General features: G+C 37.5%; 6 protein-coding genes across 9 annotated transcripts; all 6 read right to left on the minus strand.

The window, feature by feature from the left end:
* Positions 1–4,424: 4,424 nt before the first annotated feature.
* Positions 4,425–10,749, minus strand: KRT222 (keratin 222). Of its 2 annotated transcripts, none has more exons than XM_010585573.1 (6): positions 10,654–10,749; positions 8,431–8,559; positions 7,439–7,659; positions 6,298–6,374; positions 6,007–6,112; positions 4,425–4,638 (listed from the first exon to the last, which is right to left on the minus strand). In XM_010585573.1, exons 1-6 carry the CDS (start codon positions 10,747–10,749, stop codon positions 4,425–4,427), a joined length of 843 nt encoding a protein of 280 aa, XP_010583875.1. The 2 variants fall into 2 exon arrangements, with proteins under 2 accessions (XP_010583875.1, XP_010583874.1); XM_010585572.1 differs by having other exon boundaries at positions 6,007–6,135; positions 6,294–6,374.
* Positions 10,750–14,958: 4,209 nt separating this feature from the next.
* Positions 14,959–18,542, minus strand: LOC104842915 (keratin, type I cytoskeletal 12-like). Of its 2 annotated transcripts, XM_010585571.1 has the most exons (9): positions 18,239–18,542; positions 17,886–18,133; positions 17,261–17,343; positions 16,876–17,032; positions 16,436–16,597; positions 16,212–16,337; positions 15,628–15,839; positions 15,264–15,346; positions 14,959–15,056 (listed from the first exon to the last, which is right to left on the minus strand). In XM_010585571.1, the coding sequence occupies exons 1-9, from the start codon at positions 18,540–18,542 to the stop codon at positions 14,959–14,961; spliced, it is 1,473 nt and encodes a 490-aa protein (XP_010583873.1). The 2 variants fall into 2 exon arrangements, with proteins under 2 accessions (XP_010583873.1, XP_010583872.1); XM_010585570.1 differs by having other exon boundaries at positions 17,886–18,542.
* Positions 18,543–21,032: 2,490 nt separating this feature from the next.
* KRT20 (keratin 20) lies at positions 21,033–26,273 on the minus strand. 2 transcript variants are annotated; one of them, XM_010585574.1, is made up of 8 exons: positions 25,851–26,273; positions 25,008–25,090; positions 24,642–24,798; positions 23,349–23,510; positions 23,141–23,266; positions 22,765–22,985; positions 21,793–21,833; positions 21,033–21,130 (listed from the first exon to the last, which is right to left on the minus strand). In XM_010585574.1, the coding sequence occupies exons 1-8, from the start codon at positions 26,271–26,273 to the stop codon at positions 21,033–21,035; spliced, it is 1,311 nt and encodes a 436-aa protein (XP_010583876.1). The 2 variants fall into 2 exon arrangements, with proteins under 2 accessions (XP_010583876.1, XP_010583877.1); XM_010585575.1 differs by lacking the exon at positions 21,793–21,833 and having other exon boundaries at positions 21,033–21,144; positions 25,851–26,168.
* Positions 26,274–38,212: 11,939 nt separating this feature from the next.
* Positions 38,213–47,694, minus strand: KRT23 (keratin 23 (histone deacetylase inducible)). Its single transcript, XM_010585576.1, has 7 exons — positions 47,278–47,694; positions 43,717–43,799; positions 42,152–42,308; positions 40,395–40,556; positions 40,178–40,303; positions 39,207–39,427; positions 38,213–38,273 (listed from the first exon to the last, which is right to left on the minus strand). The coding sequence occupies exons 1-7, from the start codon at positions 47,692–47,694 to the stop codon at positions 38,213–38,215; spliced, it is 1,227 nt and encodes a 408-aa protein (XP_010583878.1).
* Positions 47,695–51,670: 3,976 nt separating this feature from the next.
* LOC104843028 (keratin, type I cytoskeletal 15-like) lies at positions 51,671–56,843 on the minus strand. Its single transcript, XM_010585718.1, has 8 exons — positions 56,304–56,843; positions 55,519–55,601; positions 54,416–54,572; positions 53,761–53,922; positions 53,490–53,615; positions 53,126–53,346; positions 52,257–52,282; positions 51,671–51,753 (listed from the first exon to the last, which is right to left on the minus strand). The coding sequence occupies exons 1-8, from the start codon at positions 56,841–56,843 to the stop codon at positions 51,671–51,673; spliced, it is 1,398 nt and encodes a 465-aa protein (XP_010584020.1).
* A 5,683-nt stretch (positions 56,844–62,526) lies between these two features.
* Positions 62,527–68,047, minus strand: LOC104842920 (keratin, type I cytoskeletal 19). Its single transcript, XM_010585577.1, has 8 exons — positions 67,583–68,047; positions 65,770–65,852; positions 65,270–65,426; positions 64,850–65,011; positions 64,571–64,696; positions 64,209–64,429; positions 63,358–63,386; positions 62,527–62,819 (listed from the first exon to the last, which is right to left on the minus strand). The coding sequence occupies exons 1-8, from the start codon at positions 68,030–68,032 to the stop codon at positions 62,788–62,790; spliced, it is 1,260 nt and encodes a 419-aa protein (XP_010583879.1). The 5' UTR covers positions 68,033–68,047; the 3' UTR covers positions 62,527–62,787.
* Positions 68,048–70,045: the final 1,998 nt, after the last annotated feature.

Here is a 70,045-nt window from a genome sequence, read left to right on the forward strand (position 1 = left end):
TTGTGAAGGTATCACACACGGAGGTAAAAAGCTGGCAAATATAAACCACGATACACCCTGTGGCTCTGAGTGTCTGAGAAAGATGAAGAATTTTAGACCTCAGCATTCAGCATAGGAGTCTTTTATATAGTGAAAATTGTTAAAAGTGACTGAATTCAGTATGAAAACTTAAAGTTTGGCATTGAAATGCTGTCATATGGCTAATAAGATAAATTTCTAGACATCCATAAAGGAGGATTTTGGTGGATCTGGTGAATGTGGCAGCTGAAGGAAAGCCAAACAGATGATACCTACCTAACCCAAAAGAGCGGTAGAAGGTGAAAAGAAGAAAAACTGAGTATGATACCAGGTTGTTGCAAGTTAGGCCCATTTCTTCTTGATGCCTACACTTTGTCTAGCCCAGTTTGCTTTCGTTCTTAAATAAGAATATGAACAAGTAAAGAGACAAGAACTCTGCCCTCATCTGCTTACAGTGTGCTATCTGTGGCCACAATAGAAATTTGTTGACAAGCAGCAGAATGATATGTGACTTCAATTTCATAATTAAAAGAAAGTAAGAATTGAAAAGATTCCTCAGTCAGCCAGCCAAATACGCCTTTTTAGTCTACCAGTTTCACCTGGGCAGAGTATTTTTAAAGAAAAGGTGAGAAAATACTTGTTAAGAGGTGAAAAAATAACCTGGTTTTCCCCTGGTTTTGACTGCTTTGTGCGTTCATCTCTAGTTTATTAATAACATGGTTTTGTTGATAGTGTTAGAATGCATTTAATGTTGATAACATTAAAGTAAATCCTAAATTTTTGCAGCTTATTGAAATATTATGGACTTCAAGTACCTTTACTGATACTCACTTGCCATGCTAATAGTTCTGAATTATTATATGTGTTTTCAAAGCCAGCAATGTATTTCTTACTTTCTTTTATGTTGTTTTTGTTTTTTTACTTTGCTATTTGCCTGATTTCCATGTTTTGATAGTGAAAGGTTTTGCCTGTGTACACTTTTTAACACACCGTATGACATAAGTAGTTTTACTGGTTTAATAGGATTGTTTACACTGCATTGTACTAACCAGGGGGCTCTAAATAGTTGGCTCTTATCCAACTGTTTTAATTAGCAACACTTTCATAAGCTTTGTAATGAGTATATATATTCATTGGAAAGTAGGTTGAGACAAACTCATTTTTACATCAGACGTTTGCAGGTATTAGATGCCACTAGCTCAGCTGGTCTGAATTTAATTAGCGCAGAAGTGAAGAATTCTTTGCCATATTTTCAAGCTTCAGTGTTATATTCTTAATTCAGCTTTAAAGTGACCTAAAATCAGGGTGAGATGTTATTGTGAATACTTCTTTTTTTCTATGCCCACATGGAGTTCACACTGATACTAGTGGAAGTTCAAGTAGTTGATGAACAAAAGAGTAAGATCTTTACATTTGAAGAGATGGAATTCATGAATAATACAAAAGATACACATGCACCGTACGGGGAGGAAACGTAGTTAAAACCAGGATGCACACTTGAACCAGGTCTAGAGTAGCAACAATTCTTAATGCAGCTAATGAAGTCAGGGTTGGGAAGTCGCACATGAAGAAAATAGCCTTGAACAGGCAAGAGTGGGCTGCCTGCAGAATGTCGTGTGTTAGCAAAAACAGCTATTAAACTGCAGTCTTTTTTTTTTTCTTAGAGCATCAGGTTTCATGATCATAAAACAGTATAGCTGGGTTTATGCCAGTTGTTTCAAACTTCAAACAGAAACTGTATATTTCATGAGCAGTTGAGTCCGGTGTTGAACAACAGCAAAGTCTGTGGGTAGAATAAATTTCTCATCACAGGACAGCTCAGGGTGTACTTGTGCTGTTGCTGGGGTCAGGGAGATGGCTTCAGAAACCATGAGGTCAGGCTGTTATATGGATGAAATAACATATAGGAAGAAGGTCAACATTTTTTTCTAGTTACGTAGTATCCCAGACAATGTTTACTATAGATACACAGTAATTTTTCTCTTCTAAAATAACATGGAGGTTGTATTGCAAGGCAAAGTCAGGTATGTGTTCCGTACTATGCTGGATGAGGTTTCTGTCATTAGGGAAACAAAAAAATCTAGAGTTACGCTAGAGAAGATAATACCCCAAGAAGTACCGTAGGTGAGAGAATAAGCCAAACACCCCCTGGTTAAAGAAAAAAAAGTCTCTGTGAGTAAGAGTATTCCATTATTGTTTACTGTAGAGATGGCAGTACCTTCCATGTATTTGTGTAGTAATTTTTATATGTCTATGCAAGCTCTTCCTGCATAAGGAAGTCTGCCTAAGCAGTTTTGAAGGTATGTGCGTTAAGCTATGTTTCTATTACATACTTGCTTGCTATTTATCTTTGCCTGTAAGCTTATCTTTTAGATTGTAAACTATGTATGCCAGATGCTGTATTCTGTTCTTTCGTGTGCGCTACTCAGAACAAGGGACTTTAGATCTAGACAGGGTTACTGAATTTACCAGAAAAAGAGTAATTTTTGTAGCAGGAGAACACTCACCTTACATGTTATGATAAAGATTCTTAGGGAATTTGTGTCTTTCTAATTGTAGAGGAGAGCTTAGAAAACACTTGGTTGCAGTGCTACAGATTTTCTTATCTACAACTTCTATTTTGTATTTGTTACTTCTTTCCTTTTAAGGTATACACATTAAAACTCACAAAATATGCATGGGCAAACTCAATTTTAATACTTTTTTTATTGTAGTACTATAATTTACTTTGGTAAATTCTTATCCCTGTTTAAAGTGCCTTAAAGCAATTAAAACTTAGTTTAAATTCAAGTATTGTAAAATGTACAGAGTATAAGCACAAAAAAAAGCTGCATAGTGAGAATACTAGAGCAGGCTAATACATTCAGGACGCCAAATACTCAAGTATTAACAACACCAGATCAGTATTAAGGTTAATGATAATTAGCCAGCTTCATACAGTAGATATAGAACTGTGGGCAATATAAATGCATTGTTCTTACCATTAACAAAAGATAGAAGCATAAATTAACACTGAAAGAATTTGTAGTATCGGGTTTTGTAACACATGCTCTAAGTAATAAGGTGAATATTGACACTTAAATTAATCTTTGACATGCTGCTGTGAATCCAGCAAATATGGTATGTGGCTTTCCTACATCCTGAGCCCCTGCAATCCCAGTGATTTTGGTGAGAGTTTCTGACATCCAAGCCTCTTTAAAATCCGCGTAAACCATCATTCTTATCTTAATAAAATTTTGTTTGAATTTTTGTTTGAAATTTGTCTCAACGTTATAAAGAAGTGTGTCTGAGTTTGTATTTCTGTTTTTTTTTGTGTACAGATGCAAGGTCATCTACTGTACTTTGTATCTGCCCATAGCTACTTTGAGTAGTAGTGGGGGATACTTAAGGGGTGTGGTAGAATTTTACTTTGAATATGTTGCCCTTACTTTGTCCATTTGATTTGAAGCTATAGTAGTTGTACCCTGGCATGATAGTGACTTGTTATGTGTACTAGATCAAGAGCATAACTTAGCTATAGTATTTGTCAGAAGAGGAATTTGTTGAAGGTATTTTAATTCACATTGTTACAATAAGCAAAATTAATTAAACCCCAGCATTAAAATGGTTGGCTGACTCCTTACATTTGAACAATTAAGGAGTATAATTTTACTTGCTATGGCTAAGAAAGTTGTAGCACAGATATGTGTGGACACGTAAAAAAATGATTGATTTTCAGTGGAAATTACTGCTTCAAAATCAGTGGAACAATATGGCTAAAATATTATTGGTTTGTAACAACACTTTTAAAAATGTGCGTATAATTATGTAAGGGAAAGACATTTTTGCTCAGTTGTTGCCTAAAAAAAAGAATTTAAAAATACCAGCCACTTTTAAAAGAAAATTCTTTGTTAATAGTTTATGTATTTTAAGAGCATCTTTGTACGTAATTTTTAGAAAGTGTTATTTTAAAATATATTTCAAGAAGTATGACAGTTGTGATATAAATTATTACAAGGATTCATCAGTCATTATATGTATGCAATATTGAATAATTAAGAGAATGAAATATGCATTTCTCATTTCCAGAAAGAGAAAACAACTTCTCTTTTACAAAGGCAGAATATGTCAAAGTATAAAGTTATAGTTTAATTTTTGTAATATTTGGTGAAATTCTACAAAACAACAATAATGAGAAAATTAAAGGGCTGCACCCAGAGTATAAAACTAGTAGAAGTTAGGTTTCCTGGAATCTTAACTCCCTTGCTCTTCTCCCTTTCTTTTGAAAGACTTGTATGTTTTTATTGTATTAATCAAAGTACTTAGTAAGATTTTGTAGTTGTAGCAAGATAGCAGGCTGTGTAAGTCCATCTACAGTTTATTTCCAGAGCCCATTGGAGATGAACTTTGGGTTAATTTGCTGTAGGTTAAGGTTTGATAGAAGGAATACTGCAAGATCTCCTCATTACCAGCCTGACTTCAATGTCGGGAAGAGTTTTCTTTTTTGTGTGTAAACATCCTTCATCCGTTGCTGCTAGGTGGAGATCAAAGCGCAATGAAACTGATTTTTTCCTTAAGCGAGGGTTGTCTTTAAAGAAAGAACCTTCCCATTCTTTAATGACTTCATCCACTTTTTCTGTCCTGAAACAATAAAGCAAATGTATTTATGATCCTTTAGGCAATATGAATTATCTGTCTTCAGGACTGCTTTTTAAATGTACAGATAAATTGCATAACAAAGCATCAAGTTAGTTTAGATGGGTACTGAGAAACTAGAATTTTTCTTTTTTTTTCACAGGTTCATTCTCCAGAAAAGCTAAATAAAGGGTGAGGGTTCATTATATTCTTGGTTTTGTACTTTTAAGTGGGCATGGATACAAAACCACTGCTCCAAACACATCAGGCAGTTTGTTTCCAAGGAGAAAGTTTGGAATCCAAGTTCAAAAACTTTGCAAGAAATCCCTGTGCTATAGTGGGCAGGACAGAATTCCTGCATCTGAAAGCCTTCAAAATAGGGAGGAGAAAAATCTAGTTCAGATCTAAACCTCAGAATGTAGATCTACATTAACTTAAAAAATAAAAAAAAGGCAGAAGTAAAATACAGAGAATTAAATCTCTAGCTGATTCTATAATATTTAGGCACCCAAATCCAACTGATTTCATCCTCTAAGTATGTGTCAGGATCCAGATCTAAAAGTCTGACTCTGGGGGCCTTACTCAGGTAAACTACCCAGCCAAGCAGGCCTGTGCAAATCTGTCAGACTGTGTAAGATGAACAACTCTCATGTATGAAAATAAGCTTCAGGTATGGAGTGTCTATGGTGGACCATATAATGGCATTAATTTTTAATCCAAATTTCTGCATGTTTTCAACAGCTGATTACAGTTAAGTATTAGTGACATGCTACACTACAGTTTGTTTTAAATGTAACGTTAAATGCTAGTCTACAAAAGAGCTTAAAGAGCAGCAGAAAAAAAAAAAGAATGGGGCAATCCAATACTATTAAAGTAATTTGAGGTGCATAATGCATACTAACAGACTTTCATAAGTCCATTTAGGAGCCAAGCTCTCTGTTCCCTGTTTGGTAATTGGTGAAACGTAGGAGTTTCCAAATAGCAAGGTAGAGCAGCCAAGCCTGGATTTATATGCATAAATATGCCCCAGAGGGACTTTGCAAACATGGTATGGGCTCTTTTGCTTTCAACCTTAACTAGATGAATTATTCATAGTTTCATTCTTAACAGAAATACAAATTACAAATCAGAAGCATTACCATGATATTGTTAGCTTATGAAGTAAATGCTGATAAAAAGAACTTTAAAATTTAATGTATTGTTAAAACATGCCATTCAATATACCTTCAAGAACTATCACTGTCATTCTGGAGCTTCTTGGCTGTATGGGCATGATATAACAAATACTAAATAAAGGAAAACTCAAAGCTACAGAAATGTAATGCCCACCATTTACTTTCAATTGTTATTTTTTTAAATTCATGTTTCTCTTACTGTACAGTGCCATGAACTTCAGCACTTTCCTTCATAATATTTCCATCTAGGATTCCTTGTTTTGTCACCAGTTCCACCTTCTCAGTTTCATGCTTCTTTACACCATCTGTAAAAGAAAATGCAGATATACTAAGCATGCAGAAGAGTGAGGTCAGGATACAGGACCTAGAGATATTTTTTTCTCCTGCTGTATTGGAAGAAGATCCTTTTGTAATAACCAGTAATTTGTCAGTAGTTAGGAACCTCCTTTAGGGCCATAATCCCCTAAAGGGAAAGTGTCTAAAAACTCACTTGAAGGCAGTGTAAAGGCAATCTTGCTAGTGGTAGGCTTTTTGTCATCCTTCTGGTCAGGTATAGAGCAACGAAACCTGCAAAAATAAAAATTATTACAGTCATCTAGTAATACTGAATTACTTTAATCTAAAACTTGTCTTATGAACAGCTATGAAAAAATTAAAAATATGAGAACCATGAGAAGTTCTGTTTGATTGTACCAACTATTTGTTTGGATTTCTCATTCTGAGTATAGAACTGAAGAAAGTTACTGAAAATATCTGTGCAATTTCTTCATTATTTTTGGACAGTTTTTCGTCAGTTTGCTGTGTGCTAGGAAGAGTTATTTAATTTTATTGACACCGAATTGTGTGTATTTTCAGAGCTAGAAGCATTAAATCTGAAACTGACTCCCCTGTCTGGAATCTTCTTATGCAAAAGTGTGAAGTTCCAGGACTGAAACTCTCCATTTTCTGTAGAAAGGACTGAGGGAGGCAGTGTTCCACTGAAAGATTTCAGAATCGCATGCCTGGTTTTGTTAAGATACCAGTGCTGAGTGCAAGATGTGATATTTTGCCTTTTCCTTATCCTCCTTGTTGTTTACATTTGTATAGCTGCCTCTCTCATGTCTACAACTACTGGTGTTTGTATACCAGGGAAAGGGCAGACATGAAGAGTTACAACCAGGGCAAAATGTCACTGGAAGGTGTATTCTGAAATAGCATCCTAACGTGTGCCTTAAAACACTCTGAATGATAGCGAGTAGTATGAACTCCACATGCAGATGGCCATCTGTCATGTGATGAGACATGAACTTCTCTCCCAGAACTTCACGCGTGTGGACTTGCTTCATCAATGGTCTGAGACAAACAGAACCCGTGGCAGGCAGCTAATGGGATACGAAGTCTACATCAACATGCGGTGCCTTGAGTGAGGATGCAGTAAGCATGCTATTATCTGCAATGGATTGTGGAGACACTCTGAGCTCCAGAAAGTGTGAAATCAGTGAAGTTAATTTACCATGAAACCATTTCTAAGGATATTATACTGTGATTTTTTTAATGATTCATTCAGGTATTTACAATTCTGATGATTATTTCAATGAGATATTCTGAAATGGAAGATAAATTTGAATACTTTTTGTCTAAACGACGAGTACCTGTTCTCTTCTTGCTCAAGCAGACTGCGATATGTTGCTATCTCCTCCTCCAGTTTCATCCTGGTGTTCAGGAGAATTTCATGCTCTTGAAGCTGTTTCTCAATACCTCTTCTCACTTCCAGTAGCTCTTTCTCTAAGCATTCAATCTCAGCTTCTAAATTTTGTAGTTGCATGTGGTACTGCTGCTCTGTGGCACGCAATGAACGTTCCAAACCCTTTTCCTGTGAAATTTAACTCATATTTTAAGATTTGGAAAGTATATGCATAAAGATGTTATACGTACTTTTCATTAACAACCTCTGTATTTTTACATCAGTTCTTTTAAGAATATTCTTTAGGAACAGGAGTAAAGCTTTCAAGATAATACTTTTGCTGAGAAATTTTCCAGTAAAATCTGTAATAATTTAAGACAGGATAAAAAATGTAGCCTTCTGTTGTACCAGAAATCCACTACCATTGATTTTACAGATTTCTGCTTTTACCTGTATGGCTGAAATGATATCCAGCTTAGTACTGTATGAAAACCGAGTGGTCTGTGTTCTCTTGTAGCTTATCTATATTACTGAATTCAGTAAATTGCTGACATATTTTATCATGAATGAATTGATAAATTTGGTCCACAGATTCAAAAAAAGTTATAAACCTGATGTGAATTGGTTAAGCAGAATGACTGGGAACTTGATGAGGGAGTATTATGCAAATATTTGTCTGGCAGGCGTGAAAACATGAGAACACATGTATATTGAATGGCAGATCCTGAATCAAAACATGTAATACTCTTAAATGTGACCAATGACTGGGTTATTGCTTGTTGGTTAGTGCTCTGTGTGACAAGCTGAAAGTCCACTGCAAAGCTATGCATTTCTCTGTGTGTTGTATTTCTGCTGTATAGTGGATGTGATTGTTCATAAACAGAATTGTGGAATAGTTTACATCAGGAAAAAGATATTTTTTTCCCTAGAAGATTTCAAGTTTCATTTTATGATGCTTACCACAGCATGGAGAGATTCAATTTCGATCTGCATGTGGTGCCACTGCCGTCTCGCTTCACAGAGTTCTGCTCTGGCTGCCTTTAATGCTTCTGCATCTTTGTCCATTCTTTTAATTGTAGCTTCTTCTAGCTACCGGGGATAAAAAAAAGCTAACAATATTAAAAAAAATATTCAAATAATGAAAATAAAGTAGATACATAAAAATACCTAGTTGGAATTTTTTGAGAGTCATATAAATTTGTTAAAGCTAACAGTGATGAGTAAATATTTTATGTACCATTTAGATGGGAAGCCCTTATACTGCTATGTTTGATGGCAAGTAGTTGGCCACATCTTTATGCCTAACATATTTGTTGTAGAGGAATTCCCATACAAATTAAGCAGTTGTATTGAGACCTTATTCACCTCTAGAGTAAATGGGCTTAACTTCACGGAAATAAGAGGAATTGCAGTCAGTTCAAGCTTCCAGGTTTGAATAAGGTTCTTTGTTTTTAATGTATTTTTTATTTCTAAGAACAGCTTTATAGAGAGGGAGCCCTTTTGAGTGGTTGCATGAATATATCACAATTGACAATTGCTGTAATTATGTTTTTGCCTGATCTAGTCATTGTCTGGATTTCAGATTCTCGTCTGAGGGCAAGTACCTCCATTCATTTAAACATGAGTAGCATCTTTATCCAAATCTACAACTTTTCCTTGTCCTGTAAGGACAGGTTATTTAAGATTTACCTATCACAGGAAGGAAAAAATTGGCATGTTTTCTGAGTGTATGCTGTCACCAATGTTAAATGCAACAATTCAGAAGTGAAGTGCCTGTTCTAAGCTTAATCCTGATCTAAAATACTATTTGAGATAATTTGCCATCCTTAAGGCTGAAGCTTATTCTTAGAAAAAAGTAAATAGTCAAACAAGCACTGTATTGTGTTTGCAAGAAAATGTAGGGTTTTTAAGCCAATCTTGAGCATGTGTCAGGTCATTTTAGATTTAGGCTCGTCTTTGATTTAGATAATATGTTCATGCATTTAACTTCGAAAATAATTGTTTTGCTTATGAAAGTTATTTTCCTTTCGGATTCTGAGTTTTACTGCAAGTAGTGAAGATGCCACAAGCACTTGAAACAATACATGCTCTTTTGCATATTTTACTGCTTTATGTAGGTTCTTATGATGCCATCAACTCTAAGAAAATAAAGTCTTTAATTCAGGTCTTATGAAGCAAATAAAATAAGCTTCTCCCCCTTCCCCCCCCCCGTAACATACTGACCTATTGTAATTTTACCATGCCATTGTTTTGGTGAAAAATCTAGATTTGGCTAATCCACAAGTGAACACTCTATTCTTTGCTTACCCTTTTTTGCCTGGGTACTGCAGAATTTATGTGACAAGATTATATCAATATACATTGGCCGCTTTGTGCCAAATACAAATACAAACTTAGCTTAACTATCTAGTTTATTGCTGCTGTGTGTCATTGGATTACTGTGTAGATCACCCAGATTGCAGCAGTAGTCTGGCCTGTGGTTAAAATAAACCTCCAGAATTTCTGCAATGCCTAAGAAGTACAACAAGGTGATACAATACCTAATTTTCGCCCTGAATTTCTTCATGTTTGATGTCCGAAAAGTGTTGTGCCGTTTTATTTCAAAGTTCAGTTGGGTTTTAGAGATGTTTTGTATGTAAATCTAAAATAGTAGCATTGTGTGTTGATAACAGTTAATCAATCTGTATGAAAGAAAAAACTATATTTGCTGAAGAGTATAACATAGTTTTACTGTGAACAATATAAAATAGTTCCTGAAAAGGTACAGTTTTCTTTAATATAGGTGCTAAAAATGGTAAAGCTTTCTGTATATAAATGGATTCTTTACATTGCCTTTGATTTTCCAGATTCTCTTTTCCTCTGGGATAACTAAATGGTGCTAGAGGTTACCATGTTACAGCATATGTCATCATTTTTAAAATCACAACAATATCATTGTTGCAGGTACAGAAAAACATCCAGATGAATTACACAGCATTTGTTTAGTGTGAATTCATACCCTAAACAAAATCTATTTCCGTATCGTCTAGTTCACATCTTACTGCAGTAAAATCAAAATCCATTCCCCAATAATATGCTGCATTGAAAAGGAAATACTGTACCTCATAGAGGCTGAGGGAGGAATTGTATAGACAGGGATTGTCTCCTTACTCTGGAAGGTGTATGTCTGTATGAAGTCATTACCTGGGTCCTTGCTGAGATGATGGTCTTTATCTGATTTCTGGTGGTGAGCGTTTCATACTTTGCCCTGATCTCATTGAGGAGCTGGGACAGTTCCATTCTCCTCCCATCCTCCACCTTGGCTAACCGAGCCTTATTGATAGGATGAGCCGGCTGCTGCAGAGCCTTCCCTGCCTGCAGTGAGAGGAGAGAGAGCGTACAGCCAGATTTTAAAGCTGCAGAGCTTTATTTTTGAGGAAGCACTGGAAGGTCAGAGGCCTCCAATCGTTTCTAGAAGCAAGTTAATAAAGCAAGGGCTGTCACTTTTGCAGCGATTAAAATGATGATTCCTAAGTTATGTGCTGAAATGAATATATACAATGTCTTTATGTTTTTGTTACACTATAGCTGTGGTTTTTTATAACCTTAGAAATGTGAGGTTAAGAGAGACAAAGCAAAGGACAAAATTACAGCTGCACAGCGTGAGAATGCAATTGCAGAGAGGAAGGGAGAGGAACAGCTTCCCAGCAGTACACCTGTATTGGTGGCAGGGCTGCTGGAATGGGCCTTCACCAGGCAGTTGTGCAGCACTGGAGCAGGTTATTTAGGGATGTTACAGAATTTCCATTCTTGAAGGTTTTTGAGAGTCAGAGAGGCAAAGCCTCAGGTGGCTGACCTGATCTGGTGTTGGGGTCTGTCCCATCTGGAAAAAGAGCTGGGCTCCTGGACATCCTCTCACCCTACATTTTGGTGTTTTTATGGGCAGAAACACAAAAAGAGGGAGAGGAACCCGCACTGCTAGTGGTAAAGAATGCTTGTGCCCCTTGTGGCAAAGGGTTTGGCTCCTCTTCTGCAGGGTGCAAAGTTCTGGTGAATTAACACTTCAAACATAGCTAGCTGCTGTCAGGTTTGTCTCTGAAGGTGTTTACAGTACCTCTGCCATGTGTCAGTGTGCTCAGTTCACAGAGTATGCAGATTATGTAAGTTTTCTTTTACCTTTCTTGACAGCTACCAGGGAGGTAGGAAGTATAGGTTGTGTGCTGTGCTGTATTTTCTGCAAAGGATTCTTCATTTCCTGGCTCACTGTAGTTACTATATGATCCCAATGATCTTGTCTGCTAAGAACGGCTCTTACATATTTTTCAAAGTTTTTTTAGTAATGCACAATGCCAGATATTTAGGGAAAAAATTCATATTTCAGTAAAAAAAAAAAATTCACTAGATAGAATGCATTTTTAGGCTCCAACTAAGAATATACCTCAGTAAAATGAGAAAAAAGGCAGTAAACTTTTACAAGACACTCGTCTTTTTAGAAGTCAAAGTATTATACCACTTAAGAGTCTCCTTGTGTGCATAAAGCTTCCTTGTTCTTGGCTCTGTCCACTGGCACATGTAAAAGGATCCTGTGTTCTGATTTTATTTTTCTTAGCTGGCTGTTTTTCAGCTGACCTGGACTGAGATGAGAATGTTTTGTTGTCCAATATCTTTTCTACAAGTGTCTTAATTATTCTAGTTTTATGTAGTTCTAAAACCAAAATCTTGGCAGTGTTTTTCATTGATAGTATGGGAACAATCACATAATAAAAACATTAAGAATCCAACAAACAAACATAAGATATCATACCTTAGGACAGTATAAACATTAGCAGGAAAAGCCTATGTATTTAAGCAAATAAGAACTTGAAATGTAATTTAAAATCTTCCTTTTACTTTGCATTGCAATACCGATTGTTTACAGTTTGCTTTCAGTTCCCTGGGACTCAGAACATCTTCTGTTTACATCAGGTGAAGTCAAGGCTGTCTAGCATCCAGAAATGAATGCAGAAATGTATAAGTTTGAAATACAATATAGAGGTTTGCAGGGATATTGGATTTGGTCGCACAGACCAAACTTTATGCATCAACAAGCATCTATGGATGAATCTTCACATTACCAGGAGCTAAACATTTGTCAGTTGATACAATTTTTAAAAGCTTTTAAAAAAGAAATTAGCACTAATGCTTTCTTCTTCTGTCTTTTTTTCAGGTGTAAAGGGAACATCTGGCTACAAGATCCCTGAAGGCTAAAGGTAGGTAGGTGTAAGCAATTGTATCTTCACTAGGATTTATGTAATTTTGTATTGTAGCTACTTTCAATGTTCATATTCTATTACAGTTATTGGATTTTATTTAACTTTATAGTTCAGATACTGTGCAACAATTATTTGGATTCTGTGATACAGGGTAATAATGCTATAGTGATTGCAAACTGCTTTGGATTACCACTGTTGCTTTCTCACAAGACAATAGCTAGAGTGGTTTCCAGATTTTTATATACCTCTAAACTGCATCCTAGGCAATTCTAAGTCATCTTTTAGATTATAATGTTAAATTCAGGATTAATGTGTATGTAGGTAAACTACATGGTTATGGAGTGGAAATCTGCACTGAATTATGTAGGGAGTAATGATTTTGCAGCAATCACAGTTGCAGTCCTTGAGGTATGTACATTATTTCATATTTCTTTGTATACAATTATTCTGAAAGTATATATGTCTTTGGAAGAAGAAGACAAAAGAGACATGGTTTTCTCTTTGGATTGGAGATGCTGTCGATAATGGGGAAGATGGTACGGTTTCAGGTTTTCCACATATGAGAAGAAAATTATGGATAGGAAAGAAAGATGATAAATGCTGTCCTGTCTTAGCTAGAGAAAAAATTTCCTTCAGTCTATAATCTTAAAGTTTCTCTATAATGGTACTCTTGGTAATCATACGCAACTACATAAACAACCTCAAATTGTCTATTTCTGATATCATTATTCTAATTTATATTGTAATTATTTTAATTAAAGAATTAATTAATGTAGTCTGCAACAGTAAAAAATATTATTTAAATACATCACATGTAGTAAGATTCTTTTCATTTATTTATCAGCACTGCTTTTAAAGGGTGAAAAAAAAGAGGTACACTTGTGTTCCATGCTTTTAGAAAAGACATTACTTCTTTAAACTGCTGAAGATGGTGCATTTACTCAAGAGGTTTTCAAGTTCTTCCCTCTTTGTACTGGCATATATGGAAGATTCTTCCATTTCACTGCTTTGGGTTATTTATCACAGTGCTTTTTCTTTAACTGACTGGATTTTAGATGTGGCAATTCTACTATGCTGATTTAGTTCTTTGACTATTGTTTTAATTACCCTGGCCTTTATTGGTTCAAAGCAGGAAGCAGAAAAAATGCTAGTAGTGGGTTTTACAAAAGGCAGAATGGAAACACAGTATGAAATCTGTGCTCCCATTAAACATCTGTTTTGAGTCAAGCATTTAAGAGATGTGATAGAATGTGCAGAACGTTTGTATTCTAGAGATGCAGTAATATACATGTAAGAGGTCACAGTAACTTCCTTGTCTTCTCTGAGAATCACACAAAAATTGTCAACGTTTTGGCTCAAGAGCAAAGGTGTAAAGTATAAGGGGATTGTATTTTTGTTCATTATTTGGTTTTGGATGAGATTCCTTTAAACAGTTCATTTGAATTGGTCATCTGGAAGCCAAATTCAGGATTGTAAAGATCACATGGTGCTCCCACCAGATGGCACTCCGGGACATGGACCCACCACTTCATGGCTGGGGTAGCTGTGTGCTTCCAAACCAGGGTACCCCTCCTTTTCCACTACAGTTGCAGTCTCTACAATAGGTTGTTGTGTTTGCAAAAACATCTCTCTTAAATTGATATCTTTAAATTTAAAGTTAGCAAGTATTCCTTTAATCTTACATTTAAACAGTTTTTTTTTTTAACATGTACGTCTCCTAGCATTGGATTAATTTCTTTAAATTAATGGGCAGTAAGTACTATACCCCACACATAGTATATGGTAAAGCAAGATACCCAACAAAATGGCAAATATGGATCAGGAGCAGCAGTCCTAAATGAAGAATAAAGGGAGACTAATATCTTAAAGCTTGTTGAGTCCTTTTTATTAGTTAAGAAAACTGGAAAATGAGGTTAGAATAGCAAAATTATTTTATCTATTAATTTCTAAAGATTATAAAAAGGCATATCTAATTAAATGGCTAATGTGTACACCATATTTCTAGTTATTGAACAAAGAATTGGTGATACATTTGAAGAACACTGTGAAAGTAATACAGGCAATACCAATAGACAGAAGCAGAAAATAAATTGCATGGCTGCTAAGAATGAAAATGCAGGCTTTGTTTTATGTAAAAGAATCTTGGTAGAAAGCCAATCTATTTTTATCACTTCACACAAAAGAACAAAATTATTTATCCATTCTGGCTTTGAAAAAACATGGAGTGAACGGTTCCTTTGCAACATCAGATTGTGCCTTATATCTGCTCTTCAACTTCCTTAACATGGGATGCAACAACTTTTCCATCTACCACTTCTTCGACAATTGTCTTGATCTTTCTAGTTTTGGTAGGATCTAAACATCATAAACAAAACATTTATCAAAGTGTTAAAAGTTATAAAACGGAGCAGTATGTGTACATGAACAGTTACATCCTTTTCCTTTCAAATTGGCTTCTTGTTATAATGAACTCTAGGATGTAGTTAAACAGAATAGCATGTATTATTTTATTTATAAGAATGACTTTAGAAACAAAGTTTTATTCAATCAAGTTCTACATACCCTGAGAAGAATCCAGTGATTGCGTTTGTGATTTGGACCCTGTCAAGGATGAGCTCTCAAATGTTACTCCCTGTCCTGCACTCCTAAAAGTGAATCAGAGACATGCAATATGGCAGAATGTTTGTCAAGATCGGTAGAAATACCCTTTTCGTGTTGGCATTGATAGATTATTTTAAATATGGAGCAAAATCATTCATTCTCCTCAGTTAGAGTCTATCTGTATTATTTCAGAATCCTTGTATGTGCCTTACTATCTTTTGGTGAATGTACCACTTGTTTTTACCTCTTTTTTTACTGGAAAGGATATTGCTACAGAAAATAAAACAAAGGAGATATTTCATGTGAATTAGTTACTTACACAAACTCGCCATCCAGCAAACGACGATAGGTTTCAATCTCCATTTCTAGGCGAGTCTTGATGTCTAGAAGTTGTTGATACTCTGCATTCTGGCGCTCCATATCAGCCCTGACCTGAAACAGCTGAGACTCCAGATTCCCAATCTGAAGTTGCATTTGTGAAAGCTGAGCACAGTAACCTCCTTCTGTTTCTGCTAAAGTGTCTTCAAGGGATTTTTTCTGTGTAAGAAGGATATTAAATAATCCCTGATTAAGGCAAAAAAATTCTTTGCAAAGACAAAACCAGCAGAAATAGTTTAATGGGAGTAAGTATAGCCTCATTACTTAGAGATTATTTTTTTTTCTTGAAATACCAGTTTGAAAACTGGCCTTTGCTGCTTCACTGAATGTGAACATAAAAGTTCATCTGCTTTGTAACACACTACTTGCAATCCAATTATATATATTACTGCTATTTAGGAACTAAAAGAATGCAAGATTTAATAGGAAATAAATGCAAGTCTTAAATCCTATAGAATAGTATAAGATCTTACAACACTTTTGAATTTGGAAAATTTACTCTGACTAGTTAGCAGCTTCCTTAGAACATACCATGGCAAGCTGAGATTGTAGTTCTATTTCCAAGCTCTGGAGAGTCCGTTTTAAGTCTGTGATCTCACTCTTCCCTGACTGAAGCTGCTCAGTATTGGTGGAGATTTCCCTTTTCAGCTCCCCACTCTGAAATGGCAAGGAAGAATAGAGTGTAATTTTACTGTTCCAAACATTTAACTCATTTTTACATGCATTTCGCTGGATTTGCTGTCTCTGGTTGTTACTTTTTCATTGAACCATGCTTCAGCCTCTTTACGATTTTGATCAGCAATGACTTCATACTGTCCCCTCATGTCATTCAAAAGCTTGGTCAGGTCAGTTCCTGGAGCAGCATCCATTTCAACGCTGACTTGGCCAAGTGCACTGCTTTGGATTCCCTGAAGCTCCTGGAGAGATTTAAAATAAAGTTTCTGTTAATAAAAGGCAAAACAGTTCTACCAAAAATATATGTAAAGAAATATATGTGATATAAATTCTGTTTCAACGAGAATCTGTAGCTTGCGTGCCTATTTCTTTCACTCTTTCACTTAGTAAACTCAAAAAAGAAGAGCAAACAAAACAAATAATGAAACCAAGGAACTCCCACTGGCATAAATAAGGGAATAACTTGGTATTTCACAATTCCATCTGCCTTGTTATGAATTCACAAAGAAAAAAAAAGTACCTCTTCATGATTCTTCTTGAGATAAGCCAGTTCTTCATTCAGGCTTTCAATCTGCATCTCCAGATCTGCTCTTGTCAAGGTCAGCTCATCAAGAACTCTGCGCAGACCATTGATGTCAGCTTCCACACTCTGGTGAAGAGCCATTTCATTCTCATATCTGTAAATAAAGTAATTAAATATGATTTTTTACATGGTTAATGAGGTCAAATGCAAACTATTACTATGTACTTATATAGCTTTTGATATGAAATCTTAATACACGTAATTATTATAATATTGATTAATAATTATATTAAAGTATTCTGCAACGAAAGAGATTTTTAAATACAAAAGAATTTTTTCCTTAAAATATTGGTAAGTTTTTGTAATACTAAGATGTACTTACTTCAGTCTGAAATCATCAGCAGCCAGTCTGGCATTATCGACCTGCAAAATGATTCTTGCATTGTCGATAGTTGCATTAATGATCTGGAATACAAACAATGTTCAGAGAATTATTTTATAGCTCAATGGCTTTGCAGCTGTTAGACTCTTGTATAATTTACTATGAAAATATATAGGACGGATTTTCAGCTTCTGCAAATCAGCATGCTTCACTTAATGGTAGAATACCAGTTCAGATTCTATGACTAGATAGTTTATAATCTCTGAAGACCTTGCCAGGTAGTCTGTCTATTTCAGGAATTGAATTCTTGATGTAAGAAATATGAAACTTATTAAAATTTAAACTTTGTAATCTACAGGATTTTGTAGAACTGGATTCCATCACTGCATTCTCCTTTATTCAAATTAGACCAAGTCACACAGCATTGTGTGATATAGCTACAGAACTGCCGTTAATATACGAGAAAAATTCAACACAAGATACTAGTGCAATGTGGCAGGTTATTACAAGCGTTGGTACTGTAGAATAAATTTGCTCTTGGTTTCTGAAAGGAAAATATTTTTATCCAAAATATTATCAGGTGAATTACAAATGTAAAGATACTTTAAGTACATTGCTTTGCTACCTTGTTTCGAAGATCTTCAATTATAGGATAGTATTTACTATAGTCGTTCCCAGATCCAGGGATACCAGCGCCAGGGCCGTTTTTCTCATACCACTCACGGATTTTGCGCTCCAACTCAGTATTGGCATCCTCCAGAGATCGTACTTTGTCCAGATAAGCAGCCAGTCGGTCATTGAGGTTCTGCATAGTTTCTTTTTTTGAGCCAGAAAGAAGGCCACCATCCCCAGCACCAGCAGTGCCAAAACCACCTCCAAAACCAGATCCTGAGCCACTACCAAAGCCACCTCCAAAACCAGAACCTGAGCCACTACCAAAGCCACCTCCAAAACCAGTGCCTGAGCTGCTGACAAAACCACTGCCTAAACCTCCACCAAAAGCACTGCCTAAGCCACTTCCATAGCTACCGCCTAAACCACTACCAAAGCCTGCACCAAAGCCTCCACCTGAGCTACTCCCAAAACCCCCACTGAAGCCAGAGCCTGAACCAAGCATAGAAGCAGCACCAAAACCTCCACCAGATCCACCGCCAAACCCAAGTCCACTGCTACCAAAGCCTCCTCCACCACTAGAACTGGACATTCTCAGAGATCCTCCGCCAATTCCACTCCGAGAAGAGAATTGCCGGGATCCACCACTTGTGCGCACAGAAAGGGCCATGGTGCTCAAGGTGCCCTGATCTATTATGCGAAGCATAAAACACAGAGCAAGGCTGGTCAGAGAACAGTTTAACCTTTATATAGGGAAGGCAGTGGGTGTTGCAGTAGTGGTCCCCACCTCCTAGGAAGATCTTTAATGCTTTCTCTCTCTTTCTTGTTTGGAGGGGAAGTCAGTTTAGCATGTCCTAACCAAACTAAATTATATGTGTCAATCTAAATTGCCAATGGGAGTGGAAATCTGGTGCCCTCCAGGTATTTGCTGTATGAGGGGAAATGGGTGGAGTAGAGCTAAGACATCACGATAATGTTTTGCCATGTGTAACGGAGCACAAAAATTTCTTTTCGCATTTAAATCCTTCCTAAGTAATTTTTTTGTCATTACATACTCATTGCTTTCTTGGTTTGGGGCTATTATTATCGGAGTATGCTTAAGTCAGTGGAGTGATCCCTATCATATCATACTTCCCAGTGTGCGTGTCAAAAATGTGTTTCTTTTCATAATACTTTTCTGGCATGAATGTCTGCCAGATTAGTGCTCCTTGTATGTTTATTAAGAAGTAAGAAAAGTGATCAACAAAAGTTATGAAGAGGCATATGGACATTCAGTGATCTGCAGGTTGATCATTAATATGAAAACATAAATATACTTGATTATACTGAATATATTGTGTTTTCTGCCCTAAACCTTTCATCATTGAAGTATCTCTGTGTAATATGCATAGCCTATACCAACAGTTTATACTTTTGAGCTGAAAACTAACCATTGTTTCTTCTAAGTAGTTTGCTATTATCTCAAAATAAGGAAAATTATTTCTGTATTTTGTGCTTTTTATAATATAAATCTAAAGATTGAATACAGCTCTTCTCGTTGCAGGTTTAGGCATGGAGACACTTCAAAACCAATATACTTCTCTTTTGAAGTTATTTTGGTAAACAGAAAATTGTTTTCTGGCTTAGTTATATCATTGGATTTGTCAACTGAAATGTATTAGTTTTTAATTTATCTACATCTAGGAGCATAGGTGCTTCTTTGGGCAGAAATGTATTGTGAGCAGTAGATCAAAGGTTTAAGTAAAGCATTTGTGTAGAAATTAATTGATAGCCTGGTATCAGTGACTCATGATAGCGAAAGCAAAGGATTATTTTATTTGGCAGCTGTTTATGTACAGTAAATAACACACTGGACAGGTGAGATTTCAAAAGGAAGAGTTTTTTGTGTTTATGTTGTCAAGAGGAAAATGTAGGCTCCTTGGACTGAAGATCTGGGTGTGGTATAGGAGACTTAACACTGTATGGGGAAGGGTACGTGAAGTTATTGGTAGAAAAAGGTTTAATAGAGACGGTGGTCTTTTTATTTCTGAACTGAAAGGCAAAATATATTCTTATTGATAAAATATCTTTGCTTGCTATGGTCCCTGATGATATAAACATTCACAGAGAGGTGCCTGGTGATATAAACATTCACAGAGAGTGAACAGGCTTCTTAAATTTATTTGTTCACTTTAATTTATTACGAAATGCAAATTGACACTTCTTATTTATTTGAAAATCAGCTTTTACTGAAATGAAGCTGCATTACATTTGAATGGTAGTTCAAGTTCAGAAAAGGTGCATTGAATCAATATTTTAATGCATTTTTGAAAACAAATCTACTCTAAATGTGCTACTACATAAGAGAAAAATAGATTGCTAAACTCTGGATTGCAATGAAACTAACATATTTGATAGAGAGTGTATCATCTGTATCTGGTAAATTCTTTTTTGTAAAGTTTTGATGAGATGTCCATCAAGGTCTCAGAAATAGCAGCTCTCTTCTAAAAACTTTTCATTTATTAATATGTTGAAAGTGTGAGAAAACTTAGGGCACCAGCTGTTGAAGTGAACTGTCTGAAAAAATGAAGCAAAAATTCTCATAGTGCTTTCAGAAAAGTCCATTACTATCCAGAGCTTGTTAAGCACATGAGCAAATTTTGTCCCATTTTGTCTTCATCTAATGACTTTCACCAGCTTAGTGCTTTGAAACTTCAACAGTAAACATTGTTTCAGTATTTTTCTAAATGTAATTTAGACTATTTTAAAAGCTATAGTAAATTCATGCTATAAGTAATTTGACTTCCTAATTTTTACTGAGCAAGATTTTAATGTAATTTAAGACTCTGATGTAAGTAAAAATAATACTGAGTTTTTATCTGTCTCGGAAACAATTATACATTTATAACAGGCTGATTTGTGTTTTATTCATCAAGGTGTTTAGTCACAATATAAGTAAACCCAAAATCTTGTACTTTGTAACTTACTGATTTCTATTAACACTCACACACACGCACACAAAAAAGAAAAAAATTGTTTGAGATTTGATAGTTTGGCATTTTTCAACCCCTCTGGGTTTTAGAGAGAATTAGATTGGATACTTTATATATAAAGTTTAATCTTTCAGTTTTGGCATCAGCTCCAAGAAGCTCAGAGGCCGTCTCCTCTCTGCTGGTGCCATTTACAGCTTCTCTTCAATCTCTTCCACCTTAGAGGAGACAACCTTGCCATCAACCACCTCTTCGACAATTGTCTTGATCTTCTTAACTTTACTTGATTCTGGTAATGAAATTGAACAGAGAATTAATTAAATGCAATGTATATTGACAGAGTAATATTACTGTAGTACTAGCAGAAATTCCACCAATGAGAAAATAGATAAAGGCATCTTTTCAATGTACAGTTACTGTGAAGTAAGCTTTTGGGGTATACAGGATATGGTTTCTCTTCCTTTGAACATCCTGTATGTTACCCATAATATTATAGCGGACATCGTGTTGAATAACTCCCTATCCCTCTGGATAGTTTTGCTTCAGTTTAGCACAAACATGTAGACCTAAAACCTAGGAAAAGTCTTACACTGAAATGGATATTTTTGCTATTAAACTAGATACTTTATTTAGGAGCCTAGTCTCCCTGTGTAGTCAGTGGAGAGAAGCAGATGCTTCTGAAGTCCTCCAGAGGGTAATTCAATAATTCTCTGTCATTTTCTTGGCTCTTTGAGGAGTCTGTGATTTTACGTTAGGCGTCTGAATTACATACATAAAAAACAGGCTTTGTATAATCCCTATAGGTTATTTATTCATACAGTTGATTGCTTTCTTGATGTAAGATTCCACTGTTTATTTGCTCTCAAACTGCATTGTCTTCTATCAGGCTACTTAGTTCCATAACATTTCAACAGGCAGCCATCAAAAAATAAGGAAGTTGGTGTGACATACCTTTTTCAAGCTCTGCTGTAGGTACATCCACTTGGAAATGTCTGTTCAAATTATAAATTAAAAAATATAAATATATGACACCTAACATATTGAAGAAACATTGTTGTATGTTTCCTGTACATTTAATCAGGACAGGTAATGTCCTTTCATCAAGACATATAACCAGGTGTTTAAATGAGTTTTCTCTGTTAAAGTAAAACTTGCTGAGCATAAGCTATAGGTGAAATTAATCTGCAGACTCATTTCTACAATGCTATGACCAGCTCATGCAGATATGCCCAATCTAGTTCCAGAATAGCTGAACAGGCAGAATCTTGGGGGGAAATACCACTCTCTGCTTGCCCCGCTTTCATAGATGTCTGTTCTTTTCACTTCAGAATATGGGATACTGGACTAACTGAACATTTTAGTGTCAATTCACTTGGACCTCTTCAAATTTTTAAATAGCTTGGCTACTAGTGACACAGGTAGAGCAGAGCATAAGCCAGTGCAGGCTGCAAAACTTGCCATGGACTGCAAGAGAAGATCGATATGCTTTTGCTGAGTGCCTGCTCTAGTATGACTAGGTGCTGTGGTGTCTAAAGCATGTTAAAAAAAATCTAGCCCAGGTTAGTCCAGGCCTGCAGAAGCTACAGTCATTACAGTTATGGACAAGTCAATCCCACATTGAATTACTGATGCTTATGGAGCGTGAACATCTATCCAGCTACTCATCTTACAAAGAGTAACAGTATACACCTATGCAGAGGCTGCGAGAGACAAACTCAGCCGACTTCCACAGCAGCTTCTGAAACCCAGAACGAACTGCAGCCTCCTCTGAATCTACAGTTGAGAACTGGGCAACAGGCTTCTTCCCCCCACCCACCCACCCAGTTGGAAAGTGGCAGATTTTACACTTTCACCTTCCGTGAATATAGACAGTATTTGCAACATTGTTTGCTGTCGACAAGCAAAGTGCATGTATTTCCTCACCTGCTGTCCTCTCCTTCCAGCAGACGGCGGTACGTGGCAATCTCCATTTCCAAGCGAGTTTTGATATCCAGTAGCATACTGTACTCTTTATTCTGACCCTCCATGTCAGCTCGGAGTTGCCTCAGTTGAGCCTCTAAATGGACAACTGCTTCCTGTATTTGGGTTAGCTGGTATCTATAACGTGCTTCAGTTTCAGCCAGAGTATCTTCTAAAGGCTTTTTCTACAGCCAATGAAAAGAACAGAGGTGCATTATTCAAGAGGGTACCTTTTTGTGTTAAAATAACATTTTGATTGAAAAGCCTCTCAGTTTCTATATTTATGCATGTAACTGTGTACTAAACGCAGTCCTTACTTCAAGTACTCGTTATTATTTACCATGTTAAGCTGGGTCTGTAGTTCTAGCTTCAGACCCTGAAAGATCTGTTTCCGGTTGGTGATCTCTCTCCTTTGGCCTTGCAGCTGTTCAGCGTCGATTGCTACTTTCTGGTTCAGTTCTTCTGTCTGAAATGCAAAAATGGAGGGGCTGTAAACTGCAACTAGACATGACTGAGGTTCTTGCTGATGTTTAAGTAATTGACCTTACCTGCTTTTCAAATCGTTCTTTGGCTTCTTGACGGTTCTTTTCTGCCATTTCTTCATATTGCTGTCTCATGTTTTCCATAATAGCTGCAAGATTAGTACTTGGAGCAGCATCCACCTCTACATTAACTGAGCTGCTCACCTGTTTGCGCAGTCTGTCGACGTCCTACAGCAATGAGGACTGTATTAGCATCAACTAAAGGGAACTTTCAATCCTGAATATTGGAAGCAAATAAAAATCTACAGACATAGGAGTAATTCTTAAATAGCACCTCAGGGCAAGATAACTTAATCACCTTGTAAATACTGTTTCGTGCACCTCATGTTAGAACATTTTACTTATTTTGTAGCAATAAATGCTATATCATAGATAAACATTATAAAATGATGATTTCCTCAGGACCAGATCTATGGAATAAGTGTAGAAGTCATGGTTCCCATTTGTATACTTTTGTGGGGTAGCAACTCCTAAACCACAAATTATTCTTAAAGAAAACCTTCACTCCTTAGTTTCTGGAGCTGTTCAGTCTGATGCCTAATAGCTTGGATGTCAGTTACTGCCACACACATAGAAATGATGCAAATGCCTCAGTCCTGCACAGCACAGTTTTAAGTGGGTGGCTAGGCTGGCTGGTTTTCTTGGTTGGATCTTTCTAATACAGTGCTTAAAGAATGTATTTTCTGCAATGTGATGAGGAATTTACAGTTTTGAAGTTGATAATATGACACTAAGAGGAAAACTTGGGCATATCCCATAACTGAGATTTTGTTAAGAGTAATTTTGAATTTAGGATTTCAGTTTGTGTCTTTACTTGAAAAGGGGAAATAAACAATGGTTGTGTAACATTCTTACTTTTGTAGGTCTTTGAAACTATAAATATAATGCTAAGGGTGAGGTTCAGTTTGAACTTAGACTCCCAGGAGATACCGAGTACACATATCTAAGTTGTAGGTATCTCTGCATGAGCCAGAGTTCCTGTTACAACCAGTAGAGGCCAGAGAGTGTCCCAGCTGACCAGCCAATAGGTGTTTGCTCTACAGTGATCAGAATCACTCTCTACGGTATGTCTGTTTTATTGACTGTCTCTCAGTTGATTGTAATAGAACCATAGGCACATTCACAAAGGTAATATATGAATAGGAACCTAAATTTTGATATGCTAATCTGGAGCTGAATCCCACCATAGGTGTAATATTCTTTCAGATTAACCATGAAGATTTCATTATTCCTAGTGAGGCTGAGTTTATGTATGGCACTTAAAAACATCTCTCCCTGACAGTGTTTGGCTGCTCTCACCTCCTCATGGTTCTTCTTAAGAAAAGCTAGTTCTTCATTCACACTTTCAATCTGTGACTCCAAATCAGATTTCATCAAAGTCAAGTCATCATAAACCCGGAGCAGTCCATTAATGTCACTCTTGACACTTTGCCTAAGCAGGTATTCATTCTCATACCTGTAAAATAAAGCTTGTTTTGTCATCATGAAAATGCAACTGTTTGATGTAAATGTTAGAATCAGTAACTACTATAGCCTTAGTTGTAAACTTTTTATTAAACTTTATGTTAGAAAATGTTTACTTCTCAGCTTTGATACTAATAACTAGAAGCTTTCATGAATAAGAGGAGCATGAAAGAGAATTTATGAAACGATCATGGAACTTACTTCAGTCTAAAATCATCAGCAGCCAGTCTGGCATTGTCAATCTGCAAGACAAGCCTTGCATTTTCCAACTGTGCAGCACCAATCTAAAAAGGAATAGTTGAAAAGGAATGAATCTTTGAACATAAAAGCACACTTGCTCCATTTCTGGAAATTAACACTGCATGTGGGCTTCATCTCGCTTAACTTTAGCTGTCTATTAGTCATCTAGGTTTAAGCTAAGTTCCCTTTGAAGTGCACAGAAGGAATTAGGGTTCTCCAAAAGGCAAATTATCCTGTCATAAAATAGGTATATAAAATAGTTGGGATGAACTGTTCTCTGAAAGGGAACTGCTTTTAAAGGATGGGAAATTGAACTGGTGAAAAGTAAGAGGGGAAAGATTTAAGGAAGTTCACTGGAAACATAATTTGACAAATCTATCAGCTGATTGCTGTGGGAGTATTTTATTGTTTATAGTGGTAGTTTACTATTTCAAGTAGTGATCTATTATTTTGTCTGAGCATTTGACATTCTTTTCTGAAAAAACACTTTGACAAATGCTAAACTATATTTGAATATGTAAATTACCATCAGTACTTTCACTAATTAAAATTACCTAAGGCAAATATAGGAGGATTAATTAATTTTGTTTTCATGTATGAGATCACTCACATCTGCAGACATATATCTAGTATCACAAATTATGTAAAATCTGTCGCTAATTTGTATCTGATCAAAATAAAGCATTAATTTTTCTTAGCTGAGACAATTGCAATTTGGAAAAGTTCATTTTCTACAATAGATTATTGTCTATCTTCCCGATAATTGCAATTCATATATTTATAGATGGTTATATGATATCTTACCTTCTTCTGGAGATCTTCAGTTGTTTTAAAGTATGAGCTATAGTCATACCTTATGACCGTGGTATTCTTCTCATACCACTCCTTGATCTGCTTTTCAATCAGGGAGTTTGCCTTTTCTAGAGAGTGCACCTTCTCCAGATATGAAGCCAAACGATCATTTAGATTTTGCATAGTTGATTTTTCATTGCCAGTGAGCAGCACATCATTACCAGTAATATTAAGCTGGAAGTTCCCACTAAAGCCTTGTCCATAGCTGGTGCTGGTAGATATGCGGGTGCCATAGCCACCAGCTCCCCCATAGACACTAGGTGCCTGCATCTTTTGGATGGCCATTTTCCTGGAGGCTGAACCACTGACACTGAGTGCAGTAGGTTGAAAGGATGTTCTTCTACGCCACTGAAGGCTTCGGTTAGAGAACGCCATTTGTGTTCTTTGTCTTCCAAAATGAAACGGCTAAACCTACACAGATAGAGAGCAGCTGAAGTGAAAAGCAGTGCGTGCTCTGCAAACCTTTATACTGTGTTTCAAAGAGGAAGCACAATAGTTATAAAACTCACCTCTATTGACAGATAATAACTGGTGTCAGCACAAAGAGCACACAGCACATTGCCCCCACACTCTGTATTATGTAAAGGGGTTTTCATCTGTTCCTCTGTGTTTGAGAAAAACTCCCCAGGTAGTTTGGCTTGCTTTGTTATTATTTTGAATAATAGATAAAACACAAATGAACTGTTGAATCATTTATAACAGTATACCTGCAGCCATGCTCTCTATAGTCCTTTTGAACAAACAAGTACATCCTTACCCCCGTGTGCGGTGTATGACATAAAAATGAGAGTTGACTATATGTGACAAGAGACTTAAAATGTTTATATTTGCAGTCAAGTGTATATTTCTGTTGAGTAAGCCATAGTTTGGGCCTCAGGACAGTCTAGAACAGTGTGTAAATTATTAGAAAGGAGGCATCTGTAACTACCATGTTAATTTTATAGTAAGCACAAAACAATATTCATACTGTAATTGGAAAGTGAATGTTGTTGTAGTTGGCTTACATTGAATATGCATTCATTTAGTATTAGAAAACTGTTACAAGTTGAACTCTAGCTTCCAATGCAGTTGAAATTAAGCAGAAAGAGTATTGCTTTGTCCGTAAATAAAGTAATAGGAACAAGAATACCAGAAATCTTCATTGCCTGCTTTCTTTATTTCACGTATGAGATGCTGAGGTCTATGGTATTGAGATCAAGCTTCCAGCCTAACTAGCTTCCAGCCCTACTGTGTGGCTGAAGTTAAAGCAAAACAAGTATCCCTCCTGCCTCATCAATATTCTAGACAAAGAGACTACCAGCTGATGAGTTCCATGGCTGGGCATTCCATCACAAACCTGGGTGTTCATTAACAGGAAATCAGCTGCCTTTGTTCAGCGCATGAAGAAACCCAACAATCCTACTTCTAATCGTACTGAGGTTCCTAAACTGACTGTAGTGTATACTTTTGGTACAGAAAATGCGGAGATAAAATGGAAAGCTAGGGAAGAAACTGCTTCCTGAGGGCATTATTAGTGCTGCAGGAAAGCAGGTAGCAGGTGTGCATTGAGACAGGATGTAGGTGTAGTTCCTTGGGGCATTGCACTGACAGTACTTCAGTGTATTATTAATGTACAGCTAGTCAGGTAGAACAATTAACACATATTGCTTGTATTAGTGAAAACAGCTGCTGTACATACTGATCTTCAACTCTGGGGCAAGGAAATTGGTGAGACACTAAGCTTTGGAGGCATTAAACTATATATTGGAAGCATTAGACTATATATTGGAAGCATCTTCAGGTTTCTGAGAACACCTAACCTGGGCTATTACAGAATCATAAGTACTGCTAAGTTTTTTAAGTTACTGTGCTGCAGCTTAGCCTAAATAGTATTGGATCAAGGCAAAGAGTTAAGCTGTCATACTTAGCTATTCTGAAAACATGCATCTTCCAAACCAAAGTGATCAGTGTTCAGGGCAGAACTTTCTTGCAGGAGGATGCTGTGAATTGTCTTTGGACCTTGAACTGGTCTTTGGGTGTAACTGGTAATGGAAAACATTTATGACAGTTGAAACCAAAGTACACTAGCCATATAATTTGGACTGTCACTATAGAAACTCAAGGTGGGTTGTCTTTTGTTCATTAAAAATATTCAGACTGAGTAAGAATCAATGGTGTTAGTAGGGCAGACCTTACACCTTTAAAGCTGTAAAAGGAATACAGCAAGAGATCCTCTACAGTTACATCTCTTGGTTATATATTTTACTGCCTAGACTTCTGAGAGTATTTTATGATAGTCTATTTAAGAATAAACCTTCTGCTTTGTTTTCTTAGTATTTATTAAAATTAGTTTCCATGTTACCTTAATGGTATTTTTTCTAAACATCACTTGAAGATTCCATTTTTTCTTTTATTGAGCAAATGACAAAGGTTATTTGTTAGCTTTCATGCTTGCCTTTAAATGCAACAAGCTGTCATTGAAGGCCTAGATTGGCTTTTGTGGGTCAAATTCTTAATCTTTATATTCACAACTATCCCACCTCCCTGTGCAGAAGCAGCTACATAGTTTAATTATCAAAAGCTAATTGTGTGTGTTGTCAAATTAATGTCAGGTGTTTGAAATTTACAGAAGTGTATACTAGTTAGAAATGTAAGAATAATATAAAAATACATTTCAGATTGATAGAGAAATAAAATTCACTGATACATAAAAATTTCTAAACTTTTCTCTAACTTCACCTTGTACAATGATCTGAATTAAAGTGGACATCAGGATTAAGTCAGACATTTGCCTTGTGTTCTAGCTCTGCTATTTTAGGTCAAGCTGAACTTTCAACAATTATTTTTCTTCCAGAATCCTCTTGACTATTAAGCAAAAATGCTCAAGGCATATGCAACTAGAAGCACAGAGCAGTAGCATCATGCAGACCTAGTATGAAAAGATATGGGGCTGAATTTTCTTAGTGTTCTTTTTCTTTTCTTCTCCAAATTGTTTACTGACAATTTCTCTGGTCTTATCATTTTATATGTGCTTCTGTTTCAAAAAATAAGCTGGAGTATTTGCAAGAATATTTACTAAGATCAGGATAGGTATCAGTCATACCAGAGGTGGGTTTTCCTCCTGTTTTTTGGTTCAATATAGGTTTTTTCATGGAATATATCTTGAATGGTTGTACAAGTCACTGGAAACTACAAGAGTGAACACCAAAGACTCTATCTACACCAGTAAATGAAACAAGAGCAAGGCCCATAGACTGGCTGAAGGGCAAGTGGCTCATCATGGCTCACATCTACAAAGCTGTACAGCTCTCAGTTGGGAGTGGTTATCAGCCTCCACTACCTCTTGAACTATGCCCAGGTATTATCTGGAAGAATATGGGCTGTCTTATTTTTTTAATTTTTTTTTTTTTTCCTTTTATCGGTTGGAACAGTAAGTTACCTAAATAGATGTTGAGCAATCTAAAAATACATTATCTGATATCTGCCATTTTGATAAATGTTAAAGAAGTGCTGTTAACACTTTGCTGATGCTTTAGTTCAGCAGTGTAACTTCCAACTCCAGACTCAGTTGTGAATACTCTATAGAGGACAGTCTGTGGATTCACGTGTAACACTTCCTTTCAGTGACGTGCTTAGTCGAAATGGTTTGTGTGTAGTTATAATGAAACATTCATGACAACACCAATAAATTGTTTGATTTCATGAAGAAATCTCACCTGTGTGACAGAAGTTTAATGTATATTAGAGAGCAATGAAGATAAGTCATGCAGGGTTATGATAACATGTGCATGCCATTTAGTATTACTCACCTTTACTAACCAGTCATGGGTAACCAGTCTTCAGAGTTCAAGGAAGAAAGACACACCCAGCTTTGGTTCTGCATTTATGCTGCCCTTAGGTGGAATATATGCTTTTCTTTAGGCTGACTTAAAGATTTAAATAAAGTCTTTTAGTTTGGTCTTTAGTGATGACCCATTCTAGGAGTGAAATCCAATGCCCGTTTATTAGTCCCTGTAACTATGTTGCTGATCTGAGTTTGGATTTTGTGTCATAAGAATTTGAATCTGAAAGATCTCTTACAATACAGTCCTGAAAGGACTTCCACTGTACAAAGTGCATTCAAGGAAGAGGATCTCCATGTTCAATATTCCAGCCATATTCCAGTATTCAATATTTCTGTGTCTGAGAAACCCCCCTTTTTCTCTTGTTAACCTACTTGTGAGAAGTTACTTCCTGATTTATGCCATAGAGCTGGTTTGCAACCAAAGGAACCGTTGTAAGATGAGCTTTCAGGGGAAAATCTGAGTAAATTTTTAATGTAGTTGTGAGCCAAAATCAAGTTTTAAATTAAGATTTTTCTGAATGAGTGAAAAAAAAGTACTCAGGTCAATTCCCCACCCTGAAAACAAACTATCTTTGTGCCATTTGTTAATGCAAAGGCTGCGCCCTTGAAGACTCCTCTCTCCAAAGAGAAAAGAAAGACGTTTTGTGTTTTGCTGAATGTGATCGGATGAGAGAAAGGTCCAGATGATGTCACTAACTCAACTGGATTCACTTAAGCCCTGAATATTTGCAGCACAAGATTTTACACTGTCTTCCTCACATACATATTTTTTCCTCATTTCCCTCTCTGTTTATCTTTTTTCCCATGAAAATATCTTAACCATCAAATCACTACACCTTATTTTTTTCTGCTTTGGGCTTTTGACTAGAGAGGTAAATTTAAAACATTACTTTAAATCGTATGATACTTAAAGAGGTGTTCCAGATTGTGGAATAGTGCATAAGATTGTGTTGGTTACATCCTTCCCCAACAACAGGTTGAAAATGGAAGTCAGGAGCTGCCTTTCCTGTCTTAGCTGCTCTCCTTGAATCAAATCAGATTTCAGTGCCAGCAATAACAGCTCCAGGCCATACAAATGAACCTTCTCTTTTTTCTCCCCTAAAAGTATCATTAATATCAACTCTAATATAATCTAAAAGACTACCAGGTGGATCTTTTTCCCTTGTAAAGATTTTGTGCAACTGAGGTGTCAGTGGAATGAGAAAACCAGTAAGCTGGAGAATATTTCAGCTTACTGGTTTTCTCAGTTCCATAATGCTGAAATAGTTCAGTATCCATGAGAAAATATTATCTATTTATATGATTCAGTGAGCAAATACGATTTTCATGGCCCTGTGCAAATATATGCACACACTGATAGTATGCCATAAAAGATACATACAAACACACTGTGTTGCATGTATTCACATTTGTGTAGATTTTTTTCGCTAGCTTTTAAAAAAAAAAAATCCTTGTGGTTTCAGGGACTTGACTTGTATCATGCTTGGAACCCCCAAACCAGGAGAAAAACTTAAATTTTTTTCAAGGGTATAATTGCACTCATAACTCTCAGGAGTTGCCTGGGCAGTTCCATGACTGCAGCTTTTTCTTTGGGGACCACTCTGGTCCAGTACATTGTAGTGACCACATGGCATCTCCTCTCCCAGTATTTGTATAACCAGAAGCAAATTATGGGTTGCTTGCTTTGTAAAGAGAAGCAACCTGAGATACTATCCCAGCCTCAGGATCTGTCAGGCAATCAGGTATCCAAAAAAAAAAAAAAGCAAGAATGAAAACAGGACAAAAATATATCTCAGTACTCCCTTAAGAAAGTTGTGCATTTTTAGGAATGTCCATTACATGAATACTTCAACAGAAATTTCTAGTTAAAAATTGTTCACTAGCCTTAAGAGTCTCACAGAAGGCACAGATATCAAAAGGAGTGGTTCCTGTGGTAATGCTGAGTCATAGTAGTCCCATTTGCATGCCATTTGGAGCAGAAACATGATGTGTATATAGCTGTTTGTCACTAGAGGCCACCACATGCCTTCTTAAAAGAGTTATGTGTAGAAATGTACGTATAATTTGCTGCAACGGGAGAACCCATACTGGAACCTGAACATGGTTAATGAAATTCACATATTACATAACAAAATTTCACATATTACCCACTTTTCTGGTCCTATATCCAGAAGAAAATTTTTTTGCATAACTCTTGTGGCCAAATGTTTAAAGTAATATTTATCTTCACAGCCACAAGCTGTAATTACAGGAGTTTAGCGTTGTGTATGGCACTGAGTTTGTAAGCAATGGCAACAAGTATTATCTATCTTTCTAAATCTTGAAAGCTGAATTTTTGAGGGCAGGAATATTCATTATCCCTTTGAATTATGCCCCTTTATGACTGATGCTTGAGTATTTTAATTTTTAGACAGCAATAAACTCTAGACATTAAAGAAGATTTCTTTGTTTTTACTTTTTTTTTTTTTTTTTCTGCATAGCAGCAATGTTATTTCCAGTGGAACATGTCCATTCACAAAATGTCTTGGCAACTGGCTTGAGACTGTTCTGTGGTGAGATTAACTAAGAAACAGAGCCTGGGCACTGAAATGGCCTCCAAAAATTGATAATTTGTCTCACTAATAAGGAATGAAAAAGTGTTTTTTTTTCCTGCACTGTTAACTTTAAAAATCACAATTTCTGTCTATTTGCAGCAACATTACATATTTCCTTCTTTGAAACTGCTCTGGCAAGAGTTGCCTGCAGTGTATTTGTTTTATGCATTTTACGCTTTAATTTCTTGTAAGCATGATTCAGGGCTGTACATCTGGGGCAAAGCTGGTACTTTTTCTTTAAAAGTAGCAGAGTATTAACTTCTACTCTAAAGAAGTACTGTATAGTTTCTCAGCTACTTCAGCTTGTTTGTTTCTTCTTTTCCCTGCCTGCTGCAAATAATTATTCCTCTAAATTGAACTACATTTTTCTCAAAAAATATTCCGCATTTTTGTTGCTTTCTATAGAGCCTAATAACAGCCTATCAAATTAACTCCTTTTGACTGTCCTTAGGATGTTGGAAAGCAGAAAAATTTACCCCTGAAGTGTAGATAGTTATTGGAAGTGTCTTTACCACAGCTGATGTTATGGTTTTATGCCTTTAAGCTTCCGATGCATATTCAGACTTTCAAAAGGCAAATTAGTATGTCCAGAAGAAGCAGCCATGCACCTGTTTCACCATTAGGTCATGGCTGGTACTTTGTCAGCTGTGAGCTTCTATCATAAGGGCAGTCCAAACTGATGCTTATGTTTAATGTGATACTTTTGCAAACAGTTCTTTTATGGCAACCCCTAGATGTGTGGCTCAAGTAGGTCATTTCAATATAGTCATACAATTAAAAATACCTCAAAAATACAACTTGAAAAGAAATTAAAAATTTTACTGAGGAAGGAATTATGAAGTAAAAAATTACTTGTGATTTCACGAAGCCAAATGTACAAGTAGAGTCAATAATTAAGACGCTTTTGCTGTATAATTCAGGATGGGGGAAGGATGGCGGGGTGCAGGCCTCTCGAGCATTATTCTTTCCTTGCTTCCCAGTTTATAGATCCTTCCTTTTCTAAATGATTCATACACAGAAACAAGCATCTCCCAGCAAAATCTTAGAAACCTTTATAGGTCAGGGTGTGGACATTGTGAAATGTTTTACTGGCTCTTCTACCTATTCTCTCTGCTTTGGTAATAGCATGCAAACAGTGTTTTTAGCAGTGTTATAAATGCTAGATTTTCTTTTCTTCTCTTTCTGAAATTACTTCATTAATTTTGCATCGGTATTAACAAGGTAGGCAGAAAGCAAAATTTTGCATTCTACAGAAATGGTTTGTTCATAAATAAGAAAGAAACCTGCCAATGTGTGCCCAAATCACCCGAAAGAATGCGTGATTAATAGCACAAACCATTACTGCATTACCTCATTGCAAACTTCTTCCAGAGGATCAACAATTCACTTACCAAAGCTGTGTATTGTAATACACCTTAATAAGTTTTAACATTTCTACAAGTGAAATGAGCTATGACTCATACACATTCTGGAGTGCATTCAAGTCTGTTATAAATCACGTTGGAGGATTATTTAGTGCAGGACTTCCTTAAATGGCAGGTGAAACTGCAAGAAGTGATTTGTGAATGCTGATGGTTTCAGCCTCCTTTTATAGACTCTGTGAGTTCCTGTGTCTTGTTAGTTTGCAAAAGTATTGTTACATCATTCACTTAGACTTAGAAATTACATACTGTCCTACTGATATTTTTTTACTATCCTATTCCATTTATGGGAAATAGAATATAATCACTTTGAGTGTGTTATTTTTTATGATACTTCAAATTTTTAAAATTGCAGTTTCTTTGGGCCTGGGTCAGTCACTTCCTTGATGTTGAAACAGCACTTCTGTGTATAATTAATACTGAAGTGGAATAAATACCATCTAGAGAGTTCAATCACTTTTAATAAAGTAATTTTTCAAGCAATACAGTGTCACACTCCTGAACATTTCCTTTCCTTCAAGACACTGATCTGAGACTAAGAGAAAGAAGCACATATGCCATCTCTTTTTAAAGTTTCCCAAATACTACAAAATCACCAAAGACACCCAGGCATAGTGTTCTGTACAGGACTAATTGTAGTAGGGCTATTAGCACACATAAATTGAAGAACATCATCAAAGTATGTGCAAGGTCTTGACCGGCAGTACACACTTGAAATGAATCAATCGAATTATCTCTTCAGTGTGATCAGATACAGAAAGTATTGCTGTAACTAGAGAATAGCTCTTTGAGGAAATTCTATTATCTAATAGCTGGGGTAAGTAGAAGCTGTGAAATGATGAACTCTAATTTAGTCGCTATCAGTGACTTTCTCTGCAGCCTTGAGCAAGTTGTGTCATCTCTTTTTTCCAATTCCTCTAGCAGTAAAATGGGAATGATAATACTACCCCCATTCATTATCTCTCTAACTTCATCTCTCAGTGTGTTGTGAGAATATAATGTTAACAGTGCATGCAAGTGGTAAATATTAGTATCATTATTTATTATTTAAAGTGCAGACCTACCCTAAATACATTTAGAAATGCATAGCTTATCTACCAGAACACAAATTCAGAAATAATGAATAAACACTAGATATAGGGCAACATATGGCCAGTGACACAGTATCAAGATGTTCAACAAAGAGGAAATCTGCAATTATACATACTATTCTAAAGCCATGAAAAATTCTGCAGAAATAAGCAATTTTTGCCATAGAATACTTGCTTTCATTTAGAAAACAGAATGTGGTGTAACTAATACTTATACATTTTAAACTGAAAGAGGGTAGATTTACATTAGATATGAGGAAGAAATTCTTTACTGTGAGAGTGGTGAGGCACTGAAACAGGTTGCCCAGGGAGGTTGTGGATGCCCCATCCCTGGCAGTGTTCAAGGCCAGGTTGGATGGGGCTTTGAGCAACCTGGTCTAGTGGAAGGTGTCCCTGCCCATGGCAGGGGGGTGGGAACTAGATGGTCTTTAAGGTCCCTTCCAACCCAAACCTTTCTATGATTCTACGCTTAAGGACTAATTGGTTTACTTCACTTACTAAAAGACAGCAACTTGAATGGATGTGTTAGAGCCATCAATGTGTGATGATATTAGTAAACGGAGTGAACTATGAGGTCAGTGTTGTGAGCTGTACTCGTCTGACCATTACAGAATGCAATGACACAGTTGTTAAAAGAAGGTTAAAATCATCAGACTGGTGGAGAGGAATGGGAATTCTGCTACGTCTTAGTCTCATTTGGACCATAGCCGCGCATAACACAGCAATGCAGGCAGTGCATCTCTCACCTGTGCATGAGAGGACACTAGGACACGAGTAAAGCCAAGGCATTGCTCAAGAATGTGAAATAAGGACAGGCGTGTTCTATAAAGTACTTCAATTATTCATTTTTCCCTCTTCTTTCCTTGTAGTTTAGCACAATCAAAACCTAGCACAAAGCATAGATACTTAGAAGTTTTTTGTAATTATTTGTATCACAGCAATGCAGTTTGCTCTGTATTCAATTTGAGAAATGAATATAACTTTAAATAACGCAGAAAATTGTTCAAGAAAACCTAGGCACATTTTGTCCAGATGCTACAAACACCAGGTCTGGCTTGCTGGATCTGGTAAGCCATAAGGAAGGACATTGTTAATTATCCAAGAGTTACTAATCCTGTATTACAAGTTTTACCCAATTTAAAGAAACCATTAGGTAATCCGTTCAATGCATTTGGGATCTCTTTGTGCAACAAGGGTGGAGAGTTGGGGGGCAGGGGGCAAAAGGGAATCATGAACTGGTCCTAACATGCCAGTAAGAAAACACTGTATTATAGAGATGGACTTTGTTTATTTTAAATCTGCATTTTCTTTGAAAATTTCATTTTCTTTTATGAGCCTTGTTTCAAAGCAAAGCAGGTAACAGGAATCCTTTATGAAAGTCCCTTATGAGTAGGTATGAAAGAGTACCATGACAATTTCACACATGAATATGAGACTGCCCTATATGCAGACATTGACTTTGGAATGCAAATCTGTACAGACACTGATTATGCTCCATTTTGTCTCTCTTCGTTCTGCTTTACAGTCTTCCTTGTCTAAACGATCCTAATAATATTTCTCGTTTTCTCACTCAGTTTTTAGCTTTGCATATCACTGGAAATTTCCTATTGCTATTAGGTTCTCCTGCTGAGTCAGTGATTGGGCTGATGTGAGAAAGGGGAAGAAGCTTGGATTTGGGTAAAGAACTTGGGCCTCTCCCCTTAAGTTAGTATGCATTGCATATACCAGTCTATGCTGACTACAGAACCCATCAACAAAAACAGTGAACATTAATATGAAAGCAAATAACTGAAATGTTTTTTTGAATTAAATGGGTCACTGAGAAAGAATGAGAGTATCTGGAAAAGGACTTAAAATCTTTGAAGGAAAGCATGTAAAGGCAGTTAAAGAAAATTTCTCTAAAGCTGAAGAATAAAGAAATGTTTCTAGGGTGACTATCTTAGTAAAGTGTACTTTACAACAATCCTACTAATAATGCTGTTTTAAACAGTGACATTGAAAAGTTGTATATAGGGAAGTCTAATAGTTTTGCTTATGTAAACATCACCTGTAACTTGTGTCACCTCTTTTCTTCTTTTTTGTGTCCTTCCAGTTTTATACCTCCTGAAACAATGTGACCTATGTCAGTAACACTGCCACTTTAGGCTGGTGCATATGTAAGAAAAAGCGAAATCGGAAATTCAAATGACCAGAACAAGTAATGGAAAAGAATTTATTGGCTGCAGTGAGGTATATGATGAGAGACATAAGACCAGGAGAAAAGTTGAGAGATTATTCACTTTAAATTATAGTTAATTTGCAGAGCAATAAATGAATCACAGATGGAGATTCATGCCCCAGTGAGATGTGCATAGTACATATATTACCAGCTCAGCTGGTCATTTTCATTGAATAGCTTTTCTTTGGCGTTTTCATAACTAAAAGCTCTTTAAACTAACAATATCAGCTATACCTAGCTCTGTATGGCAGTTTTCATTATTAGGCTGCAAATCATTTTAGGAGAGAGTTCACTGTAGTATCCCTATTTTACACACAGGGAGACCAACATACAGCACAGTTACACAGAAGGGTTGCCAGAGCTTAGTCTGCTGGGAAAGCCAGTAGTTAGCAGAACTTTTTATTTCATGCTTGCTGATGGATCTCATTGATGGTGGAGGATACCACCTGCCCATTCACACTGTCATGGACAATTGCTTTGATCTTTCGATTGGTCAGCCCAGCATGTTCTGAAACAAAAAGAAAGGTTAATTAGACAAGAAACAATGCTGAGACAAGATGATGCAGGGAAAGCTTCATTTACAGTAATTTACCAGCTACCTCCTCAACTGAATTATCTTTACATGTTTCCCTTTAAGCCAATACTTATTATTGCTCTTTGTGAAATGTACTGCCGGAAAGTCACCCTGAGTCTTGCCCAGGTCAGGGCAAATGAATAATACAGCTACATCCCAGCCAATGCAAATCTAACTTCAGAGCAGATTATCCTAAATGTCTGTAGGTCATGCTCATGCCAGAATACGAGTTTCCAGACATGCAGATTTTCTGTTTGCTCTCAAGCCCTAACACTGTTTTAGTCACCAAATGGAGTCTCTGTGCCTCCTCACTGTGCCTCCTCATATACCATGAAAGCTTTAGTCTTGAGTCTGAGCTTTGGACAATGTGTTTGACTAACAGAGGTCAATCTGAAGATAGTCCATGAGTGGGCAGACACAGCAGAATGTGCTCTGAAGTGCAGCCTTTCACAAGACTGATGAATCACTGAAATTAGTCTCAAATATGGCCTACACGAGAATTAACTGCCATGCAAACCTTTCATAGTTCATTCATGTAAGGTTAAAATTATTCTGAGTAAAATTGGATTGGAAATGACAGTAAATAAGAGTCACTACAGAGAACAAAATAAGGGACTTTTACCTTTAGCTTTTGATTCAGATTTTCTTGCTATCCTGTAAAGATAATAAAACAGAGAAAAAATAATGATTTTACTAATTTCAAGAAGATATTCATCCCCTTCTTTTCACTGATTCTAAGGAGACCTCATAGCACTATGAAAAAAGATAAAATTTTAAAAAATTAAATAAAAAAGAATGATGCTTTTATACCATGAGAACTTTTCCTCTTCGGTAGTCTTAGGTACAGATAACTCTCACCTGAAACTGTTCGTGTGTACATTCATTATTGCTTCTACCGTGGACAGTTGCATTGTTTCTCATGTGTTCTGAGTTGCTCAAGTTGATCCTATTTTGGCTTTTGACAAATAACCCCCTACTTGGTGCCATACTGTCCTGCCTCCCTGAGGTTTTCAGTTATAAAGACTAATCTTGCTTTTTCTGATTTTGTATAAATAAGACATACCCTGTATATAAGATGAGAGAATGAAGAATAGAGGCCCAAAGATTTCTGAATGGAGAGATTTAAACAAGGCAGAGATGGGGAAACCAAACAACCCATCAGCAGAGGGGCATATGGTACAGATTTTGTGTGCTGGTATTTGTAGCTGCAGATGGCTGACCAAAAAAGATCTAAACTTGTCTCCAGGCTTCTTTTTGATCTAGAACTTGTTTTGAAGATAGGAAATGAATATGAATGTTACTGAAATTGGCATTTTTTCCTATGCTGAGGTAGGCATGCTATGGGAATGTAGAATTATTATTTTTTTTAAATAGTTATATTTATTTAGGTAATCCAAATTACATGGATACAAGTTTCTCTGTATACTAAGTGGCTCAAGCTCTTTATTATGATCCATCACATTAAAATACCAACCCTTGATGTAATATGGAACTCACAAGCTTTGATTAAGCATAAACAAACAAATAAATAACCCAAATATGAGAACTCTCTTCTCATCTATTCCAGTCAGGGCGGCTTTGCCTTACCCGTCAACATTCCCTTCCAGCAGCAGGCGGTAAGTGGAAATTTCCTTCTCCAGGCGGGTTTTGATCCCAAGAAGAACCTTGTATTGGTTATTTTGCTGCTTAATGTCATGACGAACCTGGCTTAGCTCTTCCTCACATTTGGAGATGATCTGCTGCATGTTTTGAAGCGCAACAGCATAGTAATTCCGAGTGTCAGCCAAGGTGTTTTCCAGCATGTGTTTCTGACAGAGCAGATAATACCAATACTATGATTATTATTCATGTGGAAGATATAATGCAGAAATGCCAGCAAATTTGGTCTCTGGCTAGAAGATTGCAAATTAAGACTGTGGTAATTTAAACACCTATGCATTTGCATGACTATTCATGTGAAGACAGCAGAACCATGAAGCTGTGTTGTGTGTGCATAATGAGAGGCAAAAAGTGAGTAGTTTATCCCTGCCATATTCTTTCTGCTCAAAAGCTGTGCTCCTGTAGCTCTTGACTCTTTTTTCAGTTCTGCATTTACTGTCCAGAATTGCTCTAAAGTCTCCACATCATGGGTACATGAGCTTTAACCTGTACAAGAGCTGAGTAATGTTTTTGAAGATTCCCCACCAACATTTTTCACAGTTCATGTATTTCATGCATTATAATAGGGGTTGTAAATATGAAATTCATATTACTATCTGTCTTCTTGGACATTTTTTCTTTCTAGATCACGGAGTCAGCTATCCCATCTCTTCTTTTTCTTCTCCCCATACTTTGTTCTAAGGAGAGACATAAATTTTTCACTTCTTGGTGATGGTTGCTGAATCTATTTTGCATAGTCTGGCAAAGTCAAGCATGGTCCAAATTCCAATTTCACTGATACTTCAGTAACTACAATAAAGTCATGCTAGGCTATGGATTTAAATGAAGAATTGGTCCATGACAGTTTCTGAGAATATATGATGTAACAGTGACCAGCCAGAGCTGTCTACAATAGATACCTTACTCATCTGTGCCTGCAGCTCGATGTCCAGGCACTGTAAAGTACGTGTTAGATCCTTGATCTCGTTCTCATTGCGCTGTATCTGTTCTGGATTAGGGGTTGCTGCCAGAGACATAGCTGCGGTCTATGGAGCAAAAGCAAGAGAAAAGCTTACTGATTCTGGTCAGTCATGTACAGTAACAGGCTCTTTGAAATGAGCAGAAAATAGCTGTTACCTGTTCTTTGTACCAATTGTCCAGGCTTTGACGATTCTTTTCAATTATGGCTTCATAATCTTCTCTTATTTCTGCTAGAATCTTGGCTAAGTCTTCAGGAGGTGCTGCATTTACTTTTACATTGACTTTGAAGTCTTGCGATGAGCGATTTGCTTCCATATCCTGTTCATATATTAGTAGAGGAAACAAGCAAACTTGTTTATGAAAGTAGAAAGTTTTCGTCCCTGTCTTGTCTTCCTCAGTTCTATCCTCTCACTATACCCACAGTATTTTTTTCATTATGGTAGGTTAATTCTTATATACATTCAGTTAACACTATTTGGAAAATCTATATATGGATAATACTATGGTGTGACTTAAACCAGTGACTTATATCTATTTCTGTGGCAGAACTGTGCTAGAGAACTCAATAAAAAACATGTGAGAAGATCTTTTCATATAATGTTTCTGAAAGATATATACTTAATGAAGAAGCACTGACATTTTTTATTTATTTATCTATTAGGAACCCAAAACCTTTGATGAAAATCTAACAGTAATTTCATCTTTCTTACACTGTATGTTAATATTTATGGAACTATAACTAAGTTTACAGGAGAGTAATGTAAAAGTTCTATGTAATTGGTAAAGGAATAATTGGATTAAAGCGTATAATTACTGTGTAAACAACATAATTACAGGACAAGTCAAGCAGGTATGGTAACATTCCTTTTGGTGTAGCACAATCTTATGTGCTAGGTACCATTTTCAAAAGTGCCCAGGCAAAGTAGCATTTCAGGGTATGACATCATGACCTCCAAAATGCAGATCAACTGGACTTACTGATGTCTCTGTTGGTTGCCCTGCTTCCAAGAACTGTTTTATTATAGCTGCTCAGTAGTATCCTTGGCTGTAAGGGGATCAGCCAAAGACAGCTTCACCTACTGCAGTGTAACCCTTGTGTTTCTATTCTCCATTTTAATAGCTGACAGATACTGAGTAGGATGTTTGGTTCTGCATTAGGTCATGACTGAAAACATCAGATCAAGCAAAATGAAAACAGCAAATTGTCAAGCAGTGGTATTATATATGTGGCAATAACAGAGACCACTGTGGTATAGCTCTGGAAGAATTCAGAGCAGCATGTTTTTTTGACAATTATTATCTAATTATTGTGCTTAGGATTTTGCAAGAATAAGTAACTTTACTTGACTGCACCAACCATTCTTTTTAATTTTGATGCTTCAAGAATTCAAGGGTTGTTCAGTTCAGGTTAGCCTGCTCCAGGTGACCCTGCTGGAGCTGCGGGGGTGGACAAGGTGACCTTGAGAGTTCCCTTCCAACCTCAACCACTCTGTGCTTCTGTGATTCTGTGAAATGATATAGCCAGAGTTGAGGGAAAAGTCTGTGATGAGTAGAACTCAACAGCAACCAGTAACGTTTCCTGTTTACTTGTCTCTGTGTATTTGTATCTAAGTATTTCTGAGAATATTTCTTTTGAATATGTAAGTTACTATTAGCTATGTATGACAGATGGGTAGGTGACTAGAAAAAAGTGGGAGAAAATACAACAATTTGTTATCCTTTCTGAAATCCCAATTTAATTGGTAAAGTAGTACACAAACTTTGTGCCTCATCTGACTCTCATTGGCTTGTTTAGCAACATGATTAGGTTCTGAATCATCAATCCCATTTATAGATTGTGGCTCTTACTAGAGTTAATTACATGGTAGCGAAGATTTGTGTGATAGGATTTTACCAAGTGGAACTTTTTCTACCTCCTCATGGTCTTTCCTCCTGAGGATGTGCTCTTCTCTCAAGCCTTCAATTTCCATTTCCAGATCTGTTGTAACAATGGTCAGGCCGTCGAGCTCCTTACGCAGGTTCTCAACATCAAGCTGCACTCCCTGCCTGCGAGACTTCTCTGCTTCATACCTTTATGAGGAAAAAGAAGATAAAGCATGCTTGTTGAGAACAAACTGCTTCTAGAGAGAAGTATACTTAAGTCCTCTATGTAGGGAACTAGAGAGAACAAAAAACCAAGGAAACAAATTCTGTTTCTAAAATATGTTCTTTGAATATTCTTGAATAGTCTTAAAAATAAGATGAGTTTCATTATTGTTTTTCACAATTTTCACTCCTCCTCCTATATGGTATAAAATAATTGCTCTTTCTTTCCTTTTCCTTTTTTGCATTTTAACATTCACCAGTTTGAGAAAGCTTTGAGAATATGATTCTCAAAAATTTGCCAATAAAGGTGTGAAAACAGTATCAACAATCGATGCTTTCTGTAGTTTTTCCAAAATGATAACTTTTCAGTCCTTCAGAAAACAGGAAAAATGTCATGGAAGCCAGGTTTTAACATTCCTCTCTAAGCTCTTGCAGTTTGCCATCTGTAGTGAACTAGAGTCAGAAAGACACTGCTGTATCTTCCCTTGGGCATATGAAGCACTTTTGCTCTTCTGAATCTCTCCCTTTACTTAATTTTTGGTGGGCTCTTTTGATGTTTCTACATTCAATCCATCAGACTCATGCTATGATTCCATTCTCTCAATGTAGTTCCACTGTTTCCTTTTATGACACTATTGAATGATAAAGGAAGGCAAGGCTAGATAAGGCCTACAGTGTTCAGAATCTTTAAGTTTATTACAATATTACCAAAAGCTGATTTTTTTTTTAAGAGCTGATGATCATCTGTTGAAAATAAGACAAATCTTCATGATTCCTAAGAAGTCTAACTTACAGAAATGTAAATTCCTTTCCTTTGCAAAGATCTGCCTGGAAGTTTTCTGTCCAAACATTTTGGCTTTTTACTGGGTCTGAGAACTATCTTTCAACAATGTACTGAAAAATCAAACTGCATAGTGGTAACCAAGGAAGCGCTGGCCCATTTACTGTGGCAAAACTTACGACACTCCAAAGCAGAAGATACTGAAGGACGGGTATTTCCTGCGGAGCTGGACAGAAGAGGTGATAAGTACGGGAAGTAGATTTGGGCTGGACTGGGGAAGCATAGTGCAGAGAAGGGTTAATTTGTATTCCCAGATGACAGTTTTAAATGCCTTTTGTCACAAGTATCAGGTGTCTGCTGTAAAACCTGCTCTTCAGGACCTGAACTAAGTATCATAAACAAGGTGACTCAAGATTGTTCAGCAATCATTTGTGGTTTTTACATCCTTTTTATCCTTTCTGGTTTGTTTTTTCTTCTGTTCTACATCGGTTTTATTTATCTAGTATCAACAGAAAACCTCAGTAAAATCAGTTTCATATTGGATTATCAAGAAAAAGCAATATTTTCTTAATCCTCTTTCAAACTTAATCAGGAAACCAAAGAAGAGCTTACTTGAGCCTGAAGTCTTCAGATGCCATGTTAGCGTTATCAATTTGTAAAAGGATACTGGCGTTGGTGATCTTGCCATCCTCAATCTGGAAAACAGAATCCAACAGGAGACTCAGTGTTGCCATATGGTGATGGTGAATAACCTGTGCTGTTTTAGACTCCCTGCTGCTTTTAGGAAGCATCTAAATAGTAGAATTCCCATGTTAAGGAGAGTACATGAATAAAAGAAGCTTAGTTTCCTGATTCACTTAGATGTTTCTGCAATTTTTGTCCATAATCTTACTTTTTTCTTTGTGTTACTTTTTTGGATATGAAGCAGGAGGAGAGTCATCTTATTCCTGGCCAGGTAGAGGATATGAATAATATTACACAAACCTCACGGTATATTACAGAATAACAATCACTGTCTTCCTCTTTTCTTGTTAACTGGTTTTGAATCTGTTTAGCATTGCTAGAAAAGCAGCTGTCGTGGTTGAGCAGGACCCCTCGAGTCCATCATGTGCTTCAGTCTAGAGTTGCATGGATTGTCATTTTGAGAATAACACTGGCATCTAGTTGTCATGGTCCATTCAGTTATTCACCTATAACTGTACTGAATTGTCCAGCAGCATGGAGTGATTAATTCATGTTTCTGATTTTCCTTTGGGATATTGAAAATTGCCCTAAAAGGTGCAGGAGAAAATGCACCACATCATTCATTTAGTGTACTCAGCATGTACTGAAAAGACTTGTAAGTCCCTGTTAACATGAAATAGCTTTGAACTATAGATCTGAATATGAAAAGCTCAGTATTCCATTCAAAATCTTTGAAAGAATTTTAGCAGGGACTCATAAATGATTAGCAGGAACTAATCATTGTGGGACTCCATGTCCTTTTCTAACAAAGAGGAAAGGGAAGCGTCATTGCAATTCCAACAGCTGCCTTCACTCAACACTTAAATAGCAAAACAAGGTGCATTATGGCTGCACAGAAATCATTAGCCATTTACAGAGCTCTCAGCACCTTGAAGTAAAACTTCCCACACCTAAATGAATCACAAAGAAACAAGGAAATGACAAAATTGTCCTGAAGTGTCAAAAGTTTACCTCTCATAGCAAAAAAGAAGATGCCTGTGGAGTGTTTTAACTAATCTATTAACAGACTATACATTCTTGAGTAATTAGCAGCACACCTCAGATACTGCCCTGGGACATGACCAAGGCCAGCTGCAGAAGTATAACAATACCCTAAATGTGTGGCTGCCTGGAATTTGTTGTCAGAGAAGCAGCAGTTCTTGAATCCATCCTTAGAGAATGGTAAATTTTACTATGGAAAGTAATAAGGCAGTGAGAAAGCAACATACGAGTTCTTCAACTTTGCCATTTCATAATCATGCAACACAGCAACACATTTATATAAATGCTTTATGACTCCTTCTGTGCAATCTATAGAATTGTCAGTGTTTTGCCAACTGCTGTACGATATTGATTGCTATGCCAGTTAGCAATGCATTTCAAATGTGGGCATTTATCTGTTTATAATTATACAGAATTCTTCACTACATCCATCATGAATATGGGTGCATCACTAATATCAACCTGCAAACTTACAGATACCTTAATTAAGAACTCACACATTTTATACATGAAATACACTCAAATTCCTTCTCAAAACAGATTTTTTTTCAAGAAGGCTTCCTGCACTGACTTCTTCCTCAGCATGCCTTGTGTCCTTTGTCTAACAGCATTGATCCTGGCTCCTTGAATGCTCTGTAAATCAGTTTGCTTATTTAGCGGTACAAGATGTTTGAATGAGACATTTACCTGAAGAAATGGTGCTATTTTCTTTGTATCTGGGTTAGAATGGAGTCAGGCTGGAGCAAGGCAACTTGTTGCTCCACCTGGCATGTTCATCCAGAATTCAGGTATCTGGGGAAGAGTGTGGTCCAAAATGTAGGACCCAAATGGTTATATGCCTCCAAGTTTAGACAGCCTATATCATAGACTGTCTGGGTTAGTGGATATAGGATCCTAAATTTTGTCTAAATTTCATTTTAGGTGCTAAATTAGTTTCACCTTTTTAATTAATGGTTAATTAGTTTAATTATGGTTAATAATTAGATGCTATATTTTCACTCATTTTACTGGCAGTCATGGTGCTAATTGCAATAATTTATAGAGAAAGTAAAAATTCTGGGTTAAATCACTGATTTGTCGCCTGTAAATAATCCTTTAACAGCCCTTCCTCCCCAGTATGAGCACCACATTCAGTACATACTGGCTGAGACAGTCATTAGTCTAACAGGTGCCTGTAGCCAGTGATAGCTATTTAAGTGGTGAATGTTAAAAATAAGTGGTTTGGGTACAACCTATTCCTAAGTGAGGGCTTTACCCTGATCAGCATTATGTTTTTAGTCTTACTGTCTTCCTAAATCTTTCTGATTTATTAATTCCAAATCAATGTGAACACATTTATATTCTTGATGAACAAGTTTTTATCTCTGGATCAGTTAAAAAAAAAAGTGCTCAAGTGATAGGTCTGGAGATGGATCACCTTTCTTTATCCTTAAAGCAGAAATAGGTGATGACAATTCTGGCTCTCCTTACACAGTCTGTGGTCAGAGTGCCTCATCTTCTGCCTGGAGGCAACACATTTAACAGTGAGCAGGGCGTTTGATTAAGTCCCTGGCCTCACTCAGCAAAGATGTTGGCTAATACCATTTCCAAGCCCTTTTGAAAAAAATTTTTCAGGGTCTTGAGAATGTCAAGTAACCATATTATAAAAAGTGGAGGGAAAACTACAACATGGCATTTGAAATAGCTTTGGGTTTTGCCCCATATGGCTATGTAAAGTTAATTACACTGATTAGTCACACAGATGGTTACAGTGCTAAGTATGTTCATTATGAATACAGATTAATATTATGCTTAAATTTGAAGACACGTGAGTCTGGGAGATTGAAAGAGTTACTGTTGAACATTAATATTAACTACTGGCAGGAACCAGAAATTCTCCTTTTAATTATAGTGAAAACATCCACAAGGAATTTGTCACTGCTATTTTCTTAATTACAATGAAGTATTTTTCCATCTGATTACATAAGCTCATTGGACCCAAACCTCCTGTAGTTTCATTGACTGCTACCATAGGAATCAAAGCAATGAAATGCAACAGTATGTCTGAAGACAGCATGCATGAAAGAAGGCAGTCTCTTCAGTTTGCCTGCTTTGTAATTTGCTTGAATACATATGCAGTCAAAAAGACCAAATTCTGCCAGACATAGTTACTCAAACCACAGTTTCATGTACAGAAACGAACACTTGGCACCAGACAAACCTCTTTATACTACCAGTCTTTGCAGAATCCCCCTTGTCTCCTTCCAGCCTTTCTTTCTTGTAGCCCATTCTGCTCCTTGTGAACACAAAGACCATTTATGCCCAGGTCCTCTAACCACTTTCATTAGTATTTCTAACATTTAAAAGGTTTTATTTAACTTTCTTTAAAGGAAAGCCATCAGCATAAATGAGTACCTAGATTCCTTAAAAGAGCATAGAATGACATAGTCACTTATAGCTCTGACTTACCTGTCTTTGCATGTCAGTGACGTTTTGCTCGTATTGGTTGAAGTCATGCCTCTTTCCGTGAGACTTTGTCTTGTGCCACTCTAGGATGCAGCTTTCCAGCTGAGCGTTAGCTGCTTCTAAGGAGCGGACCTTGTCCAGGTAGGCAGCCAAACGGTCATTCAGGTTTTGCATAGTCTGTTTCTCATTCCCACCCAGGAAGATGCTTTCCCCATGGTGCTCGCCGAAGCCTCCCCAGAGTGCCTCTCCTCCAGTAGCCAGCCAGAGGGGTCTGGCAGAGGAGAAAGACGTATGTGTGCTGCTGGCACCACCATCTGCACTTGAAGGTCTGTAAGAAGTTCCTTGCTGGGCCAAACCACACCCTGAACTACCCCTGAGGGACCCAGAAAAAAATTGAAAAGGGCCTTGGCTGGTACTCATGTTTAGCTCTGTTGTGAATCTAACCCAATGTTTGACTGACTAGCACTGAGCAGCTTCTTAGCCTTCCCTAAGCAGCTTTATGTCTTTTCCTGTGGGAGTTTCCCTTCGATGAATGACTACAGCAACAAGATTGTGTCATCATGAAATGCGCTTCCTCTTGGTCAATTCTGAAGCATTTATGAGCCTGCACACACCGTTGTTGTTATTTGGAATCACAGCCACATACCAGATTGCTTTCCTTTTGATTGTTCTGGGATTTTTTTCTTTTTCTTTTCATATTATAATAGTGAGGTGTGGCTAAAATCAGTAGGTGTGGAACAGGATCAGCTCTGCCTCAGACTTTTTTCTAACCCTGTAGTTAATATGTTGTATTTTCCTGCTTATAAGGGGAAGAGTATTGCCCATTAGAGAATAAATGGAGAGCTGGGACAGGAATGGGTCTCTCAAGATTCTTTCTTTCTGTTGTAATTCTCAGGCTTTAGAATTACAGCAGTCTGTGAATCCTGAAATGCAGCATGCCCTATCAAGCTGTCATTAATGTACCAAACAGCTTCAGCCTGTATGAGACATGAGGCTTTAATGAAGTTATCTAACCTCTGTCATTTGACTAAAACTCCAGTCCAAAGTGAGTAAGGCCTAGCTGTTCCCTGCAGCTGCTCATTTCCAGGTGGAATACATGATAATTAGGTACTTAATAATCTTTTCTACTGATTTTTTCATGATTTCATGAGGTGCAGTCATATTTCAATAGTCTTGTTGAAATAGATAGTAATACAGGAATTTCTTGCTGTTACTAGTATTAATACTATTAAGATATTTATATGTTTAGCTACAGAAAGTATTTAGAATATGAGTTTGGAACAACACTTGAAAAATTCAGGTGATTATTTAAAGCTACCAGCCCTAAAAATTGACCTGGCAATCATGCAAAAATAGTCTTTCTGAAAAGTTTCAGTAACCTTCTGTCGAACTTCTTCCATCAAATATAGAATGGGCAAGTCTGGCTTCTGCAAAGATTTTCTTATTCCTCATGCTCATAAGTAGGTAGTAAATTGTGAAGCATTCCCATGGCAACAGCTGCGGTTATTGGGTTTACCTTGTCTTTCAGAGTAGCGCTAGGCTGCGACTGATGGATAGGATAGAGGAAGAAGACCTGGGAAGAGGTGGAAAGCTGAGAGGGCATGGGCTCTCTCAGAAATGGTGCAGCTGTTTTTCCTTACAGCAGTTGAAGGCTCAGCTCTTTAACAAGATCTTACTTAGCACTGTTACTCTTTCTGAATAGTGGGGTTGGAGAGACTGTACAAACCAGAATCACACTATCCTGGAAGAAACCTGAAGGAATCTTTTTTCCTGTGTTTCATTTGAAAAATTTCAGTAATAATGAATTGCTGCACTTCATCCTTTCCTGGGATGCCTCCTCGGCCTCTTTTTCGGCCTAGGGCAGGTTTTGAGCTCCTCCTTGTGGCTCTGTGTCAGCCCTACTCAGCACCTGCTGATTTTCTTTTTACCAGTTACATTTCCGTTGAGTACATATTCCTTCTTATTCCTCATGCACTTCATTGAATAGAAATGCTAACATTTTTAATTGTTTGGGGAAATTAATCATTGAAGATATGGTTTTCCAGTAAGTACAAGGTGTGGCTATCACAAAATATTCTGATAACAGCTACTATTAATAGCTACAGTTTGGTGTCAGCCCTGCTGCTTGAGAGTGAGAAGAGCTTGAAGCACCAGACAAAAAATGTAACTAACTTGAAAAAAAACCCAAATTATAATAGAACTAATGATATCCTGCTGTTCAGTTCATCTCACCAGAGATTAATTTCAGTCTGAATTTTCTAGCCTGGCAGTTCAGCCAGCTAATGTTCTATGAAATATTAAATGGAAATATAAGTATATACATATGTACATAATATTACGTGAAATAAAATGAATCTTTTGTTTCCCATGAAATTACTTTGTGAGATTCACAACTTGCCTGGCAGAGAGGCTGACAGTTTGTGAGACAGAATAGCCTCTGATTTACTCCCTGATAGTTTCATGGAATATCACACCATCATGAAAAACAGAATTGTATTTCTTCTGGCAAGTAATACAAAACAAAGATGATCTAGCATATAGGAAGTGTTTCCTCTGAAGTTCAGCCTTTTCAAACTGGAAAACATGCCATACAGTTTTCATCAACACATGCTGATGATCCATGGAAAAGACAAAAAAACTTACTTCAAAACCAGACACGGCTCTCCATTGTCAGGCTGGCACTATGGGACTTGGTTTTAGTCAGCTATTTAATCCACAGAGTACAGAATGAAAGGATCAGAGTAAGAAAATAAAACCTTGTCAGCAGATGGCACCATTGGATGGTGGATGTTCTTTGTTTCATAGGCAGGCCCAAGCTAGCGGGAACTGAGGAATGCAAAGTGTCCTGAGTTGCTTTATTTGGGAATTGGAACATGAAAAGCAAACTGAACTGAATTTATAGGCTGCAGGTTAAGTATAGGGAGAATATTTTGACACCTACATTGTACAGGTAAATATCCTGTGACCTCACTTGTTGATTCAACTCCTCCATCTGAAATACAAATGGATAGCAGCCTTTGGCTGTAGAATTTCTCTCTTGCCGAGTGATAACATATAATAGTCACCTGATTTCTGGATCAGGAAGGAATATCATTTGTACTGTTCGGTTTTTCTTTTCTGGTAGATTGTGGTGTTGCTTTGCTGAAGTTTGCGAGAACCTCTTCTCAGTTCTTTCCAGTGAGAATACCAGCGCTATGTATGTTTCTTAACAGTGGTATACAAATGATCCTGCAGCCTCGTCCATGGCTAAACTGTGCAGCTGGTGGCAGCAGTGTAGATTTTTTTTTTTAAATGTCAGTAAATAGAACACAGAAAAATAGTGGCTCTAAGGAGGTTGGAAGGAAAATAAAATACGTAATTCTAGAAATCATACTGGTTTTATAGATACTACTATGTGGATTGAAATACTCAATGATGAGGCTAACAACAAATTTTCCAAACAGGTTATGTTAGCAAAATACAGCATTTATGTAAATGATTTATATGCTTCTGAAGTTGAGATTTAGTAGCCTCTTAAATCTTTATTAAGCAACTCCAATTACACTGGTGTAAATTTGCAGACTAACTTATTGCTGAGAAAAGGCAGTATTGCTAATACAACAGCTACAGTAATGACACAGGCTGGTGAGTTTCTTCCTTATATATGAAAACCAAAATAGTCACAGCAAACTCTGCTTGAACAGTTCATTTCACCTGGACTTTGCCTAGTGCTTCCTTGAGAGCTAAGGGAATTTGCCTTTTTGCTGAAGGAAGTGCAGGAACATAAATAGATATATGGAAAAATACGAATTTTTTTCAGAGGTGCATTTTATTCGTGCATGAATTGTACTCATGTTGTGCACTTTGAACCCAGAACAAAGAGCTTAAGGGTTTTTTGCATTATCTTCTCAGGTTTTTTACTGATATTAGCTTCAGATTCCTGGGAGAATCTAATGGCACTTTATATCTGTTTGTCATCATCTTTATTGTTATTATTAAAGTTATTACTGCTATTGTTGTTATACATTGAGCACCTCTTGTTTTGGGTTATAGGAAGCACTGTGTTAGGGCGGGTGTATGGTCATGTGTATGGCAATGCCATACTGACTTCAAAAAAACAACATTAGACTGGACATATTTGCACGAGCAGAACAGAAACTTTATTATGTAGGTTCTTTCATAAGGAAACTATATAGCTACTGGCAGAAAACAAGGTTGCCATCTCTGACCCATAGAGCCAAATGATTGTGTGAAAAGGGAGAGCAAATTTAAGGAAAGACATCAAGCTGTTGCACATTCTTGGATTACATTCTTGTGATTTGGTGAAAGTAAAAGGATATTTCTCCTAGCAATAGTGTATGTGTAGTCTGCACTGGTTTTATATGGTGTCATATGCAAGAAGGGATTCAGTATTTCTTTACTGGAATCTCCTTTCATGAGTAGAAACAGGTTTTCCACCATCTTCCATGCCCATGCGAACTCTTCCACTGCTCAGAGGTGCTGTTAAAGGAGAAAAAAAAAAATTCAACTAGGGAAAAAAAAATACACTGCTAACACACTGAAGAGCTGTGTGATGGGGGTTTTTTTGTTTGTTTCCTCACAAGATCTTTTTCTCATATCAAAGGGGGAACTGCCTTGACATCTTATCTTCTCTCCCTACTGGTCCTCATCCAGTAAATCTTCAGAGTGCACATCACATGTTGGTGTTGGATGTATCTTGTATGTTGTGTGAATCAGCAGAGGAGCTTAGGAATCTTTGGGAGATTTTTGTATTTTAGAATCCCATGAGTTCAGGCAATCATTTTGGCAAGCTACTGGTTTCAAAAGCGCACATGAATAAGATAAAGTATTATATTTTTGTCTCTAAATGATAAAGAATGTGGTCATTGCAGAGAGAATGCAATCTGTGTTAGTAAGAGGAAATCCAAAGCAAAAAAGATAGGTTTATTTAATCCTATTTTGTCAATTCATTTCAACCCCTCTTTAAATCAAAATTTTCTTACCATCCTTAGGGTTCACTCCTGACATCCTGTAGAAAAGAAGAAATATTTGATTAATGACCATCACCAACCCTGTCCACTGAAACCATTGATCTATTTAGGAACCACTGCGTGTGAATAGCCATGATTTCACACTGCTTCTTTCAATGGGTTGTTTCTCAGGTGTGTGGTTACTAGTGTTATTGTTAAGGTGCTTTCTGCTTTGAAGGTCACTCCTATCTACTCAATAGGAAATAGGAACAGCAGTCAGACCTGTTCTTGGTCCTGGTATGTCTCTATATACTTCTCTTCTCAAAGTGGCATCATCTAGAAACAATATAAGGAGCTGATTCCTCCTCAGAAATCAAAAGTAATTCCATGTGTAGATCAGATATGGGAAATGGGCACTAAAACGTAGACTTTACTAAAGTAAGCTGTGGTCTGTACCAAGTTCTTTTCTAGTTGGGAGTACTGGTGTATGATGATGAATATTTTCACCTCTGTGCACAACTGTAGAAAACCAAGAGCTAAAAAAATACTGAGAACAGGTTTTTATAGGTTATTTCAGGCTGAAGGCTATTATTCCAGTGCAACAAGAGGATTATGTAAGACATACATATGGTGCCTGGTGCCTTCTATAATTCATTGTAGTCAAAATGGTTGCATTTATATTTTCAAATCATCAGCAAAATTGTTCTAAAGATTCAGCTTGAGTTATAGCAACACCTGGGATTTTGCTGGGCATCTGTTTTGCCAGTACTCTAAAGGCTGCGTGTGCAGTGAATGTAATTTAGTAATCTGGAGTCAGTTTAGCAACCACAAATTACTGCTTTACAATGCATCATGTTATTAACCTTATCTAATCATCATAGGATTTGTATATAGCAACGTACTGAGAGTCCTGGCCCTCCAGCAACTGGCGGTACGTGGCGATTTCCTGCTCCAGGCGACTTTTGATGTCCATGAGCATTCTGTACTCCTGGTTCTGACGCTCCATGTCGCATCGAAGTTCACTCAATTGTTCCTCAACACTGGTGATGAGGGCCTGAATCTGTGCCAGCTGTGCACAGTATCGTCCTTCTGTATCTCTCAGGTTGGCTTCCAGTCCAGCTTTCTAAAGCGGAATAACGTCAGAATAGGTTAGCATGCAGATTTTTCCCACAGAGGGGGAGTCTAAGGAGAGGCAAGATAGGGAGGGAGGAAGGGGAGAGTGTAGTAGTAGTAGTGACTTGTGATGTGCTTGGGATAGCTCCATACCATGCTGAGCTGCGACTGGAGCTCAATCTCCAGGCCCTGGACTGTGCGTCTCAGTTCTGTGATCTCTGATTTGCCGGTCTGTATCTCTTGTGTATGGGTGGCTACTTCACGGTTCAGCTCATCAGTCTGAAAGAAAAAAACAACTGTAAAATCATGTACATATTCCATAAAAAAATTTCAATTATTTTGAGCAAGGGAGGGCCCATCCTATCTGCTGGGGCAGTAATAATGGGGCAATGCATCAGTTTGCTGTTTATTGGTGTAACTATACCTGAGTGAAGAACCAGGCCTCAGCATCTTTACGGTTCTTCTCAGCCAGAGCTTCATACTGTTCCCTCATCTCAGAGAGAATTCTGGTCAGGTCGATGCCAGGAGCCGCATCCATTTCCACGTTGACTGTTCCACTTAGCTGATTTGAATACTCTTTCATCTCCTGGACGGGCAGAAGGCAGAGGACACAAAAAAGATTAGGCTTTCTCTTCTCATATACTTTCTGCCATGAGCAATCCATGCAGTGGTACGCGGTACTTTTATTATCAATTATCATAGGTGGAACACACATAAAAAACGTTTATCACATTTTATCTCTCATCACACGTGCTTTTCTACTCTCTGTATACTCACACACAACACACACATATTTACATGTGACTTATATGTATGTTTCTTTTACTCAGCTTATCTATCATCCCAGTAACCTGTCAAGTGCTTATGAATGTCAAACTGAAACGAATAGGTCTGAACAGTTTGGAATCAGATAAAAGCTTCTCAGGGCACACTTTGGATTCTTTTAATATCAATTTTCTTCTTATTAAGCTGCAATGTTGTCATTCTGGTTTTTTTTGTTTGGATTTCCTCCTCCCCACAGGAGAGGCATAAATTCCAAAGGGAAGTAATTTCCTCTCTGTACTGATACGGACTCTCACCTCCTCGTGGTTCTTCTTTAGATAAGCCAGCTCCTCCTTCAGTGTTTCAATCTGCATCTCCAGGTCAGCTCTGGACAGAGTCAGCTCATCCAGGACTCTGCGCAGGCCGTTGATGTCAGACTCTACACTCTGGCGCAGGAACAACTCATTCTCATATCTACAGTTTAAAAAAGAAACAAGCACTGGAATATGTACAAGTTTGCATTCAGTAGAGCCATAAAACTGTGAAATTTTATCTTGAATGTAGGAGGAACAGTGGGCTATAAATGAAAACATGTATATTGAAAAGAAGTGTAAAGGGAGTAAAGATGTTTTTTCCAACGTCCAACTATGACATGTGAAACTACATGCATTGCCATCTGATTTTTTTCTTGAGGAGTACCTGACATTTCACTTTGCAGAACCTAATAATGATTATCAGCATCAATAGAAAAGTTGTCACACAGGACAGTCCATTTGCAGTGTCCTCTCAAATTTGGTGTGAAGGAAAGCACAGATTGCCCAGCTCTGCCTAAGACAACAGAGGAGAAAATACAAACCTGCAGGTATATCACTGCAAGATAAATCAGTTGTGCAAGTATCTTTATCATCTTTTCAGCATTGTCTGATGTACTGCTGAGTCCCTGAGCTGGATAAGCCCCAAATTACTCTTTGTCTGTCTTTTCTAAATTTCAGACTCTTTGAGAGAGAACTACTGCAACTGAACAGCGATCTCTTCACGCCACTCGGTTCTTTTTAAGTGAAAATCCCAACCTATTCCTGTCGTCTTTTCCCCTGTGATTTAGGCTAGTAAAAATAGTTAAGAGCATCACTAAAAAACTCAGACATGAACTATAATTTATTATGTAAACAGCTCAGTGATCTGGATACTGTGTTCTATCAGGTTTGTATTCTGAATTGATCCTTCATCACATTGATTCTGTTTGCCAGGGTTTTTTTCATGAGAAGTTATTGAGGAAAAATACTTATCCATAATTTTGAAATGTGTCCTTCAGTGACTGAAGAACTTTATTTTCTACATAAAATGTAATACTAAACTTCAGAAAACTGTTTTAAGAGAGAGACAAAGAGAGAGAAGACAAATGTACTGCAGGTAAACTTACTTCAGTCTGAAGTCATCTGCAGCCAGCCTGGCATTGTCAATCTCCAGAATGACTCTGGAATTGTCAATCGTAGCTGCAAGGATCTGGCAGTTAAGAAACACAGAAAAAGGTTCCTGTGAGTAATGGTGAAATATCATGGTCCTGAGTACATAGTAGGTAGTTATTGAGGCTGTAAACCATCAAAGAAGGTAGAAAAAAAATGGACCTCTGTTGTGATGTCACTGGTTAAGCATGCTTTTTGGATTGCAAGAGCCATTTCAATTTATTATGTTGCTCTTTGGTCACACTGTAATTCTTACAGCTTTTATAGAGAAAAACCAAAAATGCTAAGCTCTTTTCCACAGTCCATATGCAAATAAGAGAGCTGAGATACCCTTGTGTAATATTAGAAACATGATGAGAAAATACATTTGTACAACACTTGATCTTATCTGTAACTAGGAGAATTATTTTTTCAGCCTTTGAGGCCTACCTTTCACATTCTTTACTGTTTGATTACTGAATAGATATATTGATAATTCTAAACACATTTTGCCGTGTTTTGCTAACTTTTAGTGCAATAATTTTAATATCAACAAATGTCACATTTTCAGGATAACATATTTTATTTTTAAATTGAGAAAAAGCTACTCTTTTCTGCTAGAATGCTCATAACCACAATATATTTGGGGTTGGGGAATTCAATATTTATTTTATAATTATTTTAGCTTATTTTGAAGAAGTGGAATATGCAGTTCCACAATTCTAATGCATTCTTATAACTCCTCTAGATTTCAATGTCATACCTTGTCTCGGAGATCTTCAATTATCTTGTAATAATTACTGTAGTCCCGGGCTGGGCTGGTGGGAGCTTGCTTCTGATACCAGTCTCGGATTTTAATTTCTAAATCGGAATTTGCCGCTTCCAGTGCTCGTACCTTGTCCAGGTACGAAGCCAGACGGTCATTCAGATTTTGCATAGTTATCTTTTCATTGCCAGAGAGAAGGCCATCACTACCACCAAAGCTACCACCAACTTCAAAACCTCCACCAAAGCCAGCTCCTCCACTAAAGCGATAGGCTGCACCACCACCAAAGCCAGAGTAGCCTCCTCCATAACCACTGCCAAAACCAGAACACAATCCACCACCATACCCACCTCCTACAGAGGAGACATATCTAGCTGAAGAGATGGAGACACCCCTCCCACCAGATCCCCCATGTATGCTTGGAGCTCGGTAGGTTCCTCCTGTTCGGACTGAGGAAAGGCGAGAGCTGCTGCTTCCACCACCCCCAAAGCCACCACCACAGGTAGAAGAAGAGCTCTGCATGAAGGAAGTAGCCATAGCTGCAGCACAAGAAGGTGCTAAGGTCAGTTATTCAGCTTGGTGTAGAAGAGGAAAGTATGTGTCTTCACTGCCCTGGTGCTTCTTTTATATCCTCAAGATAGGGTGTTGGGAGAAACCCAACCTGTAGCCCTCCCTCCAAAATTTCTCCTCCCTAGAGGTGAGGCCAATTATGATGACATTCCTCACAGAGCTGGCTGTACATCTCAGGGGCTAGGGCTTGGGTTTTCTTTTTAATTAAACAAAAGGGATGATTCAGATGAGTGTTTTTTCTTCAGGCTATAGTTTTGAAACTTGGAGTTTACTTCTCTGACATTTAAGAATGGAAAAACAAAGTGAGTCCAACCACACCCACTTACCCATTTACAGCAATCACCATGGCTATTTTAAGAAAATTAACTTTTTCAAAATGAAGTTTAAGTAAGACTCTCCTTTCATTGAAAAATGTACAATCATCAGTTCATCTCACCATTATTTCTTCTTTTTTATCCATTTTTTTCTCCACTGAAAATTTGAAATTGAATTTTATGTGTTCTTGTTCCTGTTCTTTGCTTGGAACTAATATTTAGATTTTGGAGTCTGAATTTTTAGTACAAAAAGCATATAATCATAGCATTGTGTGAGGAACAATTAGCATCCATCAATGTACAAGGAAGAGTGGGCACAGTTCATTTACTAATGCTTGTGAAATAGTCAAGAAGGGTAGTACAAGATGGAAATAATTCAGTTAAAAGAAGAAATGTGGGAGGACTAAGTTCCTGTTACTTTTGGAAAATGCAAACAAATTGGGTTTAAGATGAAACTGTTCAGATAGCAATAACTGTGTTTGATGCCAATATGCACTATGAAATGAAGCAATTTTTGAAAATAAGATTTGAGAAGCACTTAGAAGAGTCATCTTAATACCTCATTTAAAGTCGGAGTCTGAAGCACCAGTATATTTCAGATGTAATAATTTGCTAGTGAAATGCAAAAGGCAGTAATTCAGTAATACAGCTCTGTTCAATAGTGCATAATTATGGGAAAACATATTTGGGAGATTTTTAAGGAAATATTAACTGCTTGTTTACCCTGCTGGGGTGTGTCACTGGGGATAATGTGTGTGTGGAGAGTGTGGCAACAGTGTGGAGTTTGAAGAAAGAACCCCATTCTCTTTGCATGACAAGGTGACATTCTTCAGATGAAAACCACAAGTTGCAGTTGAAGAAGTAGGGGTATGGTAAGACAATAAATTGGTACTGAGGCACATAATTGTTTAAGGAAACAGGGGGTTGAGAGGAGGGAGAAAAGCAGGGACAAAGGGAAGGTGGGAGGAACTTTCTCTGGTCTCTAGTTTGGAACCACCAAAATTATTTTAAAATAAAACTTTGAAATAAAGAAGAAAAATGATACGTTTGCTAACAATATAATAAGGAGAACGTTGGTTTTAGCACAGTTTTTGATGGTACGTATCAACAGAAAATGAGCTTAGAATTCAGGATGGGTGATTGCAGATAAACTGAGCCTCGTACCGGTTGTTGGAATACTGAGGGGTTTTCTGAAATTTACAGTTGAGACTTTAATGCAGCCTCAGGGAAATGTGCAGCCTTTTTAGTAGGGGAAGATGTGTACTTGGGAAGAAAGAAACATCCAAAATCTAACTGTGGTACGCAGCTTAACAGCCTGGTTCTGAGAATGTCCACTCATTCTTCAGCTGATTAGAAAAGACAGGGTGTTTCACAGTTGTGGAAACATGTTTCAAACTGAACCTGGACCTCTGCCACCACAGTTCAGTTTTGCTGTTGGGCAGATTGATGGTTCTGTGTAGCTTGCCAAATCTGTGTGTATCCAAGAGTTAGTATCTCAGGAAACAAGTTTAGGCAAACTTTCCTAAAGATAAAAAAGTTTCTTTAAGACCCTTGTAATTTAAATATCCTAAGGTGTGCAAGCTGCTAGGGTCTGTTTAACTCTGAGTGATCCCACAATAAGCAAGATCAAATTCCATTAAAAAAAAAATTAGCAAAATCACTTATGGGAAACACCATAAACTTTAACAGGAAACTCTGGGGATTTTTCATTCAGTCTTCTTTCATTCAGTCTTTATAACTTCTTTGGAAGCTTGCTGGTGAAACTGACTTTGCTGCTTTTTAAAACGCCCTGTGTGTTATTCTACGTTGTTATCAGATGAACACTTATAAAAAACAGGTAGCAGATATAAAGCTGTTTCTTTCCTGTAGAATATTTACCATTGGGAAAAATTAAAATAAATCAAGCAGACAATACAGATTATGTCCAATAACATAATTCAGAATACTGTAGTGGTGGGGATTCTGTGGCCTTTTCAATTTTCTGTAAACCCTCAAACTCAGATCCTTAGGGTGTGTCCCCCATGATCAAAAGCTTGTAAATGCGGAATGCAGCCCTTGCAGACCTGAGGCTTATCCCTGCCTTCATTGTCTTCACTATTTGTTCTTTCATATTAAACAACTACTTCTAAATAGTTCCTAATATTTTACTAGAAATTGTCAGTAGTATTTTCAAACCAAAGGAGAATCCAAGGAAAGGTGCCTCAATGAAGCACTGTGAAATTTGGAGGTGGTCGGTTATGGATCATTTATTTGCAGCTTGCTTCAGTTGCTGTGTTTCACAGATATTTTCCTAAAGAGAAAAAAACTTCACTTTTGAGAGTTTACTTATGAACATTGACTCTTCTGGTGAAAGAGAAATGGTAAATATGTCCGTACCTGTACACTGAGAGCAGACTGCTGGCAAGTGTGTGTGTGTGTGTGTGTGTGTGTGTGTTCAGAATTCACTCACTCATGCTATTTATTTATATAGATTTTGTTGTTTTATTACTGTCTCCACATTGAAGACTTCTATATCAAAACCCACATGCGTTATCACATTTTATAATAGACTATGTAAGGCAAAGCTTCCTTTGGTGAAAATTAGATACAATTTGGTATTTACATTAGTAAAAGTTTAGAAATCAAAAGTGTTTTGATGAATCTAATTTCATATCTGAACTTGAACAAGTATGTGAAAATCATCTGTCTTTATCTGAGTTCTAGATCTAGGTATAATTCTACATACAGTCATATTCCTCTTTTCAATTATTTTTTCTGCATTTTAGCTATGTTCTATCTGTCATTTAAAAAAAAAAAGCAGTTACATTTCTCTAAATTCATGAGGTTTGGAATGCTTCCAGATTCAAAAACTTTTAGGACTTTAAATGAACATCTAAAATCAGTGCTATCTCTGTACTGGTAGAGATCTGTGTTGCTCTGTTCATTCTTCATTTAGCTCTTTTCTGCAGCTGGAATGTGAACTTCAACCTACAAAATTTTCTTCTTATAGTCTATACAAGGAAATTGAAGCCTGCTGAAGTAAAAAAAAAAAAAGGTATTTCAAGCTTATGCCTTTATTCTGTTCTTACTAGCTTCACTCTAAGATTTCTTATCCAATGCCTTGACACACAGTTTCATAATTTGCACAGTACTCAGCATTGTACTTGTGGTGCATAAGCTCCTTGGTTTGTCATGCTTCCACGGATCTTTCCTGGAAGACATCCCCTGACATGTCTATGCTTTACAAACTCTTTTATTACTTCTGTTACGGGATTAATGGAGTTGACACTCTTTAGCCTCTCCTTTCAGGAGGACAGAGAGTTCCATTCACGAAGCAGCTTGTTTATCATCTCAGTCTTTGCTGATAAAACCATCATGCAGACGTTACATACCTTTAGAAAACACTTTTTTTCTGAACCAAACTCTAGAACTATAGTCTCTGAGTGATTTTATGTTTAACATTTCAGCAGAAATCCTTCATTACCCTACAAATAGGGGACAAAATCAATACAATTATAAACTGAAATTAAAATTAGACTATAAAAACAAGAATTCCAGCCTTTTCAAGATTCTTTCAAGTCACTGAAGCCCCCAATTTTTTTAGCAGGGTTTATGAATTCATTAAATTCTTGGCACTTTTAACCTCTTAAACACTGTTAAGCTGTTAACCTTTTAAACACCTTTTTTTCTAACCATGCATTTAATTCAGTCTTTGAAAATAAAACTCTTTGGTCAAAATATACATTTGCAAAGTGTCCTTATAACTTATAGTTTGCATTCTTTGAGCACGATAATTTCTTGTCAGACTTTTGCATGTGTGAATATACAACACAAGAAATCCGCACCAGTAATCTCATACTCTGACTAATTTTGTCACAAGAACTCGCTCCCAGGGAGTGAGATCTGTTAAAATTAAAAAAGAGACCTGGAGTTGTTTGTTCTTTTATCTGGGAGGGATTCCATGTCTAACTGTTGTAGGGAATAATTTTGGTACAAAACATTTATTAGAAAATGTGTCAGGACTGAGTAACAGCCTGTACTGAAGCATTTAATGCACAAAAGCTTTCTTCTTCTTTTCCAAAAGCGGACACCATATAAATGGGTGAGCTTCTGAAGGACCACTTGGATTTCGTGTATGCCAGTGCTTTTCATGCCACTGCTCCCTTTTAGTTCTGCACTTGTTTCCACCAGAGCACCTTAGTCCCCCTGTTCTTCCCATCTCATCCTGTTCTCTGTATCCCTTTGCTGATTCTTACTTTTTGTGACTGTTTTTCTTTCCTGTCACAGTTTTTCCCTGTCATAGTGAAGCCACTGCCTAATGCTATCATGCTAGATTTCCAGAGGCTAAGCTGGGTTTGTCTGTGTCAGTACCTGATAACTGATGTTGACAGGTCACCTGAGTCACTGCTGAACCAAAACAAGCACCAGAGCCTCTTGATTGAAGAGGATTGCCCAACCTTGATAGAGGAGGTCCATAGCTTTGGTATGCCTCTTGCTATGTGAACACTCCGTTAATCTGTTATGAACATAGAGTTGTGAACAAGTTGTGAAATAATTATTCCCTCCCAAGTCCAAGGTGACAAGTGCTGAGGAATTTGATGATGTCTTCCTGAAGCACAGGCTGCAAGATGATCCACTCTGGGGGAGTGGAGTATTGGGCTACTTTTAGTCTGGGCATACTGTTGTTTCAATTTTACCCTCTGTTGATGAGATAACTATGTGCCTTTTGTAATAGTGGGAGGTGGGAATGTGATAGGCTATAGCCATGATTTTGTTTTAGCACAAACCCTGAAAAGTTTCCTTGGCTTTGGGCTTGCAGCGGGATAGTTGGAAATGAAATTACTGATTACATGTAGAATTTCAGCTAGGATAATATCCTTTCAATGGCATGAGAATGTAGGTGGCTAAAAGTGGTGCTAAAGCTTTGTTACCTCCTTATGAACTGGGAAAGTAAGTGAAGAAATCTCACGACAGTTTCTCACTCCTCTTTGTTTCTGTAGGAGTTACCTTAAAGCCATTTTAACAGCTTTATATGTTACCCTAACAAAATGTCTCCTAGCTCTTGCTTCTTACTGGAGTCACTTAACATCTCACTGCTACTGCTCTTCAGAGTGCACAGCTGTAGTAGTCAGAAACAGAAGTCATTCCTGTATTCGCACTCTGAGGGTCTGAGGATGCTGTTGCCTCCATATTCAGAGCTCCTGCCAGCAAGAGGAGCTAGAGAAATCAGAGATGGAGCTCAAGCCACAAACAGACATTGTGAGCATTAACCTGTCAGGGAGGCTGGCTAGCTATGTCCTGCCTGATTAAACCCAAACTTCAGTAACAGTATCACAATAACTCAAAAGAAGTTAAGATTGCAAGAAGATGATCATCTTTATTAGAGTAGATACAGCAATTCAGTACATGAAAGAACTAGAAATAATTGAAAAGCTAACCCAATTTGCAAATTAATCACCACTAAATGGATGAATCTACCTAAACTTTGTGTGGCCAAGGATTTTCTGTGCTTTAAGATAGTAATTTCCAGCAGTTTAGAGTGATTCCTCTCCGTTTCAATTCCTGTGTGTTGTCTGCTTTTTCTCATTTTGAAGATGACATTTGGAGGACTTTCAGTACTATTTTCCACCTGCCAGCTTGTCTCTTTTGTCTACAGTAATATGGAGAGAAAGAACAGCAATTACTTAAGTATAATACACATGCGACCACTCTGCAATGGGTGCTGAGCTTAGTTTATGTCTCGTCTCTCATTCCGTTCTCTCAGAAGTTTTCTTCTTCATAGCATTGATTTGAATCATACATCACTTTTACAATACAGCTGACCTTTAAAAGCTCAAGGCAAGTTTTACTTGCATGTTCATACAATTCCCCTGAGCTGGCCAAACTTAAATTTATTGTATCCTTTCATCTGGGGGAATGATTAAGCATTTTGTGCTTTACTTAGCCTTTACTGTAGCATATTCTGAGATTTTTTTCTGATGTCTTAATGTCCTTTAATGACTGAAATTTGTTAAATTCTAGCCAGAGTCATCATTTGTTACTTATTAGATTTTTTTTCTGTGACACAAATCAGTGCAGCAGCCCAGTGTCTAGTATGGACACAACTACCATAATATATGTATATTTCCTTTTAGAAAATAAAACTTCTTTCACTCCTAAAGGTTTCCTGAAAGAGAAAGAATCCTTACCACCAGTTCCAGAAAGGGAGCCAAACATCCTGTAAAACAAAGAGATAACAGTTGAAAGGAGAGGTAACACATAAAATGCTGTGTGAGATGAGGATGTATGAAAGCAAATTCTCTATTAATCAGGTACATTTTGTACATAGTCAGAGAAGAGATGGTCATCTCCTTGCTCTCCCTCTCAGCTCAGGAGAGGGAATTGTTGTAGGAAGTATATTTTTAAACAACTGCAGTGGGAAAAGTGAATTATGGAAAAGAAGGGATAGAGGAAATCAAAACCTTTCAACTCACACCTCGGTTTTTTTGTTCCAGGCTATGAGATATTTTCGTCCTTGAGGCTATATGTGAAATGACACATAGCTGTGCTCCCATGTGGGAGGTCACTTAATGGCTGTCTGAAAATAGCTAGCTTGTCTGCCTTCACTTCTCTTCAGAATATTTTCTTCTGCACTGATTCCTATGAGGCAAGAGCTATTTAACTGTTAACAGGAAGTTTATGGGAATTTGGTGTTAATCCTTATATTCTGTAAAACATTACTAACTGCACTATGTTTCCTGCAGGTCAAGCAGCTAATGACTAGTTATCACTTTAACTGTTAGTTGCATTTAATCTCTTGTACTGTTTGTCAGTTTGCCTTTTTGTTTAAAAACTCATTGAGGAACTCACTTAATGTAAATGGAAACTGTAACATTTCTAGCTCCATCATGGTCCAGAAAAATTACTTTGTTAAAATTTTAGAACCCCAGGAGTATTTGAAGTTGTGTTTACTGTGGTGCTGTGGCAAATGAGCACGATGGCATGGTCAAACTTTATGAGGCTAAGCAAAAAGATTTCTGCGGCAAGCAGAGTTACTTACTGGGACTCCTGGCCTTCCAGGAGTTGTCGGTAAGTAGTGATCTCTTGCTCCAGTCGAGTCTTGATATCCATGAGGATCTTGTATTCACTGTTCTGGCGCTCCATATCAGCTCGGAGCTCAGCCAGCTGCACCTCGATGCTTCCAATCAGGCCCTGGATCTGCGCCAGCTGGGCACTGTAACGCCCTTCCGTGTCTGCCAAGGTGCTTTCCAGCGCGGCTTTCTGAGAGCAGAGAGGTTGAAGGGGAAACCACAAAAAGGTTGCCGCCAGATGCAAGACTCCTTGTAGGGAGGGGAATATGTACCCATTTCACTTGGGGTGGGGTGGGGTGGGGGGTGTCATGCAGTGCAAATTTTAATGTACCATGCTGAGCTGGGACTGAAGTTCTATTTCCAGCCCTTGGAGCGTGCGTCTCAGGTCAGTGACTTCGGACTTGGTGCTCTGCAGTTGTTCAGTATTGACAGCTACTTCACGGTTCAGCTCTTCAGTCTGAAACAGGAAAAACATTACATGAGAATTATGGGGCCTTTATAACTAGAGGTCATAAGGCTTTCACAGCAGTGTTCTATGTATTTTAATAATTATTTTGTTTCTTTCATGGATTTTTGAGGTAGTATTTGTATAGTATGGAGTTTTTTCTACCTTGCTGTGGAACCAGGCCTCAGCATCCTTCCTGTTCTTCTCAGCCATATGTTCATACTGGTCTCTCATATCAGCCAGGATCTTGGACAGGTCAATACCTGGAGCAGAGTCCAGTTCAACACTGACTCGGCCAGCAACTTGCCCTCCCAGGGCACTCATTTCCTATGTGGACATGGCAGAGGAAGACAAAAGAGAACACAATCATAAACTGAAAACATTATGAACCTTCCATTCTTTCTTCAAGGGCTAAGGTTGGACTGACTCCCTTTAAATACTTGCAGGGGGTATTTTTAGTCTCCCAGTCTACACAGAAATCTTTTCTTCACTGTTGGAGAGCTCAGGGCAATCCTGAGGGACTCCACATTTCCACACACTGTTTTTCTGATGTCACTTTCAAAAGTGTTTCTTGGTTTTTTTTACCTCCTCATGGTTTTTCTTTAAGTAGGCCAGCTCCTCCTTTAAGTTTTCAATCTGCAGCTCCAGGTCTGTTCTAGCCAGGGTCAGCTCATCCAGGACCCTGCGCAGGCCATTGATGTCGGCCTCCACACTCATGCGAAGAGCTTGCTCTGTTTCAAACCTTAAAAAAGCAAAACAAAACTATTCAGGTTAGCTGATTAAGCCAGCCAACCATGAAACATTATTTGCTATAAATGTGTCTGGTTTTGTAGGATTTTATGATGTAGCAAATGTTGTCCAGCATTAGACTTTTCTCCACATATTTTACATGATATAAAATTTTCTGTGGTACAGATGGTGCTTTCAGGAAATACATAAAGGGCTGAACTGCAACAACAGGATCAAACTAGTGTTCATATAGAGATTTTATAGGCATTCCTTTCTTTTTTCACAGCTGCTGCCCTTTGGCTCAACAAGGATTTTTGCCTGCTCAAGAGACCTTTTTCCTTTCAGAAATTGCTCACTTGGTTTTGAAGTCATCAGCAGCCAGCCTGGCATTGTCAATCTGCAAGACGATCTTCGAGTTGTCAATAGTGGCATCAAGGATCTACAAACAATGAGAGTTCATTGCTGAGGCTGAAACAACTATGTTATCTTCTTTCCCGATCTGAAGATAAAAGAGTTAAGATTCTATTTCATCTGTATCTACACCACATAGGAGTGTATTTTATTTGGTCTCAGTAGGAAAGTATCAATGATCTATAGCAAATATGTAGCACAGATTTATCTGTGATGGCACAGATTTATGCCATCATTGTCCATTATGGATAGGTCCTCTTACTCTTGTCTGGCATATGAAGTGGCTTTTAGCTAGAAGTCCCACAGTGAGACAAAACTGCATGCTGTCTTAGAGGGAGAGGGCTTTGGTGAGCCAAGGGGTAGGTGATGTTTTAGGACGGAGGCAAGAAACTTATTTCCTGGAGAGATGCAAAGGAAGCAAAGTCTGCAGACCCCTCTTGGCAGAATTTGTTCTCATTACACATTTCCTTAACAGTAGGAAGTGATTACAAGGTCTGTATGATTTTAAAATAAATGACATGTTTGTGTTTCGTAAACAATATGGGTTCATATTGCATTTGTGTAGTCTTTGAACACATTTTTATTTCCTGGAGTATCCAGGATAGTGTTTATTGATTCTTCTAATGCTTCATGAAAGCCTGTAAAGGAAATTTTGTTTATTTAGAAGTAATGCCTGTTAATTTTTACCTAGAAAACATGTCTTTTTTGCCTGCCACTTTTAAAACTCAAAAGGTTATCCACAAAACCAGCTGGAGCAACATTTTCTCTCCCCTAACTAAGGGGAGTAACAGACAGGAGGGAAAAGAATACTAAAAGGATAAAATGTAATTGCCATTTCTGCCTTTACTGAAGCTCAGTTTTTGAAATCAGGAGAGAAGCTGAATGGGTTGAAGCAAAGAGAAAGTAAACTGCGTGGGAGCGGTCATGAACTCCAAGCTGAACTGTGAAAACTAAACCTCAAGTTTTCTTTCATTTATTTACATAGCTTAATCAGCTACTACCTATGTTTTCCGGGGTGTGTATCATCTCAAAGCAATCTGTTATCAGGTACCCATGGGCTATTGAGGCAAATACTGCATTTACGTATAGGATTTATTACTTCATGTCTGCTACTTCCTTTTTCCATAAGCCAAATGTTTCAGCACTCTTATTTCAATTCCAAGCTTAAGGAAGTGAAATGTGAAAGAAAAATAAACATATGGTGATGAAATCTTGAGCTGCTATTTTCACATTTACAAAATTGTACTTAACCAATTCTTATTTTTACTGTTAAAGCAGTGTGTATGTGCTTCTGAAGCTTTTCAAGCTATATGGCAGGTAATAGATTACAGAGATAGGCAGGTTGCTGTCAGTGTTTGTCTCTCTTTATATTTATTAGTGTATATATATGGTCATATATATATTGACTGGTCATATAGGTGTATATGACCAGTATGTATGTGTATATATATGTGTGTGTATGTATATATATCTGCTTTGTTAAAAGCAAACGTTATCAGAGAATTAAGTACTAAGGCATCTCAGACTGACTGTTTTGTACATTCTCTTAGCTAACATTTAAAACAGTAGATAATTCCAAACTGATAATTTTCTTTATCCACCCTGCCCAATCATTGCATATTCATTTCAGCTGCCTCTCCTTTTCATAAACTCCAATGTCTTCTGGGTATTTTCCTGGTGAAGTTTTTCTCTTTGGGTTTTTATGCTTCCTTCTTAAGTGCAAATCTAGGGTGATTTTTAATAAATATTAACACCTACCTTGTCTCGAAGGTCTTCAATAGTCTTGTAATAAGGACTGTAATCCTGAGCTGGGCCTGGTCCTTGTTTTTGGTACCAGTCTCGGATTTTAGTTTCAAGATCAGAGTTTGCCTCTTCCAGTGCACGCACTTTCTCCAGGTAAGATGCGAGGCGTTCATTCAGGCTTTGCATAGTTGCCTTTTCATTTCCTGAGAGGAGGCCATCACCGCCACCCAAACCACCACCATAACCACCACTAAAGCTGCTGCTAAAACTACTTCCATATCTACCACCCAGGCTGCTTCCTAGGCCAGAAGAGACAAATCTAGCAGAAGAGACTGACACACCCATGCCACCAGATCCCCCATGGATGCTTGGAGCCCTAAAGCAACCTCCACCAAAACGGACCGAGGAGCCACCAGGTCCCCCTGCCACAGAAGAGCTAGTTTGCCTGAAGCTGTAACTGGCCATGGTAAGAAATACCAAGGACCTAACCCAAGCTGCAGCTCACACAGTTTGTGATCCTGAGGCAGGAGTGTGTGCTCCGTTCCCCCACCCTACCTCTTTTATGCCTGTGACAATGGGAGTTGTCTCCAGAATGTGTTATCTGAGACTGTGGAATTTATCAGCCTTAAGCCTTCTGCCAACACGGCAATTCCTCTTATTGGTCAGTTGCTATGAAGTGGGCTGTGTTTCTTTCCCAAATACCTTCACGCACAGGAGCTGATTCCCTCCCCCCGACTGTTGCCTCTTGAAGCAAAAGGTGGGATTCAGAGGAGGTGTCACCCTGCTGAGGGGAGCATTCATAAGTCTAGTTATAGTTTACCTATATGGAAGCAAAAGGGCTGGGAGCGCACAGCCCTGCTGCAGCCAACACTGCGTCCATAGCAAAGTCACACAATGACTTTCTTCATGTGATCTCAGGAAAGAGTTTTAATACAGAGTGATTAAGTTAGTGAATTGGTAGACTCATAACAGAGCTCGAAAGGAGTCCAAATGGTGAACAGTATGTGTGGACCTTGACAAAACAGGTTCCCACCCCTCTTGTTTTCCTTATTTCCGTTGAGAAAAATTCTTTCAGAAGTTAAGATTTTAACTGTTTCTTTCTTTGTTCTCAGTTCCTTTTGGGCTGACAGTAGAAGAGAGGGTCTGACAGAGAACATGCCTTGTCTGAAAGAGTCTTGTTTTCTACAGAAACAAGAATCCTTTTCAAGGAACCATAGCTATAATTGTAGCAGAGATAAGCATTGAACTTCCCTGAGTACCTGGGGAGTGAGCAACAACAGAAAAAAAGTACCTGATTATACATTTAGTCTTTTCATTGCTACTGAAAAGGAGAAGTATCACTTTTCTGGTCTTTGAGATTCATGAAAATGTTATTTCTAAAATGTTCAAGTCCTCTGCTATCCAAGACAAATTTTTAAAAGCAATGTTGCTTTTGTTACTGCAAGCTCCTCCATGAGCATCCCTAACATACAAGTGGATATTCACATCTTTTCTTCCATTCTCTTTCTTTCACTTGCCACCCCTCACTTCCTCCAAACCTCTGGGACTCCTCAGGAGAACTGCTTTAAAGGAAAAAGGAGTAAGCTGGCCTACCAGCATTTGCAGCTTTCCAGGAACAATGAGGCCTGGGCAGAAATTCTGCCACCTACAAGTGCTTCCACTAAACAGAACCTTTGGAGCACAAGATGCATGCTGTGATGTGTCAATGAGAAATCCATTTAATACTAAAATAAAGAATTAAAGGTAAGCCAAATGAAATGCATACTCTGTGCAAGGGCCTGTCTAGTCTTTCTATACCCATAAAAAATGCATCAGTTATTTTAGACCACACATTAGGGCTGTACTCACTGTGTACAGGGAGAAATGTCAAAATGCAGGGCAAGTATAGGGAGGATAAAAGAACAAATATACAAATTGGAAGCTGGCCAAGGCACCTGTATCAACAGCCCCATTGGTCTGTATCTAATTATGAGGCTGTATCAGAAAGAGGAATTCTGCAGTGACTCAGATGCAGAATATATCACTTGACATATATGTACCATACTTTAGCTGACTGTGATGCTGTAGCCTAGGGACATCACAGCTGAGTTCTTTTCTTTCTGTAGAGACTGCTGCATTCACACAACTCTCCAACTTGCACAGTGAAACTGTACAGCCTTTCCTAAGAGATACAGAGGGCACTTCTGTCTGCCAAAGACATGCTGGTCATTCTTTCTATAGATCTGAATGTCCTGTTCAGCCCTGGGTAGGAAAAACCCGCCCAGCAGGTAACTGTTCCAAGTCCTGTGAACAGGTGAAATAATAGTATCAGAAAGTTACAGTCTGCCTGTAGACCAAAAGAAAGCTACAGAAGAACAGTTATTTTATTGTTAAATATTGAAGTCCATAGTTAGAGCATAAAGAACCTAAGTCCATGTGCTTTTCTTCACTGAACAGAAATGTGAGAAGCTTAAAGGAGAACAAATACTGGTGTATTCT

The sequence above is a fragment of the Haliaeetus leucocephalus genome, unplaced genomic scaffold, assembly GCF_000737465.1.
Source record: "Haliaeetus leucocephalus isolate CR32 unplaced genomic scaffold, Haliaeetus_leucocephalus-4.0 Scaffold110, whole genome shotgun sequence".
In the NCBI taxonomy this organism is placed as follows: Eukaryota; Metazoa; Chordata; class Aves; order Accipitriformes; family Accipitridae; genus Haliaeetus; species Haliaeetus leucocephalus.

Coding starts and splice junctions, on each gene's coding strand:
- KRT222 (XM_010585572.1), bottom strand. CDS start 10,749: ATGGAACTGTCCCAGCTCCTCAATGAGATCAGGGCAAAGTATGAAACG. Junction 7,660..8,430: donor TTGAATCTCTCCATGCTGTG/GTAAGCATCATA, acceptor TAAATTTCACAG/GAAAAGGGTTTGGAACGTTC. Junction 4,639..6,006: donor GAAGTTCATGGCACTGTACA/GTAAGAGAAACA, acceptor TTATTGTTTCAG/GACAGAAAAAGTGGATGAAG.
- LOC104842915 (XM_010585570.1), bottom strand. CDS start 18,542: ATGGCCCTTTCTGTGCGCACAAGTGGTGGATCCCGGCAATTCTCTTCT. Junction 17,033..17,260: donor GCTGATGATTTCAGACTGAA/GTAAGTACATCT, acceptor CTTTATTTACAG/ATATGAGAATGAAATGGCTC. Junction 16,338..16,435: donor AAGCATGGTTCAATGAAAAA/GTAACAACCAGA, acceptor TTGCCATTTCAG/AGTGGGGAGCTGAAAAGGGA.
- KRT20 (XM_010585574.1), bottom strand. CDS start 26,273: ATGGCGTTCTCTAACCGAAGCCTTCAGTGGCGTAGAAGAACATCCTTT. Junction 24,799..25,007: donor GCTGATGATTTTAGACTGAA/GTAAGTTCCATG, acceptor TTTATTTTACAG/GTATGAGAATGAATACCTGC. Junction 23,511..24,641: donor TTAAGAAGAACCATGAGGAG/GTGAGAGCAGCC, acceptor TCATTGCTGTAG/GACGTCGACAGACTGCGCAA.
- KRT23 (XM_010585576.1), bottom strand. CDS start 47,694: ATGAGTACCAGCCAAGGCCCTTTTCAATTTTTTTCTGGGTCCCTCAGG. Junction 40,557..42,151: donor GGAGGAAAGACCATGAGGAG/GTAGAAAAAGTT, acceptor ATATATGAACAG/GATATGGAAGCAAATCGCTC. Junction 38,274..39,206: donor CTGGAAGGGAATGTTGACGG/GTAAGGCAAAGC, acceptor TTATCTTTACAG/GATAGCAAGAAAATCTGAAT.
- LOC104843028 (XM_010585718.1), bottom strand. CDS start 56,843: ATGGCTACTTCCTTCATGCAGAGCTCTTCTTCTACCTGTGGTGGTGGC. Junction 53,923..54,415: donor TAAAGAAGAACCACGAGGAG/GTGAGAGTCCGT, acceptor CTGCCCGTCCAG/GAGATGAAAGAGTATTCAAA. Junction 53,616..53,760: donor AGGCCTGGTTCTTCACTCAG/GTATAGTTACAC, acceptor TTTTTCTTTCAG/ACTGATGAGCTGAACCGTGA.
- LOC104842920 (XM_010585577.1), bottom strand. CDS start 68,032: ATGGCCAGTTACAGCTTCAGGCAAACTAGCTCTTCTGTGGCAGGGGGA. Junction 64,697..64,849: donor AGGCCTGGTTCCACAGCAAG/GTAGAAAAAACT, acceptor TTCCTGTTTCAG/ACTGAAGAGCTGAACCGTGA. Junction 63,387..64,208: donor CTGGAAGGCCAGGAGTCCCA/GTAAGTAACTCT, acceptor TTTGTTTTACAG/GATGTTTGGCTCCCTTTCTG.